The sequence below is a fragment of the Triticum urartu genome, chromosome 5A (genome assembly GCF_056163025.1).
Source record: "Triticum urartu cultivar PI428250 chromosome 5A, HENAU_Tu73, whole genome shotgun sequence".
NCBI classification, from domain to species: domain Eukaryota; kingdom Viridiplantae; phylum Streptophyta; class Magnoliopsida; order Poales; family Poaceae; genus Triticum; species Triticum urartu.
In genome coordinates, this window is record NC_141877.1 from 542,104,782 (window position 1) to 542,176,870 (window position 72,089).

The 72,089-nt window shown below is 44.9% G+C and overlaps 1 long non-coding RNA gene and 1 pseudogene across 2 annotated transcripts; both read left to right on the top strand.

Moving 5' to 3' along the window:
- The first annotated feature begins 24,746 nt into the window (after positions 1-24,746).
- LOC147972660 (F-box/kelch-repeat protein At1g57790-like) lies at positions 24,747-25,680 on the top strand (annotated as a pseudogene).
- Positions 25,681-52,627: 26,947 nt separating this feature from the next.
- LOC125507311 (uncharacterized) lies at positions 52,628-56,288 on the top strand. 2 transcript variants are annotated; one of them, XR_015602625.1, is made up of 4 exons: positions 52,628-53,012; positions 53,724-54,889; positions 55,189-55,275; positions 55,378-56,288. It is a non-coding gene; the product is annotated as an uncharacterized LOC125507311 (long non-coding RNA). The 2 variants fall into 2 exon arrangements; XR_015602626.1 differs by lacking the exon at positions 55,189-55,275 and having other exon boundaries at positions 55,378-56,280.
- The last annotated feature ends 15,801 nt before the right edge of the window (positions 56,289-72,089 follow it).

Genomic DNA, 72,089 nt, shown 5'->3' on the forward strand with positions numbered 1-72,089 from the left:
GGCCGAGTCTCCCCTTCACCGGTAGGGTGGTCAAGCTGGAGGTCCTCAAATCCCTCCGTTATTTCATCCACCATCACCCTAGCATATCCTTCTGGAATAGGCCGGCAGTGAAAAGTTGCGCCGGATTCAGTAGGATAAACAGAGCCAACAGCCGCCTTGACCTTCAAATTCATCCATTGCGTCATAAGGTGGCAATTTTGAGACTCCGTGATAGCATCCACGGGATAGCTGGCAGGAGCCGTCAAGGAATGCTCCGGCTGAAGCAGCTCGGTGGAAGCCACGCTGATTCTGCGCTGAGATGGCGGGGTAGCTTCGGGGGAAGCTTCGGCAGTACGTTTGCTGCGATTTGCTTCTCGTTCCTCTATCGCGTCTACCCTTACTTGCAGCGCCTGCATTTGGGTCTGCTGCACTTTTTTCCTCCTCTCATGGGTTTTGTAACCGCCTGCGTCCGGAAACCCAACCTTCCATGGAACGGAGCCTGGCGTGCCTCGTGTCCGTCCACGGTGCTCAGGATTCCCGAGGGCCATTGTGAGCTCGTCGTTCTATCTGTCTGGAAAGAACTTCCCTTGCTGCGCTGCTTCGATATACTGCTTAAGCTTCCTGACTGGTATGTCCATTTGATCGTTCGTCCAAATTCACTTCCCTGTTACAGGGTCCAAGGTTCTGCCAGCCCCGAAGAACCAAGTCCGCCAACGGTCTGGCCAGCTAATTGTCTCTGGTTCAATCCCTTTATCAACCAGATCATTCTCAGTCTTGGCCCACTTAGGACGGGCTACGAGGTAGCCACCTGACCCCGTGCGATGGTGAAGCTTCTTCTTCGCAGCATTTTGCTTGTTTGTTGCCGACATCTTCTTACTCTTTTCCGATGTCTTGTGGGCCACAAATGCGGGCCAGTTATCTCTGATCTTCTCATATCTGCCCTTGAATTCTGGTGTCTCATTATTTTCGACAAACTTATTCAGCTCTTTCTTCCACCTCCTGAATAGTTCTGCCATCCTCTTAAGAGCAAAAGACTTGATTAATTGCTCTTTAACTGGGTTCTCTGGATTATCCTCTGGCGGTAGGGTGAAATTTGACTTCAGCTCAGTCCAAAGATCATTTTTCTGCATATCATTGACATAAGACACCTCAGGGTCTTCTGTAGCCGGCTTAAACCATTGCTGGATGCTTATCGGGATCTTGTCCCTATCCAGAACCCCACACTGAGCAACAAATGTGTTCTTTGTTCGAATGGGTTCAATCGGTTGGCCGTCGGGCGCGATTGCTATGATCTCAAACTTTTCATCCGAGCTCAACTTTTTCTTCGGGCCTCGTCTCTTTACCGAAGTTGTGCTCGATCCGGAGGGCTAGAAAAAAGAACAAAGACTTAATTAATATGTGTACATACCAAAACAATGAATGCATCAATCAGCTAGTCAGCATAGGCTTAACTAATATATATACCTGGCCGGACTCGGTTCGGTCACCGGAGCTGTCATCACGGTCTCCTTGTTGCACCGGCATTGGGTCACCGGAGCCGTCCTCATGTTCTTCTTCTTGCACCGGCATCAGGTCACCGTAGCCAGCTTCTTCACCCTCTCCTTCCAGACCATCGGTGTCGTTGAGAAACAACGAGACGGCATCACTTCCTTCTGCGATTATGTCCCTCAACAACGCTTCTTTTGCTTCGTCTCGGGCGGTGTCCATAGTTTCTACAAATATTTACCACATGGAAATTATTATTCAAACATGACAGATGGATATATTAGTGGCAAACGTAGAACTAGCTACCTAATCATAGTAAGGAATCATATATATTAATTAGTGGCCTCGATGCTGCTTCTCTAGGGTTTGGGGTGGCCTCGACAACACTTCAAGGGTTTGGGGTGGCCTCGAGAACGCTTCAAGGAGGGGGTAATATCGACCCCCCCACGTGTTGAAGCTATCGGGAGGGGGTATATATCGACAACGATGACACTACATCTATGTCCCTCGACGACCCTAGTTCCCGATAAAAAAAGAGGAAGAAGAAGAAAAAAAGAGGAGAAGAAAGAATAGAGGAGAAGAACTCCTCTATTCTTTCTTCTCCTCTTTTTTTTCTTCTTCCTCTTCTTTTTTTATCCTCTTCTTCCTCTCATGTTCGAGAGGATCGCCGAGGGGTCGGGAGGTTGCCTAGTGTCACAGGATTCAACAAAACCATGTCTTCATCATTAGGCGAAAGTAACAGGTGCATGATGGTACGAAGCTCTCCAAAGTTATTTTGGAACGGAGTCCTAGATAGGATAATTCGCTTTTTGGTACAAAGTTCAGCAAGAACCTTCCAAATATCGTTATTTGGAAGGCCTTTGCTGAAATTCATACAAAAAGGAAAATTATCCTATCTGGGACACCATTCCAAAATAACTTTGGAGGACTTCGTCATGCCATGGTTACTTCTGGCTAATGATGAAGCCATGGATTTCTTCAATACTTTGACACTAGGAAATCTCTCTCTCGACCCCTCGGCGATCCTCGACCCCTCGAACCCTCGACGACCCTGGAACCCTCGACCCCTCGGCGATCCTCTTCTTCCTCTCATGTTCGAGAGGATCGCCGAGGGGTCGGGAGGTTGCCTAGTGTCAAAGGATTCAACAAAACCATGTCTTCATCATTAGGCGAAAGTAACAGGTGCATGATGGTACGAAGCTCTCCAAAGTTATTTTGGAACGGAGTCCTAGATAGGATAATTCGCTTTTTGGTACAAAGTTCAGCAAGAACCTTCCAAATATTGTTATTTGGAAGGCCTTTGCTGAAATTCATACAAAAAGGCAAATTATCCTATCCGGGACACCATTCCAAAATAACTTTGGAGGACTTCGTCATGCCCTGGTTACTTCCGGCTAATGATGAAGCCATGGATTTCTTTAATACTTTGACACTAGGAAATCTCTCTCTCTCTCGACCCCTCGGCGATCCTCGACCCCTCGAACCCTCGACGACCCTGGAACCCTCGACCCCTCGGCAATCCTCTTCTTCCTCTCATGTTCGAGAGGATCACCGAGGGGTCGGGAGGTTGCCTAGTGTCAAAGGATTCAACAAAACCATGTCTTCATCATTAGGCGAAAGTAACAGGTGCATGATGGTACGAAGCTCTCCAAAGTTATTTTGGAACGAAGTCCTAGATAGGATAATTCGCTTTTTGGTACAAAGTTCAGCAAGAACCTTCCAAATATCGTTATTTGGAAGGCCTTTGCTGAAATTCATACAAAAAGGCAAATTATCCTATCCGGGACACCATTCCAAAATAACTTTGGAGGACTTTGTCATGCCCTGGTTACTTCCGGCTAATGATGAAGCCATGGATTTCTTCAATACTTTGACACTAGGAAACCTCTCTCGACCCCTCGGCGATCCTCGACCCCTCGAACCCTCGACGACCCTGGAACCCTCGACCCCTAGACGACCCTGGAACCCTCGACCCTCGATCCCTCGACCCTATAGAACCCTCGAACCCTCGACCCTGAAACCCTCGACCCTTGACCCCTTAACGACCCTCGACCCTCTACCCTAGTTCCCGACCCTCGACCCCTTGGCGATCCTCGACACCCTCGTTCCCGATAAAAATTAAGAAGAAGAAGAAGAAGAAGAAGAAGAAGAAGAAGAAAGAGGAGAAGAAGAAAGGAATAGCTAGAGGAGAAGATCGAAGAAAAAAAAGATGAAAAAAAGAGGAGAAGAAGAAAGGAATAGTGGAGAAGAAGAGAAAATAGAATTTCTATTTTCTCTTCTTCTCCACTATTCCTTTGTTCTTCTCCTCTGCTTTTTTTTTTCTTTTTTCTTCTTCTTATTTATTTCTCCTCTTCTTCCTCTCCTCTTCTTCTTTCTTTCCTCTTCTTATTTATTTCTTTCCTATACTTCTTTCCCTTCCTTCTTAATATCACTTAGCAAATTTTGCAACGATAGAGAGGGGGTGCTCCCGTGGTCTAAAATCCATCTATGCACGATAGAAAATTCTGAAAAAATACATCTATGATCCCTCAACGTCCCCGCCTCTCTCATGAACAAAAAAAATATGTGAATTAAAAAAACATCATGTTCTACGAACAAAAAAACATCATATTTCATCCACATTCGTGCATACATCATATATGTGATCATCTATGAAAAAAACATCATATTCTATAAAAAATCATTACATATATATATATATATATAAACAAGCATATGTATATATAAAAAACAAGCATATATATATAACAAGCATATATATGAAAAAAAATTGCAAAGGGAGGGCGCCGGCGGCCGGACCAAGCTGAGGAGGCGGGTAGGGGCGCAGGCGACGGCGAGGGCGGGCCAGGGCGGCGCGCGTCGGCGCAGGGGCGCGGGTGACGGTGACAGGGGCGGGCCGGGGCAGCGCGCGTCGGGGCAGGGGCGGGCGGCGACGGTGAGTCCGTGGCAGGGGCTCGCGGCGCGGGGCGGCGCGCGCGAGCAGGGGAGCTCGAGGCAACGGCGGGGGAGGCGAGGGCGCCGGCGCGCGGGGGCGGGACGGGGCAGGGGCAGGGCGACGACGACGAGGAGCGGGCGGCGGTGGCGAGCACGGGGCAGGGGCGCGGGGCGACGGCGACGGCGAGCACGGGCAGCCTGGCGGCGTCGGGGGCAAATGGTCGATGAGAAACTGAAAATTTCCTAAGTCCTCCTTATATACACAGAGTATTGGTCCCGGTTCGTGGCACCAACCGGGACCAATGCCACCTTTAGTCCCGGTTGGTGCCACCAACCGGGACCATAGGTCTCTTTTCAGCAGCTGAAAGGGCGGGAAGCAGAGGCCTATGGTCCCGGTTGGTGGCACCAACCGGGACTAAAGGGGGGCACTGGTCACGGTTGGTTCCACGAACCATGACTAATGCCCCCTTTAGTCCCGGTTGGTGCCACCAACCGGGACCAATGGCCTTGTGCTGCCCCGCGCCCAAAAGTTTAGTCCCACCTCGCTAGTTGAGAGGGCTCGGGATTGGTTTATAAGCGCTGCTGCGCCACCCTCCCGAGCTCCTCTCATCTGCAGGCTTTCGGGCCTAATCTGTCACTACAATGCCTGTGGGCCTACTGGGCCTGCTGCGGGCCTGAATCCTGGCCCATGGTAGGGTTTCTAGTCGTATTCAGGCCGTGGTGGCACATTAGGTGGCATTTTTATTGTTTTTTGTTGCTTTATTTATTTTTCTTTTGTTTTTTGCTTTATTTTTTAATTCTTTATGCTTTTAGTTTTAGAAAAATTATAAACTTTTTGTTAATGCCATTAGTTTTCAAATTTGAAAACACTTTTTTAGTTTTTTTGTTTTCTTTGTTGCTTTATTTATTTTATTTTGTGATTAACTTTACTATAAAAATAGTTTTTTTCCTGTTTTTTTGATTTGTTTTTTGCATTATTTATTTTCTTTTGTTTTTTGCTTTAATTTTTAATTCTGTTTGCTTTTAGGTTAGCAAAATTATAAACTTTCTGTTAGTGCCATTAGTTTTAGAAAAATTATAAACTTTTTGTTAATGCCATTAGTTTTCAAATTTGAAAACACTTTTTTAGTTCTTTTGTTTTCTTTGTTGCTTTATTTATTTTATTTTGTGATTAACTTTACTATAAAAATAGTTTTTTCCTGTTTTTTTGATTTGTTTTTTGCATTATTTATTTTCTTTTGTTTTTTGCTTTAATTTTTAATTCTGTTCGCTTTTAGGTTAGCAAAATTATAAACTTTCTGTTAGTGCCATTAGTTTTAGAAAAATTATAAACTTTCTGTTAGTGCCATTAGTTTTCAAATTTGAAAACACTTTTTTAGTTTTTTTGTTTTCTTTGTTGCTTTATTTATTTTATTTTGTGATTAACTTTACTATAAAAATTGTTTTTTCCTGTTTTTTTGATTTGTTTTTTGCATTATTTATTTTCTTTTGTTTTTTGTTTTTTGCTTTAATTTTTAATTCTGTTTGCTTTTAGGTTAGCAAAATTATAAACTTTCTGTTAGTGCCATTAGTTTTAGAAAAATTATAAACTTTCTGTTAGTGCCATTCGTTTTCAAATTTGAATAGTTAAAATTTGAATTCTTTGAAAATTGTTTGAATCACAAGTTTGTGATTAACTTACTAAAAAAATGAGAATAGATGCGCTTATAGAGAAAACTTGATGCACTTCATGTACAAAATGGACAATCACTTTCAAATGAACTCTAAAAAAGTTGAAAGTTGGGATAGTATCATAATTTCACCCACATAGCATGTGCATGTACAAAACGGACAATGGTAGCATGTTCATGTGTTACAAAGTTGGCATGGTATCATCATAATAGTTGCGGGAGAAAGTCTTCACTTTTTCTTCGCTTGTGTCATTTGCTTATTGCGCCGTAACCATGGATAATCTTCATTGTTTATCAGGATGCTTGGGTCAGCCTTGACATTGAAGGGAGGAATTTCATGAAACTTTTCATAATCTTCAGACATGTCTGTCTTGCCGTCCACTCCCAGGATGTCCCTTTTTCCTGAAAGAACTATGTGGCGCTTTGGCTCATCGTATGATGTATTCGCTTCCTTATCTTTTCTTTTTCTCGGTTTGGTAGACATGTCCTTCACATAGATAACCTGTGCCACATCATTGGCTAGGACGAACGGTTCGTCAGTGTACCCAAGATTTTTCAGATCCACTGTTGTCATTCCGTACTGTGGGTCTACCTGTACCCCGCCGCCTAACAGATTGACCCATTTGCACTTAAACAAAGGGACCTTAAAATCAGGTCCGTAGTCAAGTTCCCATATGTCCACTATGTAACCATAATATGTGTCCTTTCTGCTCTCGGTTGCTGCACCAAAGCGGACACCGCTGTTTTGGTTGGTGCTCTTTTGATCTTGGGCGATCGTGTAAAATGTATTCCCATTTATCTCGTATCCTTTGTAAGTCAATACAGTCAAAGATGGTCCCCTGGACAACAAGTACAACTCATCACAAACAGTGTTGTCACCTCTGAGACGTGTTTCCAACCAACTGCTGAAAGTCCTGATGTGTTCACATGTAATCCAGTCGTCACACTGCTCCGGGTGTTTGGAGCGCAGACTGTTCTTGTGTTCATCGACATACGGGGTCACCAAGGTAGAGTTCGGTAGAACTGTGTAGTGTGCTTGAGACCAAGAATATCCGTCCCTGCATATTATTGACTCTCTTCCAATAGTGCCTTTTCCAATCAGTCTCCCCTCATACCGCGATTTAGGGAGACCTATCTTCTTAAGGCCAGGAATGAAGTCAACACAAAACCCAATGACATCCTTTGTTTGATGGCCCATGGAGATGCTTCCTTCTGGCCTAGCGCAGTTACGGACATATTTCTTTAGGACTCCCATGAACCTCTCAAAGGGGAACATATTGTGTAGAAATACGGGCCCCAGGATGACAATCTCGTCGACTAGATGAACTAGGACGTGCGTCATGATATTGAAGAAGGATGGTGGGAACACCAGCTCGAAACTGACAAGACATTGCGCCACATCACTCCTTAGCCTTGGTACGATTTCTGGATCGATCACCTTCTGAGAGATTGCATTGAGGAATGCACATAGCTTCACAATGGCTAATCGGACGTTTTTCGGTAGAAGCCCCCTCAATGCAACCGGAAGCAGTTGCGTCATAATCACGTGGCAGTCATGAGACTTTAGGTTCTGAAACTTTTTCTTTGGCATATTTATTATTCCCTTTATATTCGACGAGAAGCCAGTCGTGAACTTCATACTGAGCAGGCATTCAAAGAAGATTTCTTTCTCTTCTTTCATAAGAGCGTAGCTGGCAGGACCTTTATACTGCTTCGGAGGCATGCCGTCTTTTTCGTGCAAATGTTGCAGGTCCTCCCGTGCCTCAGGTGTATCTTTTGTATTCCCATACACGCCCAAGAAGCCTAGCAGGTTCACGCAAAGGTTCTTCGTCACGTGCATCACGTCGATTGAGGAGTGGACCTCTAGGTCTTTCCAGTAGGGTAGGTCCCAAAATATAGATTTCTTCTTCCACATGGGTGTGTGTCCCTCAGCGTCATTCGGAACAGCTAGTCCACCGGGACCCTTTCCAAAGATTACATAGTGTAAATCATTGACCATAGCAAGCACGTGATCACCAGTGCGCATGGCGGGCTTCTTCCAGTGATCTGCCTCGCCTTTGAAATGCTTGCCTTTCTTTCGACATTGATGGTTGGTCGGAAGAAATCGACGATGGCCCAGGTACACATTATTCCTGCATTTTTCCAGGTATATACTTTCAGTGTCATCTAAACAGTGCGTGCATGCGTGGTATCCTTTGTTTGTCCGTCCTGAAAGGTTACTGAGAGCGGGCCAATCGTTGATGGTCACGAACAGCAACGCCTTAAGGTTAAATTCCTCCTGTCTGTGCTCATCCCACGTACGTACACCGTTTTCATTCCACAGCTATAAAAGTTCTTCAACTAATGGCCTTAGGTATACATCAATTTCGTTGCCGGGTTGCTTAGGGCCTTGGATGAGAACTGGCATCATAATGAACTTCCGCTTCATGCACATCCAAGGAGGAAGGTTATACATACATAGAGTCACGGGCCAAGTGCTGTGATTGCTGCTCTACTCCCCGAAAGGATTAATGCCATCCGCGCTTAAATCAAACCATACATTCCTTGGGTCCTTTGCAAACTCATCACAGTACTTTCTCTTGATTTTTCTCCACTGCGACCCGTCAGCGGGTGCTCTCAACTTCCCATCTTTCTTTCGGTTCTCACTGTGCCATCGCATCAACTTGGCATGCTCTTTGTTTCTGAACAGACGTTTCAACCATGGTATTATAGGAGCATACCACATCACCTTCGCAGGAACCCTCTTCCTGGGGGGCTCGCCGTCAACATCACCAGGGTCATCTCGTCTGATCTTATACCGCAATGCACCACATACCGGGCATGCGTTCAGATCCTTGTATGCACCGCGGTAGAGGATGTAGTCATTAGGGCATGCATGTATCTTCTCCACCTCCAATCCTAGAGGGCATACGACCTTCTTTGCTGCGTATGTACTGTCAGGCAATTCGTTATCCTTTGGAAGCTTCTTCTTCAATATTTTCAGTAGCTTCTCAAATCCTTTGTCAGCCACAGCATTCTCTGCCTTCCACTGCAGCAATTCCAGTACGGTACCGAGCTTTGTGTTGCCATCTTCGCAATTGGGATATAACCCTTTTTTGTGATCCTCTAACATGCGATCGAACTTCAGCTTCTCCTTTTGACTTTCGCATTGCGTCCTTGCATCGACAATGACCCGGCGGAGATCATCATCATCGGGCACATCGTCTGGTTCCTCTTGATCTTCAGCAGCTTCACCCGTTGTAGCATCATTGGGCACATCGTCTGGTTCCTCTTGATCTTCACCAGCTCCCCCCGTTGTAGCATCACCGTATTCAGGGGGCACATAGTTGTCATCGTAGTCTTCTTCGGCGTCTTCCATCATAACCCCTTTTTCTCCGTGCCTCATCCAAACATTATAGTGTGGCATGAAACCCTTGTAAAGCAGGTGGGAGTGAAGGATTTTCCGGTTAGAGTAAGACCTCGTATTCCCACATTCAGTGCATGGACAACACATAAAACCATTCTGCTTGTTTGCCTCAGCCGCATCGAGAAACTCATGCACGCCCTTAATGTACTCGCGGGTGTGTCTGTCACCGTACATCCATTGCCGGTTCATCTGCGTGCATTATATATATAATTAAGTGTCCAAATTAATAGAAGTTCATCATCACATTAAAACCAAAGTGCATACATAGTTCTCATCTAACAACATATAGCTCTCCAGAGCATCTAATTAATTAAACCATACATTGAAACTATGTAAAACATTTCAATGCGAAAACAAATGCGATCATAATCGCAACCAAGGTAACAATTGATCCAACGGCATAATGATACCAAGCCTCGGTATGAATGGCATATTTTCTAATCTTTCTAATCTTCAAGCGCATTGCATCCATCTTGATCTTGTGATCATCGACGACATCCGCAACATGCAACTCCAATATCATCTTCTCCTCCTCAATTTTTTTTATTTTTCCCTTCAACAAATTGTTTTCTTCTTCAACTAGATTTAACCTCTCGACAATAGGTTCGGTTGGCATTTCCGATTCACATACATCCTAGATAAATAAAATCTATGTCACGTTGGTCGGCATAATTTTCATAAACAATAAATGAACCAATAGTTATAAAGATAATATACATACCACATCTGAATCATAGACAGGACGAGGGCCGACGGGGGCGGATACCAAAACCATCGCAGTATATAAGATGCAATAATAAATGTAAGAAAATGATACAAGTATCTATCTAAACATACAAGTAAGAATATTTTTCCTTTCAGAAAGAAGATAAGAACAAGAGGCTCATCACGGTGGTGTCGGTGATGAGATCGGCGCGGGTGATCGACGGCGGTGAAGACGGGGACGGGGCGTGACGGACCGCTAAATCTAGACAAATCTCGAGGAAAATGGAGCTTGGAGGTCGAGCTTCGAGAGGAGAAAGCTTAAGTAGTGTGGCTCGGGCATTCCATCGAACACCTCATGTGCATAGGAGGTGAGCTAGAGCACCACAAAGCCCTCTCCCCCTCGGCCAGAGAAAAACAGAGCACTGAGGTGCTCTGCTCGCGAGCGAGGGGTATATATAGGCACCTCAGTGGTCCCGGTTGGTGACATGAGCCGGGACTAAAGGGGAGTCTTTGGTCCCGGTTCAAGCCTCGAACTGGGACCAATGGTGGTGGGCCAGGAGCGAGGCCCATTGGTCCCGGTTCATCCCACCAACCGGGACCAAAAGGTCCAGATGAACCGGGACCAATGGCCCACGTGGCCCGGCCGGCCCCCTGGGCTCACGAACCGGGACCAATGCCCACATTAGTCCCGGTTCTGGACTAAACCGGGACTAATGGGCTGACTCGGCCTGGACCAAAGCCATGTTTTCTACTAGTGTGATGCAAAGTTTGGGCCAGTCAAATCGGTACCAGGCCGATTTGTTGCGTTGGTGCGCCCATTTCGCAGCCTGTGCCCGTTAACAGCCCAAGGCTTGGAAGGGTGTGGAAGATGGTTGTTGCTTCGGTGCCTTATTTGTTTCACTTTGTCTCTCTCACGTCAGTCTCTCTGCCTTCCTCTCAGTCGCTCTGCCTCCTCTCACTCGCCTCCCTCTCCGATCCAGAGCAAGGGTTCGTTGGCAGTTGCTCTCCTTTCAGTCCCCCCGGTCATATTCGCTTTAGATCTGCTCCCCTTTTGTATTTTGCTTGCGTATTGAGTTTTTTTTGTTCATTGTTTTTTGCAGGTTGTGGCTCAGTGATTTGCTGGTTTCTTGGGGATCTTTTCGACCTCTATCTGCTGTGTCAGGTATTTTTGTTTTACCAATCTCCTCTTTCAGGTTTTTTTGTATTTTTTCGTGGTACAAGCAGATGCATGGTTAGGGTTCTTCTATTTCATTATCGTAATATCTATGGTTAGGATGTTTGTGCCCCTTTTATGTTTGGTTCTATATTTAGTATGTGTTGTTATAGATCTCGGGTTGTAGTTTATTTTGTTAGATTTGCTTTTTATGGCCTGGGTAAGCTAGTGCTTCTGAGTTATTAGGGTTTATTTTGAAAAAATTTGGTTGATTTGGTTATGTCCGATGAATTTGATGAACTATAATTATGCTCGTAATTCAATTGTGATGTGATCCATTCAAATGCTCAATGTTTATGTTGAAATATGATCAATTTATTAGAATAGTTTCAGCAATAGACTTCAAAATTTGTGGAACCAAAACTTATAGTACAAGGGAAGTTATAGCCACCAAAAGTAACTTTACTAAAAGAATTAGTAAAGTGATATACAGAGTACTTTTGTCTATTTTAATATAGAGTCACGCCTGAGACAGGTATGTGAGGTTCTGCCTCCTTTTTTGGAAAAAAATTGATCTATTTATTTTCAATCATGACAGTACAACGAACACTAAAAATAATAAAATTACTTCCAGATCTGTAAACCATCTAGTGACGATTATAAGCACCGAGCGAGCCAAAAGCGTGTCACCGTCATCGCCCCTCCTTTACCAGAATCGAGAAAAACTTGTTGTAATAGACAATCGGAAGTTATCATGCTAAGGCCCCATAGGACAATTGCACCAGAACAGTAGGCACCGTCAAAGAAGAATAGCGTTGATTGGAAGGATCGAGCCTAAAGACACACCGACGTAGATGAATGACACCTCCACACACCCATCGAGCAAATGCATCAATGGTAGATTCGCCGGGCACGTCCACACGTCCATCGATGATGCTAGACACATCATCGGAATGAGGCCTTTGCAGGAAGAACCTTATTCCATTTTTAGCCTGAGCAGGACAAAAACCTAACAAAATTAAAAAAACATCTAAAAACGAAGCTCTTCCGTCAGTAACGGTCGGGATCCGCCGCGCTCACATGGCCCTAACACCACCGGAGATGAGGCGGGCCAACGGCGGCATCAGCGAGAGGCAGAGAAACCCTAATTTTCATTTGGAGATGAGGAATTCCTGACTGTGATCGATTGTTCTCTGGCCGACGTTTTTAGCCTGAAACAACCTGCATGTGTTCTAAAAGTCGAACGATCCTTGGTTATGCATCATTATGCACACAGTCACATGAGCAATATGTATTGTAGTACATAAAGGAAATAAAAGCATCTATAGCCCGGCTTCACCAATTCGGCACCCAGCCCCTCAAACGTGTGCCGGCAGCCGGCGCGTCCGGTCAATATCCGGCTATGTCCATTTTGAGCCCTACGTGTTTGTGTATGTAGCCATGTTTCTCATTTTCTTCTTAGGGCATTTCTAATATGGAATCTCAAATCGCAGGTAAACGTCCGGACCAAGTTGTTCGGACACATTTTGCCATCCAACATAGATCGGTAAATATCCGTGGATGCGTCCGTTTATCCGAAGTTCCGTAAACCAGAAACAAACTTGTGGGGCGTTTGCGGACATGTGGACATCCGGCTAGCCAATCAAAAGGCACCATATACCTCTCATCTTCGTCCGGGCGGCGGAAGCACTTCTATTTAATACGGCGGAAAGCTCAAATTCTGGTCTATCTCTTTTCTTCTTCCTACCTATAAACATCCCTTGATGCAACAATTACTACTAAATGCATTGCTTCCGCAAAAAATTGGAACACCTTCCCTTTTCTTCTTAAATGCATTGCTTTAACCAAAGGTGTGCATGCTGCTTTGTTTGGCTTGACGGATGGTGCATGCAATGCATTGCTTTGTTTTTAGCTTCAGCGTAAGGTTGATTGTTTGGCAGAAGGTGTTGTTTTATTTTTATTTTCTTCAATTGACCGCTTCTAGCATGTTTGATGGAAAGTTGTTGCATGCGGACATTTGAGGTATAAATTTAGCCTGTTTCCGCATTAGTGTCCGTGGATTTGTTTGGACCGATCCGCGGACGGATACATGGTTCAATTTGAGGATTGGCATTAGAGATGCCCTTACATGCCCGGTTACGTGCATGTGATTGGTGCAGATGAAGAGAGAGAAAGAAAAAAAAGTAAAAAAAGAAAGAGAAAATGTGGTCACGTGGTGGGGCGTATCCAGGTGAGACCATGAGCCCTCATTTTCTCTCTATATTTGATGTGAATATAAGAGTTTGCGGACAGGCCAAACATATAGGACTAATAGAGGGGTCCGATTAGGTCTTTTTTTTTCCTTCTTCCTTGTCCGGGTACTTACTGGGCATGTTTGTGGAGGATTTAAGGGTACCGGCCATAGATAATCTAATAGGATAACGTTTTGAGCCGGGGCGCCGGCCGAAGATTGGGCCGGTCGCACCCGAGCCTTGCGATCTGTCTGGATCGTGCGTTGTACAGGCCGCGAGCACTACTTCTTCGAATCGTTTTTTCCTTCTCTTGCACTTCTTCTTCCTCACGATGTGGGGGTAGTTGGAACCGTTCTTTTCCTCCATCTCCGCATCCCACGCACAGGCATGACGCCCCCTTGTTGTTAGGGTAAGCCACGACGGGACGGAGAAGACGGCGAGGGCCGGAGAAGTCGCCATGGGGGAGTTGCAAGAGTTTTGTGCACAACACTGTTAACCGACGATGTCTCACAAGTCACGACCAACCATGGCGTCTGATAGCTGAGATGATGCTACAACCGTTCTTGAGAAAAGCTTCCGCCGTTTAATTCAAAAGCTTCAACCGGCAGTATACAAAGCTTCAACTGGACAACTCTGTGACCGAAGAGCTACAACCGTTTATATGGGAAGTTTCAATTATAGTTTGAAAAAGTTCCAATCGAACCACCGCGAACTAAAAAAGCTACAATCATACTCTTATAATTGAAAGCGTCAACTGACGATCCTACAATGTTGGAAGCAACATACGGAGTTGATACAACCGGTGCGCGGCGATGCTGCAAACAGGTGGGCGACAGGCGCTGATGGACGTGGAAAAAAAGCTTCAACAATGGAAAAAAGTTTCAAACGGCTTAGGAAAAGCTTCAACCCACGATGAAAAAGCTTCATTCGGCTTCAGGAAAAGCTTCAACTCTATGTAAAAAGCTTCAACCGGCGTGGAAAAAAAGTTTCCATTACGTGAGGAAAAGCTTCAACCGGCATTCTGATTTTTGCGAGAACGACGATGTTGAGGACTGCGGGCGGCAGCACGGTTGTGCGGCGACGGACGTGCTACGACGACGGCAGCTAAGTGCTGCAACTACAGAGACGGCAGGCGTGCTAGAAGGTAGCGACGATTTGCTACAGGAGCGACCATCCTTGCTGGAACCGAGGAGGTTGGTGCTGCGAGGACGACCGCTGGTGATGAGGGCGGCAAGAGGGCGAGGACGGCCGGCGAGCTGGCTAGTGTCTTGAAGGATCACGGCATGGACGCGGGTGACAGGCGCCATGGATTTTTCTTTGTCCTGTTTTCCTGAACGAAGCAGTTACAACGACGAAAATCGTGCGGCTACAACCATCCAGATCGTACGTGCGCGATAGGACCGGCCGATCTAATAATAACTTAGTGCAACACATGACCGGATCGATCTAGTACTAGCACACACGCGATGGATCGCTAAAAGCACATAAGATTACGTGCCGCTTCCTTGCCTGATTTATTATCAAAAGAAAAATCACACAGTGGATCACCTTGTGCGAATAGCTGGAAACGTCTTGCCTGTTGAGGCCGACAGGTACATGTTAATATAGGCGGGGCGCACCTCCCGTACAGCGCATACAAAATAGTTTGGATACAGGAGATATTCAGGAAGAAGATAGAACTTGAAGAGAAAGAAACAATTCATGTATATCTATTCTATATCTATCCTAACTACCTCCGGGTGCGGGTCAAGGATGACACGCCGATATACGCCAATGTATACCGTATCAATATAACAGCATGTTTGACACCCTCCCTTAATCACAACTTCATCAAGTTGAGATTATGCATGAAGTTTTCAAAGCTTTTTGTGGCAGGGGCTTTGTGAATCCATCTGCAATTTAATCTTTGGAATGCACAAACCGGATGTCAAGTTGTCTTTGAGCAACTCTTTCTCTGACAAAGTGAAAATCTATCTCTATATGCTTTGTTCTGGCATGGAACACAGGATTGGCAGAAAGATAAGTAGCACCAAGGTTATCACACCACAAGCATGGAGCTTGTTTGCCTTTTACACCAAGCTCTTTCAACATAGACTGAACCCATATGATTTCAGCTGTGGCATTTGCTAGTGCCTTGTATTCTGCCTCAGTGCTTGACCTAGAGACAGTAGCCTGCTTACGTGCACACCATGATATCAGATTAGGTCCAAAAAATATTGCAAAGCCTCCTGTGGAGCGCCTGTCATCCAGGCAGCCTTCCCAATCAGAGTCAGAGAAAGCACTGACAAGAGTAGAGGACGACTTGCTGAAATTCAGACCTATACTCAGAGTATGTTTAACATATCTAATGATACGCTTTGCAGCTGTCAAATGAACAGTAGTAGGTGCATGCAAAAATTGGCAAACTTTGTTGACAGCAAATGAAAGATCAGGCCTGGTAAGAGTTAAGTACTGAAGAGCCCCTACTAGACTTCTATATTTTGTACTATCTTTCTGACTCAAAGGTGTACCTTCCATAAGTGACAACTTTTCTGAGCTTGATAATGGTGTGAGGGAAGGTTTACAACCTTGCAGTCCTGCCTTTTTAACCAGATTAGTTGCATACTTAGCTTGAGAAAGGTGAAGTCCATTCGAATGCTTCTTTACCCACTAGTGCAGAACTGGACAATAGCACCGGTTCGTAAGGCCCTTTAGTGCCGGTTAGGTAACCGGCACTAAAATTTCGGCACTAAAGGCGCCCCCCCTTTAGTACCGGTTCAGCATGAACCGGTGCTAAAGGGCAACCACGTGGCACGAGCCAGCTCCGGGGGCCGGGAGCCCTTTAGTACCGGTTGGTAACACCAACCGGTACTAAAATGTTGGGGGGGTTTTGGTTTTATGATTTCTTTTTCATTTAATTTTGTGTTTTCCATTTTAATTCTTTTTCGTTTGCTGGTATTTTACGGTACTACACATTGTACACGTTATGCATATATATATATATAGAATTTCTAGTAGAACCAATCATATATATATCATCAATCATGTCTCACAAACCACCATATTAATTCACACATACACACATGTATAGCTATATACAATTTCTCCTACATATGCATGTTGCCTTCGGAGCCAGTGGCATTAGCCTGATTGGTGCCTTCGAAGCACGATGACAATTGGAAGTGGTTCATGTCTTTTTCGATGGGGGCGGTAGCGGGTAATAGTATTCTCCCTTCGGATTTATTACTTGGTCGAGCAAAAATCCCGCTATTTCCTCTTGAAGTGCTTCTACGCGCTCCGTTGGTAGGAGCTTGTCTCGCACCTCTTTGAACTGTTAAGAAGGAGATCAATATGCATGTGTATTAGTTGTGTGACTAGATATCGATAATGGTGTAAAAATTGTGAATAGTGTTCTAACAAGCGTACCCATTCCTGTCTTTGAGATCTGCTCCTTTCGGACGCCATCATGCGAATATTCTCGCAAACGCAGAATGCACACAGATCAGTCCCCTGCGCCTGCTTCAGGGCCTTTATTACGAGAATGGAATTTAATTTGATCGGATAATAATTAATCAAGCATGATAATTAAAGAGATGGCAGCTAGCTAGCTAGCTAGTACTACTTAATTACTTACCTTGGCTCGAAACCATTTCAGCTTTGGTTTCCATTCGCCTTCCGTGACGCTGATGAACCTTGCCCAAGCCCTGCCCGCCGACAAAAAAATGAATAAAGGGGTTATTAAATAGTTCATATCATGAAATGACGAACTAAATAGGCCGAGATATATAGTTAATAATGATTGAAATTACCTGTTGACTATCCCAAACAAGATGTTATAGTCACTATTTGCTTTGAGTAGCGAGTCCAGTATTTCAACTGTTCCGGCGTCAACTTTAATGATACACAAGATCCAGTGATATCTGCATGCACACACGTTTGCATGTCTTAATTAAGCGGGCATAGGTAAGCAAAAACATGTAGCTAGCTAGTAGGCAAAAATAGAGAATTTGTAATACAAGAAAGTGTGACTCACTGGAAGTTGTAAGGAAGTAGTATATCTTCATTGTATTTGAGGCGCTTCAAGAACTCGAACATGCTGTCCTCTACCTCTTTCATAATATGCATCTAATTTCCATGTGTATTCATTAACGGTGTTTGGGTCAATGAACCCAATGCCATAGCGTCAATATCGTCCAAACAGTGCGTGCATGCGCGGTATCCCTTGTTTGTCTGTCCTGAAAGGTTACTGAGAGCAGGCCAATCATTGATGGTCACGAACAGCAACGCCTTTAGGTCAAATTCTTCCCCCATGTGCTCATCCCACGCACGTACACCTGTTCCATTCCATAGTTGTAAGAGTTCTTCAACTAATGGCCTTAGGTACACATCAATGTCGTTGCCGGGTTGCTTAGGGTCTTGGATGAGCACTGGCATCATAATGAACTTCTGCTTCATGCACAACCAAGGAGGAAGGTTATACAAACATAGAGTCACAGGCCAGGTGCTATGGTTGCTGCTCTGCTCCCCAAAAGGATTAATGCCATCTGCGCTTAGACCAAACCATACGCTCCTTGCGTCATCTGCAAACTCCTTCCCGTACTTTCTTTCGATTTTTCTCCACTGCGACCCGTCAGCGGGTACTCTCAACTTTCCGTCTTTCTTACGGTCTTCTCTGTGCCATCGCATCGCCTTGGCATGCTCTTTGTTTTGGAACAAACATTTCAACCGTGGTATTATAGGAGCATACCACATCACCTTGGCAGGAATCTTCTTCCTGGGGCGCCGGCCCTCGACATCACCAGGGTCATCGCGGCTGATCTTATAGCGCAATGCACCACATACCGGGCAAGCATTCAAATCCTCGTACTCACCGCGGTAGAGGATGCAATCATTAGGGCATGCATGTATCTTCTTCACCTCTAACCCTAGAGGGCAGACAGCCTTCTTTGCTTCGTACGTACTCTCGGGCAATTCGTTGTCCTTTGGAAGCATATCCTTTATCATTACCAGCAACTTTCCAAATCCCTTGTCAGATACACCATTCTCTGCCTTCCATTGCAGCAATTCCAGTGTGGTGCCCAGCTTTTTCTTGTCACCTACGCAATTCGGGTACAACAATTTTTTGTGATCCTCTAACATGTGCTGCAACTTCTTCTTCTCCAAATCACTTGCGTAGTTTCTCTTTGCATCGGCAATGGCCCGACCTAGATCATCAATGGGCTCATCTGATGCCTCTTCTTCAGCTTCTTCCCGCATTGTCGGCTCAGCTTCTTCCCGCATTACCGGCTCAGCTTCTTCCCCCATTGTTGTATCATCGTATTCAGGGAACCCATGGCCAGGATAGCTGTCGTCGTCCTCTTCTTCTTCATTGTCTTCCATCATAACCCCTCTTTCTCCGTGCTTGGTCCAAACATTATAATGGGGCATGAAACCGGACTTAAACAGGTGGACGTGAATGGCTCTTGACGTAGATTAATTGTTACCATTCTTACAGCGAGCACATGGACAAGGCATAAAACCATCCGCCCGCTTGTTTGCCTCAGCCGCAAGCAGAAAAGTATGCACGCCCTCAACGAACTGGGGAGAGCATCGGTCATCGTACATCCATTGCCGGCTCATCTTCATTACACAACACCGAATAGACCAAATTGATACAAGTTCATATATAAAGTTCATACAACACTTAAATGCAACAAACAAATAACTCTCTAGCTAAAGCATTTAAATGCAACAACAAATACGATCAAGATCGCAACTAAGGTAACAATGGATCCAACAGCATAATGATACCAAGCCTCACTATCGATGGCATATTTTCTAATCTTTCTAATCTTCAAGCGCATTTTCTCCATCTTGATCTTGTGATCATCGACGACATCGGCAACATGCAACTCCAATTCCATCTTCTCCCCCTCAATTCTTTTCAACTTTTCTTTCAAGTACTCGTTTTCTCTTTCAACTAAATTTAACCTCTCGGCAATAGGGTCGGTTGGAATTTCCGGTTCACATACCTCCTAGAAAAAATTTCTATGTCAACTTGATGGGCATAATTTGTCATAAACACAAAATGCAACTAGTTTTAAAAGAGAATATACATACCACATCTGAATCATAACAAGGACTAGGGCCGACGGGGACGGATATCAAAACCATGGCACTATATGTATAACAAACAACGTACGGGTAAGATAATTATACGAGTAACTATATATCCAAATCACACAAACATCAATTTTTATATAAAATTTCATGAACAAGAGGCTCACCACAAGGTGGTGCCGGCGACGGGACGGTGCGGGCGATCGACGGTGGCTACGATGGAGATTTAGAAGGCACTAAGTAAACCACACCTACATATGCAAACTAAGTGTTATTTTTGACCTCAAATTGCATATAAATCAAATACTAGCACATATATATATATATCCTCCCAAATTACTAAACTCACAAATTAATCACTATATAAAGCATTGCAAGAGCTAATCTAGCAATGAGAGATGAAAGGACAAAGTTGCTAACCTTTGTGATCATTTGAATGGATGGGGGCCTTCAAATCTTGACAAATTCTGGGCAAAATATGTGATGAGCTCAAGAGGAAGAGGGGAAGAACAGAGAGGAGAGGGGAAAGGGGAAGAACAAAGTGAGCTCGGGTGGACGAAGGGTTTACATAGGACGACCTTTAGTACCGGTTCGTGCCAAGAACCGGTACTAAAGGGGCTGGAGGGGCCCCATTCTGACAACATCCTGCCACCACTCTCATTAGTACCGGTTCGTGGCACGAACCGGTGCTAAAGGTTCGCCACGAACCGGTACTAATGAAAGCGGCCCGGCTAGCCGTTGGAACCGGCACTAATGTGTACATTAGTGCCGGCTCAAATACAAACCGGCACTAATGTGCTTCACGTTTGACCCTTTTTCTACTAGTGACCTCAATTCCAAGAAAGTAGTGCAAGTCTCCAAGATCCTTTAACGCAAAGTCTGCACTCAAGTCCTTTAACAGTCCTTTAATTGCTTCATTAGATGAGCTAGTTACAATTATATCATCAACATAGATGGAACAAATATGCATGTATTGGATCTGTTATAGATGAACAATGACATGTCTGACTTAGAGGGGATAAATCCAAGTGTTTGCATCTTGTGACAAAGACGTGAGTACCACGCCCTTGGAGCTTGCTTCAATCCATATAATGCTTTATCAAGTTTGCACACATAGGAGGGAGTTTTCTTACTTTCAAACCCAAGAGGTTGTTTCATATACACTTCCTCTTCCAGAACACCATGAAGAAACGCGTTCTGTACGTCAAGCTGCCTAAGACTCCATCCCCTGGAAACAGCAATGGACAAAACAAGACGAATGGTGGCTGCTTTTATCACAGGACTAAATGTATCCTCATAGTCTATACCATATCGCTGTTTGAAGCCTTTTGCAACTAGCCTAGCCTTATAGCGATCAATAGTTCCATCAGATCTCCTTTTGATCCGAAAAACCCACTTACAATCAATCAAGTTTTTACCTTGCTATGGAGGAACCAAGTGCCAGGTCTTGTTTTTCTTTAATGCCATGTATTCTTCATTCATTGCCTTCTTCCACTTATCATCACGAAGTGCTTCATCAAGAGTCGCTGGCTCATCTGGTTCTCCTGTGGAACAGACCAAGCCATATTTGGTTACATGTTTATAATTTAAAGGCTGAATTAAACCTTGTTGGAGCCGTGTTCGTCGTGAAGGAGGAGCTACAGAGTCCGCAGCCACAGAGGATCCGGAGGGCTGCATGGATGGATCAGCAACAGATCCCGAGGGGGATCCTGCCATGGACCCAGTAGCAGGTGCAGCAGCAGCCTCAGTTAGCGCGGGGCTGGCCGGATCTTCTGTGGTCGCTGGCTGAGGCGCCTCGCCATGGGTGGGTGCAGAAGATCCCAAGGCGAGGACCCGCTCATCATTGTGCGTTCCGGTCGGTTGATCAGCACCAGTGGGGCCAGCTTCAGAGACCCGCGCGGATCCGCGCCGCTGATACGTGACGGGACGGGCGCCGTACCGCGTGCTGCCTGGAGGGACCCGCATGTCGGGGAGGGCGCACGTGTCGGTGGTGGAGACGCGCGCATCTGGCAGGCCGGCGCGCAAGCCTGCACCTGGCGTCCCTGCACCATCAGATTCCGAGGAGGATCTGGTCAGCGGCTGCGCTGCCGATCCCGAGGTGGATCTGTCCCCTGGCGCGTTGTCTCCTGCCACGGGACACATGAAATATGGCCCGGATTTTTCACCTTGTTGATTATTTGCTTCACAATTTTCTCCTGTTTCATCAACACAAAGCTCATGCATGCCATTAGATGAGTTAGTCAACGAATGATCATCAATATTTAGTCCCCCTTTGTCAAAACTAGTGAGATGGGGGGGGGGGGTAGGAGGAGAATTTCTTCTCGAAGTAGTGCACCGGCGTTTGGGTGGAGATCGGCAAATGGAAACTTGGTTTCATCAAAAACGACATCACGGGAGATGTACACTCGCCCGGTGGAAACATCTAAGCACTTGACACCTTTGTGCTGTGCGCTATAACCAAGAAATACGCACTATTTTGATCGAAACATGAGCTTGCGGTTGTTGTAGGGACGAAGGTTAGGCCAACATGCACACCCAAATACACGAAGGGACTTATAGTCTGGTTTGGTGTGGAGAAGTCTTTCTATCGGAGTTTCATTATGAATAACACGACTAGGGAGCATGTTGATGATATGGACTGTGGTTAAAAACGCTTCATCCCAGAATTTTAGAGGCATGGATGCGCCGGCTAGAAGGGCAAGGCCAACCTCGACAATATGTCGATGCTTGCGTTCTGCTGACCCGTTTTGCTGGTGAGCATGAGGACATGACACTTGATGTGAGACACCAAGTGTTTGGAAGAAGGAGTTTAACTTTTCGTACTCCCCTCCCCAGTCTGACTGGACAGCGATGATTTTGCTGTCAAATTTTCGCTCAAAAAGAGCTTGAAAGTTTTTGAACACTTGAAACACATCAGACCGTTTCTTTAAAAGATAGATCCAAGAAAATTTGCTAAAATCATCGATGAAGCTAACATAATAAGTGTGTCTGCCAACAGAAGTAGGGGCAGGACCCCAAACATCAGAAAAGATCAATTGTAGTGGTTTGGTAGAAACACTGCTAGAAATAGGGTAAGGCAACTGATGACTTTTAGCTTTCTGACATGAATCACAAATTGTCTCATTATGACGCTCACCAACAAATGGGAGATTGTTTTTCCTAAGTAATTTTTTAACTAAAGAAAAAGATGCATGTCCTAAACGATCATGCCATCGTGTGGACGAGAGCTTGATAGCACCACAAGCATATTTATTTGGTCTTTGAAACTCCGGAATCAACGGATAGAGGCCACCAACGCATCTACCTCGATAGAGAATCGTCCTCCTTGCCTGATCCTTGATCAAAAAGAAGTAAGGGTGAAATTCAAGAAATACATGATTATCAAGGGCAATTCGATGGACAGAAAGAAGACTCTTGTTGGCACTAGGAACATGCAGAATTTTTCTAAGATGAATATTACGATGAGGGGTACGAAATATTGAGTGACCAAAGTGACGTATACTCATACCTTCTCCACTGGCAGTATGGATTTGATCCTTGTCGCGATATTTCTCCTTCATGGTTACTTTTTCGAGCTCATTGGTGATGTGGTTGGTAGCACCACTGTCAACATACCAGTTCGTGTCGACACCATATGAGCCATCAGCCGCCACATCGACCTTTTCTTCATCTTGGGAGTCGTAGTCATCCTCCTCATACCTGTACCAGCAATCTTTTGCTGTATGCCCAACCTTGCCGCAGATCTGGCACTTAGGGGTGTCCAGACGGTTCCTGCCGCCGCCGCCGCCAGCACCATGTCCGCGACGGCCTCGGCCACCATATTTGGGTGGCGCAGCGCCACGGTTGCTGCCGCCGGACCTGCCCTTGTTGCGAGAGGAGCCACGGGAGCGAGAGCCACCGCTCCACCCGCGAGTGGCTGCGTTCGCGGATGATTTGAAGCCGCCGCCACCGGCCCCCTGGAAGTGAGCCATGCGCTGATCGAAATTGGATAACATGGCAAAGAGTTCATCAAGGGTTACCCCGGTCACGCGAGCGTCGAGGGCAAACACCAGAGGCTGATAGTCGGCGTCGAGCCCATGGATGATGTAGGAGGCGAGTTCGTTGTCGGGGATCGCCTTGCCTGCGGCGGCTAGCTCATCGGCGTCGCGCATGGCGGCGAAGTAGGAGGCAACGGAGAGACTCCCCTTCTGCGTGTTGATGAGGGACGTTCGTATGTTGTTGATGCGGCTGGCAGACTGAGACGAGAACATCCCAGCGAGCGTCGTCCAGAGCGTGCCCGCGGTGGTGACCGTGGTCACCGTGAGCAGCACCTCACGTGTCAGGTTGTTCAGCAGGTATCCCAGAACCTGCTGATCCTCCCGGACCCAGATTGGGTGGAGAGGGTTGGGCGTTGACGAATCCTCCTTGCCATCCTTGGTGGTGACGAGGAATTTCGCCGGCTCCGGCTTGGTGCCGTCGATGTAGCCGTGGACACCGGCACCGCGCAGCTGAGGGATGACTTGCGTGCGCCATAGCACATAATTTGTGCAGGTTAGCTTCTCGGTAACTTGGCTATTGGGGTTGGTTTGGGAAGCGCCGGAGGTGGAAGACATGGCTAGGGCTAGATGGAGTTTGCAGGGAGCTTTGATGGGAAAAGGATAGCTCTAACTACCATGTGCGAATAGCTGGAAACGTCTTGCCTATTGAGGCCAACGGGTACATGTTAATATAGGCGGGGCGCACTTCCCGTACAGCGCATACAAAGTAGTTTGGATACAGGAGATATTCAGGGAGAAGATAGAACTTGGAGAGAAAGAAACAACTCATGTATATCTATCCTAACTACCTCCAGGTGCGGGTTAAGGATGACACGCCAATATACATCAATGTATACCGTATCAATATAACAGCATGTTTGACACACCTAGCTAGTAAGTAGGATTGGGAGACCTAGACAACTCGATCGGACACAATACGTGCTCAATTCCAGTGATAATACCGCGCACAGGTACATGTTACTGCTGTCCGACTCGGACTAGCTTTCTGCTGGTTCCTCTCATATATAGGAGTACAATGGAGCACGCCACACAACCACCGATCAACGCGGGACGCAACCAGCAGCCGCCATGGGAGCAGCCTTGTCCATCTCCGCCGTCAACGCACTAGCCAGAGCGATCAAGAACCACGCGCCTCAGAGGTGGTTAACTGCTTCCCATCATGGCACCGCCGATTGGTCTGGCCTGCCGGAGGACCTCCTCCTGACCGTCATGGCAGAGCTGGATGTCCCCAGCATTATTCGATCTGGCGCCGTCTGCACGTCCTGGCACCACGCCTATGAGACCTTCCGCCGCCCTGTATTGCCCCTCCACCAACGCCACGTTCTGTGTCCCCTTTCAAAGGTCCCTCGAACAGAGCCGGGGATTCGTCTCCTCTTGTCACGGCTGGGTGTTCGCCACTGACGAGTCCGGGGACCCGTACCTTCTCAACCCTATTACCGGCTCCCGGGCCGCGCTCCCACCGTTCGTGACAATCTACCACGGGGAGAGCCGCTATGACTAGGACCATAAGCGTGCCCTGAAGGCTCGACTGGAAAACAGATCCCACAACCCGATCATCACCTGGGCATGGCATTCGGGGTATACCCGGGTTGCCATCTCCGCTGCCACCGAGATAGCCGCATGCATCGTGGTAATCGTGCATACCCCAGACAAGTGGAGGCTCTCCTTTGCTAGGCCCGGTGACAAGCAGTGGACATTGCTCCCTAGCGACCAAGGCTTCGTAGATGTTCTTTACAATGATAAGCACGGCTTGTTCTACACTCTAGGTTATGATAGTTCCGTTTACATGTTAGATCTCAATGGCCCTTTGCCGATGGTGACGATGATCATGCGTGGCCTGTCAGCCTGGGGCAACCCTACCAAGTATCTCGCATTCTCCCCATCAGGTGAACTTCAGCAAGTCTGGAGGATCTGGAATCGCGCAGATGTTCCAATCAAAGATAGGGTTGTGAAACGATATGGGAAGCGTATAACTCTTTGCTCGGGCCACACTTGTATATAAAGAGGCAATGCTGTGGCTTACAAGATGAGATCGAGAGAGATCGATCGTTACAGGAAACGATCGTTACAGGAGGATTACGAGGGAGAGCTAACAGAAGAAGAGATAGAGAAGGGTACAAGATTTAAACAAGATATCTATCCCTATACAACTCTATCTCTAACTAACCAACTATTTCAACACTCCCCCTCAATCTAAACCTTATGAAACTTTGCTAAGGTTGAGATTATACTTGAACTCATCCAACCTTCTTATGGTGAGAGGTTTTGTAAAACCATCAGCAAGTTGATCTCCAGTAGGTATAAACCGAATGTCCAGTAGCTTTCGAGCTACTCTTTCTCTGACAAAATGAAAATCAACCTCAATGTGTTTTGTGCGTGCATGAAAGACCGGATTGGCTGAGAGATAGGTTGCACCAATATTATCACACCATAATCTTGCAGCCTATGGAGCTTTGATCCCAAGCTCATAGAGTAATGTATATATCCACATTACTTCAGTTGTAGCATTTACTAAGGCCTTGTATTCAGCTTCTGTACTTGACCTAGAAACAGTTGCTTGCTTTCTTGCACTCCAAGACACAAGATTTGTTCCCAGAAAAACAGCAAAACCACCTATAGACCTTCTGTCATCAGCACATCCTGCCCAGTCAGCATCAGAGTAAGCAGTAACAAGCATAGAAGAGGACTTGGTAATCTGGAGCCCAAGGCCTTCTGAAAATTTGAGATATCTAAGAATTCTCTTCACTGCAGTCCAATGAGTAGTTCTGGGTGCATGCAAGTATTGGCAGACTTTATTTACTGAATAAGAAATATCAGGACGTGTAAGTGTTAAATACTGTAGAGCACCTACAACACTTCTATAATTTTGTTGCATCTTCTGACCCAAGTGCTTCTCCACATTCAACTGTAAGCTTTTCTGAGGTAGAAATTGGTGTACTTACTGGCTTGCAGTGCTCCAATCCCACTCTTCTGAGGATATCATTAGTATATTTTTCCTGAGAGAGAAGTATACCATCTTTAATTTTCTTTACCTCAATTCTCAAAAATAGTGAAGATCACCCAAGTCCTTGAGAGCAAATTCTAACTTCAGATCCTTAAGTAAACAAATAGTGGCATCTGAGCTTGAACTAGCAACGATTATATTATCAACATAAACAAGCGCAAAGATAGTGATATTCCCTTTGTTATAAAAGAATAGAGAAGTATCTGCCTTAGATGGTGTGAACCCAAGATTTTGTAACTGCATGCTTAACCTGGAATACCAAGCTCGTGGGGCTTGTTTCAAACCGTACAATGCTTTGTCCAACTTACATACATATTGTGGTGTGCTTTGATTCTCATATCCTGGTGGTTGCCGCATGAACACTTCTTCCTCAAGAACACCATGAAGAAACGCGTTCTGGACATCTAGTTGTCTTAAACTCCAACCTCTGGAAATTGCAATAGACAAGACAAGTCGAATAGTAGCTGACTTAACAACAGGGCTAAAAGTATCTTCATAATCAATTCCAAACCTTTGATTAAACCCTTTTGCAACTAATTTGCCTTATACCTGTCTATGCTTCCATCAGATTTTTCTCTTTATTTTATATACCCACTTACAATCAATGATATTGTTGCCAGGTTTCGGTGATACTACACTACAAGAAATATGTCAACTTATGACCTTCTGTCAGTGACCCTTGAAGAATTGGTCATAAATTTATGACCATTTTAGACCAATTGGTCAAAAGCTGTCTGGGGGGCTCCAAACCCTAAACCATTGCGACCATTTTGGTCAGAAAGGTCATAATTTCCTTACACAAAATGGTCATAAAGCAAACAGCGCTAGTCCGCTGCCTTATTTCTAGTTGTTAACGACCAATATAGATGGTCATAGTCTTGTAAATTGTGGTGGGTTGCGATGACTAGACGCCATCTCATCAGTTTTGCCTATGTGTCATGTCCATGTGGCAGTTTTTGCCCTAGGTTGTGAAGCAACCTATATTTCTGTCATTCCCAAAATTCCCAAAAAAATCTCATAAATTCTTTGGGTCATATCTTCGTCGAATATGTAAAAACCTTCCTTTCCTAGTTCAAAAATAATTCAAAAATATTCATTTTCCTATTCTGTTCAGAACAACAGTTTGTGAAGGAAGTACCACTTTGGCATGTCCAAATGGTATCCATTTTCTACAGTGCTTTCCTATGCCCAAATAACCATCCTCCACCAAATGCCAACTCAATCCATTCATTATTTTGAGCCCAGCTTCAATATTCGTATTTATGTCCAGTGTGGTACTTTGTAAAGCAAGTACCACCTAGGCTCCTCCTTTTGAGGTGAAAATTTGTGAAGACGGTCTTCTTAGTAACTGATCATCCTCATCCAAAACTCACGCCCATTATCCATGTGCATTTCCCATACCGCAAATCAAACACTTGGCTGCTTATTCATGTTTGAGCATCGATCGGTCTCCTCGTGAGAATCTTATGTTGTGATTTTCTTCCTAGCACCTACCTGGGGAGTGCCCAACACACTAGACATGCCTAGGCCGCCCAAAACACATGGCAACGCCACGGTCACGCGGTGACCACGCGGCGGGCATGCGAGCTTACGCGCTCTAGAGTTGGGGCCCTCGGCCACCGTCCTAACCTCGATGTCTCGCCATCAAACCATGTATTTCTGATTAAATAGATACTTATTTACCTAGAAATGATTTTTGGAAAAAATAAAGAGCAAACTATGAGGCAGCTGCAGTTCAAATTTGACCCGCTTCCAACTGAATCGACGGAATTTGTCTTTTTCACCAGAGGTGGATCAAAATTTTTGACACCCAACCATTTTGTCAATTGTGCATTAAATATGGCCTAGTATTTTATAAAATTGATTAGGTCCAATTTTGCAACAAATATATGGTAGGTCCTTCACAAAAAAACTCATTTCAGGCACTCAGAAAATGGAAAATGGTTTTTTCGTACAAAGAAAATGAAAACTTCCTTAGGCAACATTGTTTGCCATTCTAATATGCACCCTTGTGCATAATATGAGATCATTTGAACAAACTATGCCATGAATGTGGCCATAAGATTGATCATTTGGCTTGGAAGCCATGAATCTTCACACTTGATAGCTCATTTCTGAGAACACTTTTTTAAAATAATTACCGTATTACAAGTTTATTATTTTTCCTGGAAACTTGGTCACATATAATGACACAATGCGAAGGTTTTCCAATTTTTTGATTTTTTTTTTAATTTGTTATGCCCGTTTCAAAATGCGGTCAAAACGGCGGGCTTGACCGTTCCTAGCTAGTGGTTGAATTTTGGAAAACTTTCGATGTTTCTCTGATTAAATAGATACTTATGTACCTAGAAATGATTTTTGGAAAAAATAAATAGCAAACTATGAGGCAGCTGCAGTTCAAATTTGACCCGCTTCCAACTGAATCGGCGGGAATTTGTCTTTTTCACCAGAGGTGGATCAAAACTTTTGACACCCAACCATTTTGTCAATTGTGCATTAAATATGTCCTAATATTTTATAAAAATGATTTGGTACAATTTTGCAACAAATATATGGTAGGTCCTTCACAAAAAAACCTCATTTCGGGCATTCGAAAAATGGAAAATGAATTTTCCGTGCAAAGAAAATGAAAAATCCCTTTGGCAACATTGTTTGGAATTCCAAGATGCACCCTTGTGCACAATATGAGATCATTTGAACAAACTATTCCATGAATGTGACCATGAGATTGAGCGTTTGGGTTGAAATCCATGAATCTTCACACATGATAGCTCATTTATGAGAACACTTTTCTAAAATAATTTCTGTATTACAAGTTTATTATTTTTCTTGGAAACTTGGTCACATATAATGACACAATGCGAAGGTTTTCCAATTTTTTGATTTTTTTTGAATTTTTTATGCTCGTTTCAAAATGCGGTCAAAACGGCGGGCTTGACCGTTCCTAGCTAGTGGTTGAATCTTGGAATTTTTTTGGTGTTTCTCTGATTAAATAGGTACTTATGTACCTAGAAATGATTTTTGGAAAAAAAATAAATAGCAAACTATGAGGCAGCTGCAGTTCAAATTTGACCCGCTTCCAACTGAATCGGCGGGAATTTGTCTTTTTCACCAGAGGTGGATCAAAACTTTTGGCACCCAATCATTTTGTCAATTGTGCATTAAATATGTCCTAATATTTTATAAAAATGATTTGGTACAATTTTGCAACAAATATATGGTAGGTCCTTCACAAAAAAACCTCATTTCGGGCACTCGAAAAATGGAAAATGAATTTTCCGTGCAAAGAAAATGAAAACTCCCTTTGGCAACATTGTTTGGAATTCCAAGATGCACCCTTGTGCACAATATGAGATCATTTGAACAAACTATGCCATGAATATGACCATGAGATTGAGCGTTTGGGTTGAAATCCATGAATCTTCACACATGATAGCTCATTTATGAGAACACTTTTCTAAAATAATTTCCGTATTACAAGTTTATTATTTTTCCTGGAAACTTGGTCACATATAATGACACAATGCGAAGGTTTTCCAATTTTTTGATTTTTTTTGAATTTTTTATGCCCGTTTCAAAATGCGGTCAAAACGGCGGGCTTGACCGTTCCTAGCTAGTGGTTGAATCTTGGAATTTTTTTGGTGTTTCTCTGATTAAATAGGTACTTATGTATATAGAAATGATTTTTGGAAAAAATAAATAGCAAACTATGAGGCAGCTGTAGTTCAAATTTGACCCGCTTCCAACTGAATCGGCGGAAATTTGTCTTTTTCACGAGAGGTGGATTAAAAGTTTTGACACCCAACCATTTGGTTATTTGTACATTAAATATGGTCTAGTATTTTAGAAAATGATTTGATACAATTTTGCAACAAATATTTGGTATGTTCTTCACAAAAAAACTCATTTTGAGCACTCGAAAAATGAAAAATGAATTTTCGTGCAAAGAAAATGAAAAGTTCCTTATTACTATTTTGTTATTTTTTTCTTCTAAAAACTAGGTCACATTTGATGACATGATGAGAAGGTTTTTCATTTGTTTCATTTTTTTCCAATGTATCAGGTCAAGTAAATAGCTAAGATGATCTAACATCTTATTTTTAAATTTATCACGACCAATTCAATTGGTCATAATATTGTATTGCGTTCTGATTGGTCCGTGGACAAGGCACACAGATCATGCACAAAACACCATTGGATCTTCCCGGATCCAACGGTAGCCGTCGCTCCTCGCCTCCCCCACCAACCCCACCTGAGGCGAAACCCTAGCTGGCATCTTCCATCCACCACCCCCGCCTCCTTTCTTTCGTTCTTTCTTTCTTCCTCTCCCCTCGTCCCCCTCAGATCCCCCTCCCCCGATCCCACCAGCCGGCGGCGACCTCCCCGCATCCATGGCCTCCCCGCGCCCATCCTCGTCGCATCGCCACCCCGACCCCTCCCTTCCCCACCACATCGCCACCCCCAAGCCACCTCCCTTCCCTAACCCTACACCCGTACCTCAACCTACGCCACAACCCGTCGGATCCCCCTTCTCGGCTGCTGCTCCCCCTCCTCTCCCCTCAACCGGCGGCCAGATCCACCCACTCCCTCTCCCCACCCACTCACCGAACTCCCTCTCCGTCGCTGCCATCTAGGCCGACAGCCATCTCCGGCGCGCAAGGCGTCGGTGACCAGGGAGGAGGCATGGAGATGAGCTTCGGGGGCGGAGGTGGAGGGGAGTGCTCGTCGTCGTCCACGGTGTCGATATAGTTCAGCGGTGCCCCTCCCCGCCTCCCACCCCCCTCACCGCTGCCTCCTCCTTCCTCTAGCACTACGTATCCAACCTCGCCTCTCGCTTCGCTTCCCCGCGCTCGCCGCCCCGCACTCTGGTCTTAAGAGCTCGCCATAATGGTCGCCCACAGGGTAAGCTCCTCCTCCCCCCTCTCTCTCTCTCTCTCTCTCTCTCTCTCTTCCCCACCCCGCCGTCCTCCCCCAGTCCTCTAGATCCGCCGCGCCGTCGATCTTACCCCCATCGTGGCTGACCTCTCTGTGTTTGCGTGCAGTTCCACCAGTACCAGGTGGTGGGTTGCGCGCTGGCGACCCCCGGCGATGAGCAGCCCAAGATCTACCGCATGAAGCTCTGGACCACTAACGAGGTCCGCGCCAAGTCCATGTTCTGGTCAGTCTCCTCCGCCGACCTTGATCTTCCTCGCGCGCTGGTTTCGTCAGCGCTTATGTGTTTGATTGTTTGGTTGTTTGCGCGCAGGTACTTCCTGAGGAAGCTCAAGAAGGTGAAGAAGGCCAACGGCCAGATGCTCGCCATCAACGAGGTATATCACTTCTCTCCAGTTGCCATGATCCGTGGATGCAACTTTAACTGTGCTGGCTGGTACTAACTATCGTGGTTGTGCAATAGATCATTTTTGGTACCGTGTTGGTCTTGTGTATGGCGAAGACACTTGATTTTAGTTGCTGCATAGGGAGATGTATGCAGCGTCGCAGTGTTCTAGCTTTAACCAAATGGTAGAATAATATTGTTTATGTGGATCGTGCCGAGGTTTTGGTGGTTTCTACTGAAGGTCCTTGGTTCCTTACTAGGTCATGTATATTGGTCGTGACCTCACTTGTATGTTAGGTTTAGTTCGTGTGTTCTGTGATGTTGCGGAAATAGGGTATTTGGTAGATTTATACCAGATCATGTAAGTTGGTTCTGGCCTCATTCGGTGTGAATTTAAATTGAACGAGCCGCTCTCTTAAACAACACTGCGACACTAAGTTCACTTTGCTCTTGTCTTGTTATGTAATAAGTGTTCTCAGTTGGTATCAAATGCGGTACCCTGTTCACCCTGCTTCTGTTATGTTACAAGTGTTTTGAATTAAGTCATAAATGATTGTTGCCCAGTGCACACAGTAGCACTACAAAATGAAAGTATGCTGATTATTTTTTGAAAACTCTACATCTTATTTCTAGCATCTTATACATGTAAAAAGAGAGTTAGAAAATGTGAATTAAGTGTAACCATGAGCTTTGTTTGTTCTTGTACTCTTTGTATGTTCCTGGCCGCCACCACCGACTGCGAGCGGGGGTCCTGGTCCTCTCCCTCGTCGTCCTCGGCGGCGGCATCGCGGCTTGGCGCCATCGCCGTGAAGGAAATATGCCCTAGAGGCAATAATAAAGTTATTATTTATTTCCTTATAATCATGATAAATGTTTATTATTCATGCTAGAATTGTATTAACCGGAAACATAATACATGTGTGAATACATAGACAAACAAAGTGTCACTAGTATGCCTCTACTAGACTAGCTCGTTAATCAAAGATGGTTATGTTTCCTGACCATGAACAATGAGTTGTTATTTGATTAACGAGGTCACATCATTAGCTGAATGATCTGATTGACATGACCCATTCCATTATCTTAGCACCCAATCGTTTAGTATGTTGCTATTGCTTTCTTCATGACTTATACATGTTCCTATGACTATGAGATTATGCAACTCCCGTTTGCCGGAGGAACACTTTGGGTGCTACCAAACGTCACAACGTAACTGGGTGATTATAAAGGAGCATTACAGGTGTCTCCAAAGGTAGATGTTGGGTTGGCGTATTTCGAGATTAGGATTTGTCACTCCGATTTTCGGAGAGGTATCTCTGGGCCCTCTCGGTAATACACATCACATAAGCCTTGCAAGCATTACAACTAATATGTTAGTTGTGAGATGATGTATTACGGAACGAGTAAAGAGACTTGCCAATAACGAGATTGAACTAGGTATTGGATACCGATGATCGAATCTCGGGCAAGTAACATACCGATGACAAAGGGAACAACGTATGTTGTTATGCGGTCTGACCGATAAAGATCTTCGTAGAATATGTAGGAGCCAATATGGGCATCCAGGTCCCGCTATTGGTTATTGACCGGAGACGTGTCTCGGTCATGTCTACATTGTTCTCGAACCGTAGGGTCCGCACGCTTAACGTTACGATGACAGTTATTATGAGTTTATGCATTTTGATGTACCGAAGGTTGTTCGGAGTCCCGGATGTGATCACGGACATGACGAGGAGTCTCGAAATGGTCGAGATGTAAAGATTGATATATTGGAAGCCTATGTTTGGATATCGGAAGTGTTCCGGGTGAAATCGGGATTTTACCGGAGTACCGGGAGGTTACCGGAACCCCCCGGGAATCATATGGGCCTTAGTGGGCCTTAGTGGAAAGGTGAAAGGGCTGCCCATAAGGGCTGCACGCCTCCCCCCTCTCCCTCTTTCCCCCTTGGGAATCCTAGTTGGAATAGGATTGGGGGGGGAGTCCTACTCCCGGTAGGAGTAGGACTCCTCCTGCGCCCTCCTCCTGGCCGGCGCACCTCTCCCCCTTGGCTCCTTTATATACGGAGGCATGGGGCACCTCTAGACACACAAGTTTATCATTGAGATCGTTCCTTAGCCGTGTGCGGTGCCCCTTGCCACCATATTCCACCTCGATCATATCGTTGTAGTGCTTAGGCGAAGCCCTGCGTCGGTAGAACATCAAGATCATCACCACACCATCGTGCTGACGGAACTCCTCCCCAAAGCTTTGCTGGATCGGAGCCCGGGGATCGTCATCCAGCTGTACGTGTGCTAAGAACTTGGAGGTGCCGGAGTAACGGTGCTTGGATCGGTCGGATCGGGAAGAAGACGTACGACTACTTCCTCTACGTTGTGTCAACGCTTCCGTTGCGATCTAGAAGGGTATGTAGATCAGACTCTCCCCCTCGTTGCTATGCATCACCATGATCTTGCGTGTGCGTAGGAAAATTTTGAAATTACTACGTTCCCCAACAGTGGCATCCGAGCCTAGGTTTTATGGTTTGATGTTATTTGCACGAGTAGAACACAAGTGAGTTGTGGGCAATACAAGTCATACTGCCTACCAGCATTTCATACTTTGGTTCGACGGTATTGTTGGACGAGACGACCCGGACCAACCTTACGCGTACGCTTACGCGAGACCGGTTCCCCCGACGTGCTTTGCACACAGGTGGCTTGCGGGCGACTGTCTCTCCAACTTTAGTTGAACCGAGTGTGGCTACGCCCGGTCCTTGCGAAGGTTAAAACGGAGTTTATTTGACAAACTGTCGTTGTGGTTTTGATGCGTAGGTGAGATTGGTTCTTGCTTAAGCCCGTGGCAGCCACGTAAAACTTGCAACAACAAAGTAGAGGACGTCTAACTTGTTGTTGCAGGGCATGTTGTGATGTGATATGGTCAAGACATGATGCTAAATTTTATTGTATGAGATGATCATGTTTTGTAACCGAGTTATTGGCAACTGGCAGGAGCCATATGGTTGTCGCTTTATTGTATGCAACGCAATCGAGATGTAATGCTTTACTTTATCACTAAGCGGTAGCGATAGTCGTGGAAGCATAAGATTGGCGAAACGACAACGATGCTTCGATGGAGATCAAGGTGTCGCGCCGGTGACAATGGTGACCACGACGGTGCTTCGGAGATGGAGATCACAAGCACAAGATGATGATGGCCATATCATATCACTTATATTGATTGCATGTGATGTTTATCTTTTATGCATCTTATCTTGCTTTGATTGACGGTAGCATTATAAGATGATCTCTCACTAAATTATCAAGAAGTGTTCTCCCTGAGTATGCACCGTTGCCAAAGTTCGTCGTGCCCAGACACCACGTGATGATCGGGTGTGATAAGCTCTACGTCCATCTACAATGGGTGCAAGCCAGTTTTGCACAAGCAGAATACTCAGGTTAAACTTGACGAGCCTAGCATATGCAGATATGGCCTCGGAACACGGAGACCGAAAGGTCGAGCGTGAATCATATAGTAGATATGATCAACATAAACGATGTTCACCATTGAAAACTACTCCATCTCACGTGATGATCGGTTATGGTTTAGTTGATTTGGATCATGTAATCACTTAGAAGATTAGAGGGATGTCTATCTAAGTGGGAGTTCTTTAGTAATATGATTAATTGAACTTAAATTCATCATGAACTTAGTCCCTGATAGTATCTTGCTTGTTTATGTTGATTGTAGATAGATGGCTCGTGTTGTTGTTCCGTTGAATTTTAATGCGTTCCTTGAGAAAGCAAAGTTGAAAGATGATGGTAGCAATTACACGGACTGGGTCCGTAACTTGAGGATTATCCTCATTGCTGCTCAGAAGAATTACGTCCTGGAAGCACCGCTGGGTGCCAGGCCTGCTGCTGGAGCAACACCAGATGTTATGAACGTCTGGCAGAGCAAAGCTGATGACTACTCGATAGTTCAGTGTGCCATGCTTTACGGCTTAGAATCGGGACTTCAACGACGTTTTGAATGTCATGGAGCATATGAGATGTTCCAGGAGTTGAAGTTAATATTTCAAGCAAATGCCCGGATTGAGAGATATGAAGTCTCCAATAAGTTCTATAGCTGCAAGATGGAGGAGAACAGTTCTGTCAGTGAGCATATACTCAAAATGTCTGGGTATAATAATCACTTGATTCAATTGGGAGTTAATCTTCCGGATGATTGCGTCATTGACAGAATTCTCCAATCACTGCCACCAAGCTACAAGAGCTTCGTGATGAACTATAATATGCAAGGGATGAACAAGACTATTCCCGAGCTCTTCGCAATGCTGAAAGCTGCGGAGGTAGAAATCAAGAAGGAGCATCAAGTGTTGATGGTTAACAAGACCACTAGTTTCAAGAAAAAGGGCAAAGGGAAGAAGAAGGGGAACTTCAAGAAGAACGGCAAGCAAGTTGCTGCTCAGGAGAAGAAACCCAAGTCTGGACCTAAGCCTGAAACTGAGTGCTTCTACTGCAAGCAGACTGGTCACTGGAAGCGGAACTGCCCCAAGTATTTGGCGGATAAGAAGGATGGCAAGGTGAACAAAGGTATATGCGATATACATGTTATGGATGTGTACCTTACTAGAGCTCGCAGTAGCACCTGGGTATTTGATACTGGTTCTGTTGCTAATATTTGCAACTCGAAACAGGGACTACGGAATAAGCGGGCACTGGCAAAGGACGAGGTGATGATGCGCGTGGGAAACGGTTCCAAAGTCGATGTGATCGCGGTCGGCACGCTACCTCTACATCTACCTTCGGGATTAATATTAGACCTAAATAATTGTTATTTGGTGCCAGCGTTGAGCATGAACATTATATCTGGATCTTGTTTAATGCGAGACGGTTATTCATTTAAATCAGAGAATAATGGTTGTTCTATTTATATGAGTAATATCTTTTATGGTCATGCACCCTTGAAGAGTGGTCTATTTTTATTGAATCTCGATAGTAGTAATACACATATTCATAATGTTGAAGCCAAAAGATGCAGAGTTGATAATGAAAGTGCAACTTATTTGTGGCACTGTCATTTAGGTCATATCAGTGTAAAGCGCATGAAGAAACTCCATACTGATGGACTTTTGGAACCACTTGATTATGAATCACTTGGTACTTGCGAACCGTGCCTCATGGGCAAGATGAATAAAACACCATTCTCCGGTACTATGGAGAGAGCAACAGATTTGTTGGAAATCATACATACCGATGTATGTGGTCCGATGAATATTGAGGCTCGTGGCGGATATCGTTATTTTCTCACCTTCACAGATGATTTAAGCAGATATGGATATATCTACTTAATGAAACATAAGTCTGAAACATTTGAAAGGTTCAAAGAATTTCAGAGTGAAGTTGAAAATCATCGTAACAAGAAAATAAAGTTTCTACGATCCAATCGTGGAGGAGAATATTTGAGTTACGAGTTTGGTGTACATTTGAAAAACTGTGGAATAGTTTCGCAACTCACGCCACCCGGAACACCACAGCGTAATGGTGTGTCCGAACGTCGTAATCGTAGTTTACTAGATATGGTGCGATCTATGATGTCTCTTACTGATTTGCCGCTATCGTTTTGGGGTTATGCTCTAGAGACGGCTGCATTCACGTTAAATAGGGCACCATCAAAATCCGTTGAGACGACGCCTTATGAATTGTGGTTTGGCAAGAAACCAAAGTTGTCGTTTCTTAAAGTTTGGGGCTGCGATGCTTATGTGAAAAAGCTTCAACCTGATAAGCTCGAACCCAAATCGGAGAAATGTGTCTTCATAGGATACCCAAAGGAAACTGTTGGGTACACCTTCTATCACAGATCCGAAGGCAAGACATTCGTTGCTAAGAATGGATCCTTTCTAGAGAAGGAGTTTCTCTCGAAAGAAGTGAGTGGGAGGAAAGTAGAACTTGACGAGGTAACTGTACCTGCTCCCTTACTGGAAAGTAGTTCATCACAGAAAACTGTTTCAGTGACACCTACACCAGTTAGTGAGGAAGCCAATGATAATGATCATGAAACTTCAGATCAAGATACTACTGAACCTCGTAGATCAACCAGAGTAAGATCCGCACCAGAGTGGTACGGTAATCCTGTTCTGGAAGTCATGCTACTAGATCATGATGAACCTACGAACTATGAAGAAGCGATGGTGAGCCCAGATTCCGCAAAGTGGCTTGAAGCCATGAAATCTGAGATGGGATCCATGTATGAGAACAAAGTATGGACTTTGGTTGACTTGCCCGATGATCGGCAAGCAATTGAGAATAAATGGATCTTTAAGAAGAAGACTGACGCTGATGGTAATGTTACTGTCTACAAAGCTCGACTTGTCGCAAAAGGTTTTCGGCAAGTTCAAGGGATTGACTACGATGAGACCTTCTCACCCGTAGCGATGCTTAAGTCCGTCCGAATCATGTTAGCGATTGCCGCATTTTATGATTGTGAAATTTGGCAGATGGATGTCAAAACTGCATTCCTGAATGGATTTCTGGAAGAAGAGTTGTATATGATGCAACTGGAAGGTTTTGTCGATCCAAAGGGAGCTAACAAAGTGTGCAAGCTCCAGGGATCCATTTATGGACTGGTGCAAGCCTCTCGGAGTTGGCATAAACGTTTTGATAGTGTGATCAAAGCATTTGGTTTTATACAGACTTTCGGAGAAGCCTGTATTTACAAGAAAGTGAGTGGGAGCTCTGTAGCATTTCTGATGTTATATGTGGATGACATATTGCTGATTGGAAATGATATAGAATTTCTGGATAGCATAAAGGGATACTTGAATAAAAGTTTTTCAATGAAAGACCTTGGTGAAGCTGCTTACATATTAGGCATTAAGATCTATAGAGATAGATCAAAACGCTTAATTGGACTTTCACAAAGCACATACCTTGACAAAATTTTGAAGAAGTTCAAAATGGATCAAGCAAAGAAAGGGTTCTTGCCTGTGTTACAAGGTGTGAAGTTGAGTAAGACTCAATGCCCGACCACTGCAGAAGATAGAGAGAATATGAAAGATGTCCCTATGCATCAGCCATAGGATCTATCATGTATGCAATGATGTGTACCAGACCTGATGTGTGCCTTGCTATAAGTTTAGCAGGGAGGTACCAAAGTAATCCAGGAGTGGATCACTGGACAGCGGTCAAGAACATCCTGAAATACCTGAAAAGGACTAAGGATATGTTTCTCGTATATGGAGGTGACAAAGAGCTCACCGTAAAAGGTTACGTTGATGCAAGCTTTAACACTGATCCGGACGATTCTAAATCGCAAACCGGATACGTGTTTACATTAAACGGTGGAGCTGTCAGTTGGTGCAGTTCTAAACAAAGCGTCGTAGCGGGATCTACATGTGAAGCGGAGTACATAGCTGCTTCGGAAGCAGCGAACGAAGGAGTCTGGATGAAGGAATTCATATCCGATCTAGGTGTCATACCTAATGCATCAGGTCCAATGAAAATCTTTTGTGACAATACTGGTGCAATTGCCTTGGCAAAGGAATCCAGATTTCACAAAAGGACCAAACACATCATGAGACGCTTCAACTCCGTCCGGGATCTAGTCCAGGTGGGAGACATAGAGATTTGCAAGATACATACGGATCTGAATGTTGCAGACACATTGACTAAGCCTCTTCCACGAGCAAAACATGATCAGCACCAAGGCTCCATGGGTGTTAGAATCATTACAGTGTAATCTAGATTATTGACTCTAGTGCAAGTGGGAGACTGAAGGAAATATGCCCTAAATGCAATAATAAAGTTATTATTTATTTCCTTATAATCATGATAAATGTTTATTATTCATGCTAGAATTGTATTAACCGGAAACATAATACATGTGTGAATACATAGACAAACAAAGTGTCACTAGTATGCCTCTACTAGACTAGCTCGTTAATCAAAGATGGTTATGTTTCCTGACCATGAACAATGAGTTGTTATTTGATTAACGAGGTCACATCACTAGCTGAATGATCTGATTGACATGACCCATTCCATTAGCTTAGCACCCGATCGTTTAGTATGTTGCTATTGCTTTCTTCATGACTTATACATGTTCCTATGACTATGAGATTATGCAACTCCCGTTTGCCGGAGGAACACTTTGGGTGCTACCAAACGTCACAACGTAACTGGGTGATTATAAAGGAGCATTACAGGTGTCTCCAAAGGTAGATGTTGGGTTGGCGTATTTCGAGATTAGGATTTGTCACTCCGATTGTCGGAGAGGTATCTCTGGGCCCTCTCGGTAATACACATCACATAAGCCTTGCAAGCATTACAACTAATATGTTAGTTGTGAGATGATGTATTACGGAACGAGTAAAGAGACTTGCCAATAACGAGATTGAACTAGGTATTGGATACCGACGATCGAATCTCGGGCAAGTAACATACCGATGACAAAGGGAACAACGTATGTTGTCAGGTCCCGCTATTGGTTATTGACCGGAGACGTGTCTCGGTCATGTCTACATTGTCCTCGAACCGTAGGGTCCGCACGCTTAACGTTACGATGACAGTTATTATGAGTTTATGCATTTTGATGTACCGAAGGTTGTTCGGAGTCCCGGATGTGATCACGGACATGACGAGGAGTCCCGAAATGGTCAAGACGTAAAGATTGATATATTGGAAGCCTATGTTTGGATATCGGAAGTGTTCCGGGTGAAATCAGGATTTTACCGGAGTACCGGGAGGTTACCGGAACCCCCCGGGAATCATATGGGCCTTAGTGGGCCTTAGTGGAAAGGTGAAAGGGCTGCCCATAAGGGCTGCGCGCCTCCCCCCTCCCCTAGTCCTATTAGGACTAGGAGAGGTGGCCGGCCACCCCTCTCCCTCTTTCCCCCTTGGGAATCCTAGTTGGAATAGGATTGGGGGGGGGAGTCCTACTCCCGGTAGGAGTAGGACTCCTCCTGCGCCCTCCTCCTGGCCGGCGCACCTCTCCCCCTTGGCTCCTTTATATACGGAGGCAGGGGCACCTCTAGACACACAAGTTGATCATTGAGATCGTTCCTTAGCCGTGTGCGGTGCCCCTTGCCACCATATTCCACCTCGATCATATCGTTGTAGTGCTTAGGCGAAGCCCTGCGTCGGTAGAACATCAAGATCGTCACCACGCCGTCGTGCTGACAGAACTCCTCCCCGAAGCTTTGCTGGATCGGAGCCCGGGGATCGTCATCGAGCTGTACGTGTGCTAAGAACTCGGAGGTGCCGGAGTAACGGTGCTTGGATCGGTCGGATCGGGAAGAAGACGTACGACTACTTCCTCTACGTTGTGTCAACACTTCCGTTGCGATCTACAAGGGTATGTAGATCAGACTCTCCCCCTCGTTGCTATGCATCACCATGATCTTGCGTGTGCGTAGGAAAATTTTGAAATTACTACATTCCCCAACACGCCGTGCCCTACGTCAATGTCACGATCAGCTTCACGGATCGCCGTCTTCACGGTACGCACGCACACATTTCTGAAATCCACAGTCAACAGTTTGGTGTACGCGCTACTGAATCATGAGACATGCGTGTGGTTGTGCTTGTGCAGAGGTTGGTCGAAGATGGCTGGAGTTCATGCTGTTCCTACTGTCCCTGTTCGTGTTCCTCTTCGGCACCTCCTAGTTCATCTTCGACCTCATCCTAGTGAGATTTCCATCCAACCCTCCCCGTCCCCATGGTGCTCTTTCTAGTTAGTACTCGTCCGAGAGAGTTTCTTGGAGTAACTATACTCAAGATGCAGTCGCAGTAGGATTAGTTGCTTGGAGTATTTAACAAGACCGAACAAGATTTAACTTGTCAAGATTTAACAATATTTCTTAGTAAAGCTGAGTAGAGTATATATTCTGAACATGCAAGCATAAATATTCTCAGCATAAGTACATGATTAGGAGTATCATGCTTCTGAATATCTCCAAGCTGGATATTTCCATTAAACATGTTTCTGAATACCTCCCATATATATTTCCGTTAGTCTGCTTAGTGCATCATTAAGATTATAAGCATCATTTTCATTGAATCCTGGTTACATATTTGTGTGTACTCAAGCTGAAAATGGGACTTCGAATAATATGCAAGTTTCATCTTTTCTATTGCAGCGAGTGGGTCGGTTATGCACTGGCAGCATCCTTGCTACTAGCGGTGGGCGCGATGGTCCGGGCCAAGCAGAGAAAGATAGGTGAGATATGCTCAGAGGTGATCATTGACAAGTCCTCGGACAAGATGTCGATGGAGAGTATAGTGGAGGCACAGCACATCATGAAGAAGGTGCACGAGTACGTCAAGACGACGAACGTCGTGATCCTCAGGCTATGGTCCATTATTCTAGCCCAGTCACCAAAGGTATATATCATTGCACACTAGTCTTGATCATTGACCATCCTTTGTGTAATGTTGGGGTACCGTCCGTCACATATGGTTCTGGACTATAATGTTTTGTGCACTGTTCATTGTCCTGATCATTGTTTCAGTTAAATTCAGTCCAAATTCAGTCCAGGAGTACTCCAAATTTAGTCCAAACACAGTCCAGATATTGTTTTGGTTTCCTTGTACTCCAAATTCATTCCAAACACAGTCCAGGAGTATAAACAAGTTTACAGATTCAGTCCAATTTCACTTGTGCAGGAAATTCACCTGTGCGGCGGCGGCGGGGAAGGAGCAGCACCGGCAGCCCTGACAGAGGAAGCCATGTTGCCGTTTTGTTTGTTCCCAGCCTTGACTATGGTTGTCCAGTGAGTCCGCCATGTCGTCATTTTCTTGTAAAGAAGTATTGTATCACACTTGTAGAGCTCGTTACACATGTAGATCTTGTAAAGTACTGTATTACACATGGTCATATGTATTGGCAACGTGATCTGGTTGCTCTTATTTGAAGTATCATGTGTGCTTTTGTCTGCCAAGTTAAATACTAGTTGAAATATGAAGAATATGAGCCTGATAGATGGGACTCACTTACCAGACCCAAACCCGACAACTGGGACCCATCTGACTGGTGGACCCATTTAATAAAAAAAGGAAATTATAGTTATTTAGACGAAAAGGCCAAGGCCCAATAATAAAAAAGGCTGCCATGTTGGGCCAGGCCCATGAAGTCGACCAAAAATTGACAGAAAAAAATATAGAAAGGCTGAATTAATGGGCTAGGCCCATGTAGAAAACTGAATTGGACCAGGCTGAATCTTGTGCCACATCAGCTTGCCACGCTGGATGCCTACGTGGCCTGGGGAGGTTGCTAGTGAGCAAAACACCATAGTGGACATATTTTGGTCGTAAACGTCTTCGACCATTCCAAAAGAAAGGTCGCTATAGTCAGTTTATGACCGCCAGCTTTTGACCTTCTGTTTTTGGTCACAAAAAGGTCGCAAATGGAAATTTGTGACCTTTCAGTGACCAATAGTGGGGGTCACAAGTTGACATATTTCTTGTAGTGCTAAATGCCATGTATTATTTTTCATAAGTGCATTATACTCATTATCCATAGCTTCCTTCCACTCTTTATTGGCAAGGGCATCATGCAAATTGATTGCTTCACTAGTAGTGGTAAGAAAAGCTCGTTTGAGTTTGTCATACCTTATTGTACCATCATTATATTGTTTTTCCTTAACAATACCTGATCGAGACCTTGTATTTCGAAGAAAGGGCGTAGGTGACACAGGAGCAGCTGCTGCAGATGGTGCATGCGATCCGGACGAAGCAGAATCAACCACAGAGGATCCAGCCCTCTCGCGATCCGAGAGAGCCAGCAAACCAGCCGGTTCCTGATCCGAGGAGGATCCGTCCTCACGTGTGCGGTCGGCCGCACACCCGCAGTCTTCCTGGACCCGCAGAGAGGCGGCGTTGGGCGACGCACCCGCGCACCCGTGGTCCACCTGGGCCCGCCGAGACGTGGCAGCGGGCGACTGGGCCTCTCCAGCGCCTGGGCTGGCGTGCCTGTCGTCACGCGGGCTCATGGGCACATCTGGACCAGTGGGATCCACTCGGTCGGGGCGGTCGGCCACCAGCCTGCATGCAGCCGCGCGCACGGGTGGAAGATTCACCCGGGATCTCGCACCGTCAGCGGAGGCAGGCCTGGCGGGCGAATCTTCCTGGGATCTGCCGCTATCAGCCGGATCAGCGTGGGTTTCCGCACATGTTTTGTTTGTTTCCTCAGACATAAAATGACGCCCAAAATTAGTACAAGTATCAACAGAAATAGAATTTTCTTTGGATTTTTGCACATGATCAGGTTCAGTTAACGCGCCCCCATGATCATAGTCTGGTAGAAGTGCAATTTCAGCACGAAGCAAGGCGCCGGCATTGGGATGAAGTTTGGAAAACGGAAAGATAGTTTCGTCAAAAACAACATCGCGAGATATGTAGATGCGTCCAGTAGCAATCTCAAGGCACTTATAGCCTTTGTGAAGGTTGCTATAGCCAAGAAAAACACATTGTGTGGACCTAAACTCAAGCTTGTGGCGATTGTAAGGACGTAGATTAGGATAGAAAGCACATCCAAAGGTTTTGAGATAGTTATAATCAGGTTTTTGCTTGTACAACTGCTCTAAAGGAGTAGAAATTGCCAATGACTCTACTGGGAAGACGATTAATAAGATAAGTGGCGGTGATAAAGGCTTCATCGCAATATTTGAGAGGCATGGATGCATGAGCTAAAAGAGAGACCGACTTCAACAATGTGGCGGTGTTTGCGCTCAGCAGACCCATTCTGTTGATGAGCATGGGGACAAGACACATGATGAGCTATCCCAATGCGACGAAAGAAGGAGTTGAGTTTCTCATACTCCCCTCCCCAGTCACTTTGGACTGAAAGGATTTTTTTATCAAATTGGCGCTCAACAAGTTTCTGAAATTCTTGGAAGATAGAGAAAACTTCTGATTTGTATGTAAGAAAATACATCCAAGTGAACTTGCTATAATCATCAATAAAACTGACATAGTATTTTTTTTCTACCAAAGGAATCTCGGGCATGACCCCAAACATCACTAAAAATAAGTTCTAACGGAGCATGAGACACACTAGTTGACTCGGGATAAGGAAGTTGATGGCTCTTAGAACATTGGCAAGCTTCACACACAGACTCATTATTTTGACTATGAGACAAAAGAAGTTTGTCTTTATTAACTACTTGTTTGACGATGACCGAAGATGGATGTCCTAGTCGTTGATGCCACCGTGCCAAAGAGGGCTTGATGACGGAGTAGACTTGACGATGCTTGCGACCTAGTGCTCCGGATGGAATTGGGTAGAGCCCTCCAACGCATCTACCGTGATGAAGGAGTTCCCTCGTTTCCCGATCCTTGATGAAAAAATAACGAGGGTGAGTCTCAAAGAAGACATTATTATCGGTGGCTAAACGAGGCATGGAGGCAAGGTTCTTGTCAGCTTGTGGGACATGAAGTACATCTCGAAGAACTAGATCACGTTTGAGTGTAGGGGAATTAATAGAACCTTGACCGATGTGAAAAATATCCATACCTCCACCGCTTGCGGTGTGAATCTGGTCGCTGCCATGGTAGCGCTCACGAAGAGCAAGCTACTCGAGCTCATTGGTCACGTGGTCCGTCGCGCCACAGTCCACGTACCAGACACCCTCGCCGCCGCCCTGTTCACGCATGGCAGCAGCGACATGGCGAGCATCAGGCACGTAGTCTTCGTCGTACCGATGCTAGCAGTCGATCACTTCATGGCCCGACTTCTTGCAAAGTTGGCAACGAGGGCGACCACGTGAGGGAGGACGACGGCCGTTGTTGTTGTTGAAGCCGCCGCCGCCGCTAGTGTTGTAGCCGCCTCCGCCGTTGGAGCCAGAGCCCCCACCAGAGCGTGCGCCGTCGCCCTGGGGAGCGCCGCGCCCGCGCCCGCCGCCGCGTTGCCCCTGGTGACCGCGTCCACGGCTGCGGCCACGGGCGGCAGAGTTGACGGAGGATTGGCGAAGGTCGCCACCATGCAAGAGGGTGAGGCGGGCATCAAAACTGAGGAGTTGGCTGTAGAGCTCCTGGACGGTGATGGGCTCGACCCGGGCGGCGAGCGCTGAGACCACCGGGTTGTACTCCATGTCGAGGCCAGCGAGAATTTTGGAGACGATCTCCGGATCAGAGAGCGCCGTAGCAGTGCTTGCGACTTCGTCGGTGAGGCTTTTAATCTTGCCAAGGTAGTCAGACATGGACATGTTACCTTTCTTGAGGTTGGTGAGCTCGATGCGAGTATTGATCGCCTGGGCTTGGCTTTGTGTAGCAAACATGGCGTGGATGGTGCACCACACCTCGGCCGGCGTCTGGAGCGTGGCGACCTGTGCAAGGATCTCACGGGAAAAAGAACCCATCAAGTACCCTTGAAGTTGTTGCTGCTGTGCATACCAGAAAGATCGTGCAAAGTTGACGACTTGTTCTTCTTTGCCGTCCTTGGTGATGGTGAGAGTGGCCGGCGGTGGCGGGCTCTTCTCGTCGAGGTGGTGCTCCATCTGTGCGCCTCTGATCTGAGGCAGCACGACGGCCTTCCAGAGCAGGAAGTTGCCCCTCGTCAGCTTCTCGTGGGGCGGCGATCCGAGGGAGGTGGTATTGGTGGTGGAGGAGGAGGCAAAGGTGGAAGATGAGGAGGTGGTGAGTGCACCCATGGTGCTTGCGGTCACGACAGCAGTGGTGGTGGACATGATCTCGGTCGCCGGCGGTAGCTACATGCAATCTCTTTCGATTTAATGAGGAAGAGGCTCTATTACCATGTGAAACGATATGGGAAGCGTAGAACCCTTTGCCCGGGCCGCACTTGTATATAAAGAGGCAATGCCGTGGCTTACAAGATGAGATCGAGAGAGATCGATCGTTACAGGAGGATTACGAGGGAGAGCTAACAGAAAAAGAGATAGAGAAGGGTACAAGATTTAAACAAGATATCTATCCCTATACAACTTTATCTTTAACTAACCAACTATTTCAACAAGGGTCGATGAAGGCGGTGTAGATTTCGCCAACGAATATGATGACGACAAGTTCAGTGAGCTGTTTGAAGAAGATTATAAGTTCACCACGGTGAAGCTCTTCCTTTTCAAGGTTGACATTGGCAGGCAAAAGCTGGTGGAGCTACGGGATATTGGAGACCACGCGCTATTCCTCGGGTACAACAATATCGTGTATGTTCCCACTAAGGACTTTCCGGCGTTCCAACCAAACCACGCTTTCTATGGAAGCCAACATTGAAAGAGGACCTGGGTATTTGGAACTTCAAGGAGAGGAGTATGCAGAAACTTCAGGATGCATGGCCATGCATGTATTCTTGGCTAGATTTACAAGCTCCGATTTGGATCACGCCAATGTTTTGGCAACTATTTAATATCGGATTTGCTATTCTAAAGTCGAGTGAATTACAATTTGCTGTCATTCAAATCGCTGGCCGTTCGATCTTGCGCGCGATTCGCGCTGAGAGCTGGGTTTTGTTGGGCGGTTTCTACTTGTCGGGCGCGTTTTCATTTTGGGTCGGCCCGTTACCGCCCGGACGCTGTCTTTTACCGCCCGCCGGCCGGATTAAATTGACGCGTAGAGTGAGCGCTACACCAGCAGAGAGGAAGAGGCGATTTTGATCGTATTCCGTTGCGATTTCCCCCGGATATAATGCAGGCGGTCAATTCGTTGGTTCCCATTGATTGCTTCAGATGTAGCTGTGGATCCCGGTGCCCCTTTTGATATTTTACTGCTGTTCGATTTTGATATTATCCCACTACAGTGGTTGTTGATTGATCCTCCACCGAGCGTTGCATCCCAACCCGAGCTACATCACCTCCTGCATCAAGCTACACCACCGATCTGTACCTACACCGAGCACGACGATATCATCATGATCTGCACCAGATATTCTTCATCGAGCTGAATCCCTGCACTCATCGAACTGGATCCCTGCACTGAGTTGAACGACTACGCCAGGTTACGAGCAACATACTTCTTCGGCATGACAGGGTGTCGGCACTTCGTCGTCATGGAGGGACGCCTTCAAGTGACGCATCATCACCGCCATGCCGCTGCGACGCCATCGCCGACACTTCATCACCATGGTCTTCATCAACATCTTCGTCAACACACCGCCGCCGCCTCGTCCACAAGATGGACACCTAACGTCCTCTGACAGACTTTTCTGCAAGACGCGACCTCGACGACGGCAATGACCGCGTCACGACGACGGTATCGACCACGTCATCCACAACGGCACGACTGCATCGACACGGCGTCACTACAGTGATGACCCTACACGGCCACACGGTCCTGGCAAAACCGATGTGTGCTCGATGGGCTTCCTCCGGTCTTGGCAAAATTGGTGGACTCATCGCCGACGGCACCCTCTGACATCCGCAAGGTGCATCGTCCACGTCTGCAGCTCTGTCATAGCACATTTTTTGCGCCTCCGGCTTTGTGCGGTTTCATTATCCACGACGACCACACCATCGACCATGACTACCTCGACCACGGCTACATCACCATGATCGGCTACCTCGACGTTAATGGCTACGTCTACAACAAATCATCGGCAACAACTCCAGTCAACAGCGTGCGCCTCGTCACTTGCGTCCACGACACTCCCGCAGTGACTGCGGGAGGGAATAGAGGAGAAGGCAGGAAGGCACCAGAAGGGGACACAGTCACCGCCCTAACTGCCGACCATCAGAGACGCAGTTGATGATGGCGCAGCGGAGAAGACGACAAAAGAGCAAGACTTCAAATTCAGTCGTAATCGTCCGCTTCACTCCCGCTACGACTGAGGGGGGATGTTAGAAGTATATTTACGTTTAAGATAGAGATAGGAGATAGAGATAAGATAGGTTTAACTTGCCCTCTACTCCAAGTCTCTCTCACTCCATTGTACCTCTATATATACCCCATACACGGGTCAGATCAATACAATAGATATATACATCCATCCTACAGTTTCCACAGGGTACAGTTATGTTTTCTGCAGTTCCATCCTCGTAGAAATGATGGTCAAGTCTTTTTGACCATTAGCTTAGTACCATGTTTATTTCTGTCATTCTCCTTGTGGCAAGTTCAGAAATTTGCAGTATCTTTTAAAATTGTATTACCCCAATGAGTTCCATAATTTTTCATCTGTGCAATTTCCATAGTCAAGCAGGTTAAGTTCCATAATATTCAGTTGTTTCTCTTATTTCTTTTTATGCCTAATTTTGCTTTTCCTTTTGTTTTCTAGCTCATCCAGTAAGTGTTGTTAACCTTTGTGTATCATGTTTATGTAATCTGTTTGAAACCTCAGATTCTTTAGATCAATATTTTTTGTGCCCAATGACTCTGCGGAAGATGATTCGTATCATATGTTGCCGGTAGTTTTTTTTGTCTACCTTTTCTTTTCTTTTTCAGTTCTCTCTTTTAGTGTAATTACGGTGCACATTGCAGAGTAATCCTAGTGTTGTTACAGTGTAATTTTCGTGGTAATTACAGTTCAATATTCAGTGTAATTAAAGACAGATTCTGAGTGTACATTACAATGAAATTATAGTGTATTTTCATTGTAACTGAAGTTTCTTTTCCACACTGTAGCTCTTAGTGGTTTTTATTCTGGTTTGTCTATGTTAACCTTTTGTTAGGGGTTTGTCTATGGTTGGCCTGCAAGCATTGTAGAACCTTTTCTTTGGGGTTTGTCTTCTTTGTTGGGGTTGGTCTTTGTTGGGTATTATTTCATCCATTTTTAGCACCATTTTAGAACTTTATCTTATTTTTTAGTGCGCTGGCAATAAAAATACTGAAATTTCAGTGGTTGTTAATGTTTGACCTTTTGATGCACAGGTTTTTCTACTTGGTCAGTGTCATTAGTCAGTGCACTAGTTTTTTTAGTGTAATTACAGTTTAGTATGTAAGTGAAATCTTCATTGTAATTTACTAAGCAGTGTAATTACAGAAAATGCATCTGTAGTTACACTGAATTTCAGTGTTCTTTTGGATAGTAGTTACACTGAATTTACTGTGCTTTTTTACTGTAATTACACTGAATTTTATAGTGTTATTACAGCGTAATTTACATGATAGTTTACACTGGATTTTACAGTATAATTTCAGTGTAATTCACTGTAATTGCACTGAATTTTTTAGTGTTGTTACAGTGTAATTGACATGGTAATTACAGTAGAATTCAGTGCAATTTCAATTTAATTGGTGTTTTTAGCTACTGTAATTATTTCACTGAAACAATGGAAACTGAATTTCACAAGATCACACTGTAAACTGAATATTCTAGTGTAATTTGTAATTTTAGCTAATGTAATTTCAATATTGTAGGCGAGGTGTTTTTGGTCCAAGAACCAGCTCCAGTGAAACCAATGCGTTATGGGTTTTGGTTTATTTTCTGTCAAGGTTTTAGACTTCACATCAGTTGTAGATTTGATTTAAAGATGTGTGTAAATTTAATCTCTTGTTCTAACTTTCTCTTATAATACTCATGTTTGTTTCCTTTGCATGCGGATGATACTAACTGAAGAAGACATGTTTCCAGTAGTAGCTCATCTGCGTTGTCGTGATCCGAGTAGTTGCTTCCTGTCAAGTTTAACAGTGATGTGTTCTTCAATTAGTGGGTGTTTATGTTGTTAGGAAGATGGAGGTGCATGTCAGTTGAAATTCCTAGTGACATTTACAGTAGAATTACTTGTGAAATTAAACTGTAAGTTAATGTAATTCAACTGAAATACTACGGTATTTACACCGTAAAAATGTCACTGGAACTCAACTGTAGTATTTATGGTGTAATTCTACTGTAAATCTACTGCAATCATACCGTAAAAATCTGAATTTTACATTGAAGTTCTACTGTAAAATACACTTTGATTATACTATATTTACACTGTAAAACTCTGTATTTTGCACTGAAGTTCTATCGTAAAATACAATTGTATTTAGACTGTAGTTCCACTGACATTTACAGTACAATTACTTGTAATTACACTGTAATTCAACTGCAACACTACTTTACTTACACTGTAAATCTACTGTAAAATGTCACTGGAACAGTAGAATTTACAGTGTAATTCTACTATAAATTACACTGTAAATCTACTGCAATTACACTGTAAAGCTGACTGTCATTTGCACTGTTATTCTACTGTATTTTTACAAGAAATAGCTTAAAAATAGATGCTTGTACTGTTATTTGATCATTGTTGAATTAATGTTGTTTGTAAGCAATGCCTGAACTTTGTATTTTAAAACTACTGTTGCTGCTGTCAAACTACTGGTGTTTGACATTATATTGAAATTTCCTCTAATCTAGTGTTGAATTCCTGAATTTCTGTTTTATGTTCTGTCTACTTTCTTTCAGACGATTTCATCCACTGTTGATGTTCGTGTGTACTGTGTTTTCCAGACTCAGCCCATATGAGAAGAAGTACCGGAACAGTAATGCACGACAGTTTTTTTTTTTTTGGTGAACGCAAAAGAGGTTAGTGAGGAGAATTTTCGAACATGTGTCCCCTGAGGTTCATCTAGCAATTTTTCTTCCATGTGAGTGTCTCTAAACTTGGTGATTTTGACCTCCTGCTTGCTTCTCCCTTGGTGACATGAGATCCCTCCTTCACGCATGTTTCTGTTTTATTTAACTTATAATCCCCTCGCAAGTTCAGGTGCTACGAGATCCCTCCAGTGTAATTGGGCCGGCTTTGGCAGATGGACAAACCCGTTATTATTTTTATGAGCTGTTTTACGGTGATTGGATTAGTACTCGGAGTACTTAGCAGTACTTACATGTCTGATCACGTCTAATTTTTATTAGCCGTCAGATCTTGCGGGGAATTTTAATTGATTAAATTTAATATGTTAATTGCGATAAGGGCATAATGATCCAGGGGGAAATTATCTTTTCTTGAACCGATCACCTGAGGACCAGATCTATGTCTACTCGATCCAGTTCAGAATCCTCCTCCGATCTATTCGTCGCCGCTCGCCGCTCCTGACCTTCTCCGTCCTCGACCTGCCCGGCGAGAGGAATAAATTCATCGTCCTCGTCCTCCACCCAACCAACCCCAGCCCCCCACGCCGTCACCGAAGAAGAAGAAGGCCAGATCTGCGCCGGCTGAATCGCACTACAAGAAAAATGCTCATCTATGACAAAAAATAGTGACCGCGGTTTAATTAGTCATACATCTATGACCAAAATTCACAAATTAGTCATGAAGGGTGTAGACGGGCTCAAACCCTATAATCTCATGACAATTCAGAGCCAAAAGGTCGTTATTTGATTTCATAGAAAGGTCATAAAGATGTGAATGGTGCATACTACCTTATTTCAGTCCATAATGACCAAAATATATCATCATAAAAACTTGATGAGGGTGAGTAGATGACAACTCAGCAATTTTGTCTCCGTGGCGTTCCTAGTTGTCAATAATCATAGGAGATGAGGGTGACTAGATTACAACTCAGTAATTTAATTAAGTAAAGTTGATAAAAAAAGGGACTGCACCAGACTCGAACCAAAGATCAATCGCTCATCCAAACAGCCACCTACCAGTTAGACCTCATTGTGCAATTTGTTTACATTGCGATTGAGAATCTTTTAACCGGACATATACGTGATGAGTGGGCCTTGTTTGGGCCAAAACTGGACGTGTCCCTTTTTCTGAACAAAAGAGAAAAAAAACAGGGCCAAGTCCGTGACTTAGAAACGAAACCTAGAAAAAGAATCCCCAATCGTGTTCGGCGGCGGCGCGGCTGACAGCGGGTGGCGCCGCGGCCGACCATCACCTACGCCGGCCAGGCAGCGGGCGGCGCCGCGGCCGACCATCACCTACGCCGGCCAGGCAGTGGGCGGCGCCGCGGCCGACCATCATCTGCACCAAGCGGGGAGAGTGCGGCGCCGTGGCCGTCCATCATCGGGTGGCGGGCAGCGCCCGGCGGCAGAGGGCGTCATCTGCGGAGTACAGACGGCGGCGGACGGCGTCATCTCCAGAGCGGGCTGCGTAGGGCGGCGTTATCTCCGTTTCTAAGTGCTGCAGCCGAACAAAGCTTCTGTTTTGAAGCTACAGGTAAGTGCTCTGAAGCTGCTGTTCTCACTCCTGAGTATTGTAGCTCTTTTCATTCTCTGATCATTTGTGTGGGGAAAAGTACTCCCGTGCATGATATTAAAATACTGTGGCGTATTGTGGCGTACTTAAATCATCTCAACTCTACTGTGGCCTATTGTAACTCTACTATATGTTTACCTGCCATCTCAACTTTGCATCGATATTACATTATTAATGGTTCAAAATTTGAGAAAATTTTCCATCTTACACACATGCATGATATTACATTATCAATTGTTATGTGAAAAATCTACTCTTTCTATCATGGTCATATCTGCTGAATAAACCCAAGTCTGCAGTAGCTAGTGTTTATTTCTTCAGTTTCGTCAATTTCGTCAGTAGTTTGAGGTTGTTTTCTGAATAAACCCAAGTCTGCATAGCTCGAGTTAGTTAGCGCCAAGAGCGAGTTTGGCGCCCCCTCTGATCGCTCGTGGGATTGCACGAGCACCACAATCGGTGGTGGTGTGTAGTTAGGGGCCATGAGCCCGTTTCCTTTGCTGTACTGGAAGTAAATTCTTGAATGAAAGGCAGAAAAGCCGCAAGTTCTGCGCGGCGCAAACCTTCTGGCAGCAAAGTTTTTAAAATACTGTGGTATTCCAAAACCTTTGTGTTAGCTACTTTGGGTCTGTGTAATTCAATTCCTAAATTGTAGCCTTTTTTGTTCATTGGCAGATGGACAGAAGTTGGATAAAAGCTAGGAAATTTTCCGAAGAATACATCAATGGAGTGAAAGAGTTCATGAATTTCGTTCGTGAAACCTATGCCGAGGATGCTCAAATTCTTTGCCCGTGCCGCAAATGTCTCAATGGTAAACAAGAACCTCAAGGGAAAGTGGAGGATCATATTCTTATTTATGGGATGTCTAGCACATATGATAGGTGGATTCATCATGGAGAACCATTAAATGTTGAAGCTGATGCAGATGCACATCATGTGGATGGAGCTACTGATATCGTGGTAGATGTTGCTGAAAAGGATGTTCGTTTGGAGGAGGAGGATCTATATGAAGATGATAGAATTCCTGACATGATACAGGATCTGTATGGATCGGAGGACACGGGTAGACAACAGTCAAAGTTTGCAAAAGTGATAGAAGAGGCAAAGTGCTCACTTTACGAAGGGTCTGAAACTTCAAGATTTTCATTTGTCGTGAAGTTACTCCACATCAAGTCTTTCTATCGGATCTCCAATGTTGCATTTAATGCAATACTCGCGTTGTTGGCCAAGTCATTCCCGAAGTGCTCGATTCCCAAATCTTATGAGTTGGCTTGTGTGTGACAGTGTGACTGATGTTGATGACAAGTAGTGAAGTGTGTCAGGATACACTTTATATTTCTTCTCTTTCTGAGGTTGAGAGTCGCATGCCATACTCTGCATGAGAGGTGGCCATGAATAATCTCAGCTGTACACCGCTCATTTTCTCTAGATCTACTAGTCTGGCTGGCTGGTGCTGGGAAATGACGAGGGCAGGGCACCATCTGGCACCACTTACTACAGCTTCATCAACTTGAGAATTCAGAATCCAGAGTACTAGAATTCAGAAGTCAGAGTTTCTTGTCATATGTATATAATGGTTTGGTTACCTGATTGCATCTGGTTGTAACTACTAAACCTGATTGAACTGTGCTAGTCAGCTTGTGTGTGTTGTTTATCTACCTTTCAAAGCATCAGCCCACTTTATATTTTTAATAACTTGTAACTGCTATGCTGCTCCCTAGGCCATTAACTCGTCCAGCAAGCAAGGCAAGTAAACCAGGCAACAACCAAGCTGACTAGCACAGTTCCAGTTCCCATGAGATCTACTATGACAAAGATGACAAGGAGCAAGAAACTTGCAGGTATACGACTTGTTTGTTTAGTGTGCTGTTTGGTTTTCTATGGACGTGAATTGTGCTTTGTATAGTTTCGTGCCTAGCTAATGTTTGTAACCTATTAATCGAAATTTACGTCTTCTAGGATTGCTAATAGTTCGCTCCTGATATGTACTCTATAAAAAATAAAATAGTTCGCTCCTGATTTGTATTTGTATTCTAGGATTGCTAAGAAACTCGCAGCTCAGTTGTTTGTGTTGTCTTGCTTCTCCTATGCATTTCAACCATTAAGTCTTACAATTATATTTTTTGTTCATGTAAAAAAGCGCCAACTACTGAATATGAGAAGATTAGGGCTAAAAATATGATGAGGAACAACCGCATATTCCAATCACTTGGCATCGCTGCATTAGGTATGATGGTTAGTGTAAGTGCATCTAGTGCCACCCCTAGTTGGTTTTGGAGTATTGACGACAAACCTAGTTGAGGGACTAATGTGTTTGTGAGAATTGCAGGATAACACAGGTAGAAGTCCCTCATTGATTCGGTTTTACTACCAGAGATGACCCCTAAAAATGTACGAAGACATTGAAGTCAATGGTGGTATATGAAGATATTCACATTGAAAGCTATGACATGAGAAGACACCACGTGAAGCCTATGGAACTCGAAGACTTAATCTTTCGCAGTTTTTATTTCATTTGTGATAAGTCATAGGAACCACCGTACTGTTAAGTGGGGTCCAAAAGAACCAGTCAGAATGACTGAAGTGATGCCTAATTCAAATCCTATGTCTTCGAGCGAAGACTATGAGAGCAAAATCTTGTCCAGAGTCGGACAAGTCAGCTTTTCTTGTAGCCCAAGTAAAGTTGCCGTGTGAGTTCGAAATCTGACCGTTGGAACACGTGTCAGTTTCTTAGTGACCCAGGATCATTTCGGACAAATCAGGTCGGGTTGCCCAGTGGCTATAAATAGTCCACTCCCTACAACCATAAACGGTTGGCTGCTCAGATTTCAGTGCACGGCTTTTGTCGTTTGAGAGCAACCCACCTCGAAGCCTTTGAGAGAAAATTTCCTAGCAAGGAGAAAAGCCCTAACCACCCAGAGCCAGAGAGAATCGGGCATCACTTAAGTCTTCTTGTCTGAGTGATCTGAAGACTTATTACACTTGAGGACTGTGCATCCTCCAGACGGTTAGGCGTCGCGTTCTGAGCATCCAAGAGACATTGTGGATTGCCGGTGAATGAAGTGTGTGAAGGTTTGGGAGTCTACCTTGAAGACTTACTGTAAGTGCATCTAGTGCCACCCCTAGTTGGTTTTGGAGTATTGACAACAAACCTAGTTGAGGGACTAATGTGTTTGTGAGAATTACAGGATAACACAGGTAGAAGTCCCTCATTGATTCGGTTTTACTACCAGAGATGACCCCTAAAAATGTATGAAGACATTGAAGACAATGGTGGTATATGAAGATATTCACATTGAAGACCATGACAAGAGAAGACACCATGTGAAGCCTATGAAACTCGAAGGCTTAGATCCTTCGTAGTTTTATTTCATTTGTGTTGAGTCATAGGAACCACCGTACTGTTACGTGGGGTCTAAGAGAACCAGTCAGAATGACTGAAGTGATGCCTAATTCAAATCCTATGTCTTCGAGCGAAGACTATGAGAGCAAATCTTGTCCAGAGTCGGACAAGTCAGCTTTACTTGTAGCCCAAGTAAAGTTGCCGTGTGAGTTCGAAATCTGACCGTTGGAACACGTGTCAGTTCCTTAATGACCCAGGGTCATTTCAGACAAATCAGGTCGGGTTGCCCAGTGGCTATAAATAGGCCATCCCCTTCAACCATAAACGGTTGGCTGCTCAGATTTCAGTGCACGGCTTTTGTCGTTTGAGAGCAACCCACCGCGAAGCCTTTGAGAGAAAATTCCTAGCGAGGAGAAAAGCCCTAACCACCCAGAGCCAGAGTAAATTGGGCATCACTTAAGTCTTCTTGTCTGAGTGATCTGAAGACTTATTACACTTGAGGACTGTGCATCCTCCAGACGATTAGGCGTCGCGTTCTGAGCATCCAAGAGAAATTGTGGATCGTCGGTGAACGAAGTCTGTGAAGGTTTGGGAGTCTACCTTGAAGACTTACCGGAGTGATTGGGCGAGGTCTGTGTGACCTTAGCTCAAGGAGAATACGGTGAGGACTGGGTGTCCTGAGCTGCGTGTTCAGGACTGGGTGTCCGGGACTGTGTGTCCTTTGGTTTAAATACCTAGCCGCTCCAACCAGACGTACAGTTGTCACAGCAACTGGAACTGGTCCAACAATTCATTGTCTTCAATGTATCACTGGTTTCATCTTCACTTCCTTTTAACTTACTGTTATTCATTGTGAAGCCATTGCATGCTTGCTCTATCTCTCGTCTTCACAACGTAACTGTATGATTTGATTGGCTTCATAACTTCTTCCTACCTGATCCTTATTACACTGCAGCTACATGTCATTGTGCTTTCACTCTATTGAATACTTGACCATGGCTTGCCTAGTGTAATCTAACTTCCGCTGCTTAAGTGATAGGCATATCTGTACTGTTTGTCTTCATAACCTTCACGTTTTGAAGACTTTCATAAAAATCGCCTATTCACCCCCCCTCTAGTCGATATAACGCACTTTCACTTACCATAGTGATTGGGCGAGGTCTGTGTGACCTTAGCTCAAGGGGAATACGGTGAGGACCGGATGTCCTGAGCTGCGTGTTCAGGACTAGGTGTCCGGGACTGTGTGTCCTTTGGTTTAAATACCTAGCCGCCCTAACCAGACGTACAGTTGTCACAGCAACTGGAACTGGTCCAACAAATCATTGTCTTCAACGAGTCACTGGTTTCATCTTCACTTCCCTTTACTTACTGTTACTCCTTGTGAAGCCATTGCATACTTGCTCTATCTTTTGTCTTCACAACGTAACTGTATGATTTGATTGGCTTCATAACTTCTTCCTACCTGATCCTTATTACACTGCAGCTACTTGTCATTGTGCTTTCACTATATTGAATATTTGACCATGGCTTGCCTAGTGTAATCTAACTTCCGCTGCATAGTGATAGGCATATCTCTACTGTTTGTCTTCATAACCTTCACGTTTTGAAGACTTTCATAAAAATCGCCTATTCACCCCCCTCTAGTCGATATAACGCACTTTCAATTGGTATCAGAGCAAGGTGCTCCCTTGTTCTGTGTGATTCGGTTTAACCACCTGGAGTTTTAGCTATGTCGACTGCAGGGATAATCAAAGTCTCCGCTGCGTGCCCCGTCTTCGATGGAATTGAATATCCCTACTGGAAGAATAAGATGCGCATGCATCTTGAAGCCATTGACGTCGACCTATAGTATGTCGTCGAGAACGGCGTTCCCAAGGCTGGAGAAGGTGTCACTGCTGCTGATGTCAAGAAGTTCACTCAACTGGACTCTACTGCCAAGAATATCATCTGTGGTCATCTGACCAAAGGACAGTATGGCCGTGTGAGTGCCTCGAAGACATCCAAGCTGGTCTGGGACTGGCTGTCCAAGGTCAATGAAGGCATCTCAACTCAGAGAGATCAGAGAATCAGTGTTCTTCGCAACCTCTTCAACCGCTTCAAGCGAAATGACAATGAGAATGTCCAGCACACATTTGACCGGCTCACTGACATCACAAATGAGCTTCAAGCCCTCGGCGCCACTGAGATCACCAAACATGAAATCGTCAAGACGCTGCTGAGATCACTTGATAGTTCGTTTGACATCCTAGCCCTGACGATTCAAGAACGTCCAGACTTCAAGACACTCGATCCGTCTGACATACTTGAGAGGCTCAACACACATGAGTTTCAGCTTTCTGAGAAAAGAGATATCTACGGTCCAAACTATGGGTGAACTCGTGCCTTGAAGGCAAAAGCTGTGTCCTCATCTGAAGAAGAATCTGACAGCAGTTCTGATGATCCTGAAGACATTGGAAGGGAACTTGCAATGCTAGTGAAGAAGTTCCAGAAATTCACCAAGAAGAAAGGCTTCAGAAAGTCTTCACGATCAAGCTCAAGGAATGATGAAGCTTCTGCTCATGACTACAAGAAGAAAACATGTCACAAGTGCAAGAAAACTGGACACTTCATCTCTGAGTGTCCACAGTGGGACAATGAGAACAGAAAGAAGAAGAAGAGCAAGGAATATGACTCTGACGACAAGAAAAAGAAGAAATACTCAAAGTCTTCTTCCAAGTCTTCCTCAAAGTCTTCATCATACAAGAAGAGCTCAACTGGCAAGGCTCGTGCATTTGTTGGCAAGGAAATGGATTCAGAGGAGGAGTCCGCTTCTGAGGAGGCAGAGGTGGAGTCTGAGGAGGAATCTGATTCTGGCATTGCGAGTCTGGCTACAGCATACGTCGCCAAGTCCATCTTCAACACTGAAGACAATGAATTCATCACCAACACCGATGCAAATGACAAGGACGACTCCACTCCTACCTACTGCTTCATGGCACGCGGTGCCAAGGTAAACACACGCACTACTTGTTGGGGAACGTAGTAATTTCAAAATTTTCCTACGCACACGCAAGATCATGGTGATGCATAGCAACGAGGGGGAGAGTCTGATCTACATACCCTTGTAGATCGCAACGGAAGCGTTGACACAACGTAGAGGAAGTAGTCGTACGTCTTCTTCCCGATCCGACCGATCCAAGCACCGTTACTCCGGCACCTCCGAGTTCTTAGCACACGTACAGCTCGATGACGATCCCCGGGCTCCGATCCAGCAAAGCTTCGGGGAGGAGTTCCGTCAGCACGACGGCGTGGTGACGATCTTGATGTTCTACCGACGCAGGGCTTCGCCTAAGCACTACAACGATATGATCGAGGTGGAATATGGTGGCAAGGGGCACCGCATACGGCTAAGGAACGATCTCAATGATCAACTTGTGTGTCTAGAGGTGCCCCTGCCTCCGTATATAAAGGAGCCAAGGGGGAGGGGTGCGGCCCGCCCTATGGAGGCGCAGGAGGAGTCCTACTCCTACCGGGAGTAGGACCCCCCCAATCCTATTCCAAATAGGATTCCCAAGGGGGAAAGAGGGAGAGGGGTGGCCGGCCACCTCTCCTAGTCCAAATAGGACTAGGGGAGGGGGGAGGCGCGCAGCCCTTGTGGGCAGCCCTTTCACCTTTCCACTAAGGCCCACTAAGTCCCATATGATTCCCGGGGGGTTCCGGTAACCTCCCAGTAACCCGGTAAAATCCCGATTTCACCCGGAACACTTCCGATATCCAAACATAGGCTTCCAATATATCAATATTTATGTCTCGACCATTTCGAGACTCCTCGTCATGTCCGTGATCACATCCGGGACTCCGAACAACCTTCGGTACATCAAAATGCATAAACTCATAATATAACTGTCATCGTAACCTTAAGCGTGCGGATCCTACGGGTTCGAGAACAATGTAGACATGACCGAGACACGTCTCCGGTCAATAACCAATAGCGGGACCTGGATGCCCATATTGGCTCCTACATATTCTACGAAGATCTTTATCGGTCAGACCGCATAACAACATACGTTGTTCCCTTTGTCATCGGTATGTTACTTGCCCGAGATTCGATCGTCGGTATCCAATACCTAGTTCAATCTCGTTACCGGCAAGTCTCTTTACTCGTTCTGTAATACATCATCTCACAACTAACATATTAGTTGTAATGCTTGCAAGGCTTATGTGATGTGTATTACCGAGAGGGCCCAGAGATACCTCTCCGACAATCGGAGTGACAAATCCTAATCTCGAAATACGCCAACCCAACATCTACCTTTGGAGACACCTGTAATGCTCCTTTATAATCACCTAGTTACGTTGTGACGTTTGGTAGCACCCAAAGTGTTCCTTCGGCAAACGGGAGTTGCATAATCCCATAGTCATAGGAACATGTATAAGTCATGAAGAAAGCAATAGCAACATACTAAAAGATCGGGTGCTAAGCTAATGGAATGGGTCATGTCAATCAGATCATTCAGCTAATGATGTGACCTCGTTAATCAAATAACAACTCATTGTTCATGGTTAGGAAACATAACCATCTTTGATTAACGAGCTAGTCTAGTAGAGGCATACTAGTGACACTTTGTTTGTCTATGTATTCACACATGTATTATGTTTCCGGTTAATACAATTCTAGCATGAATAATAAACATTTATCATGATTATAAGGAAATAAATAATAACTTTATTATTGCCTCTAGGGCATATTTCCTTCAGTCTCCCACTTGCACTAGAGTCAATAATCTAGATTACACTGTAATGATTCTAACACCCATGGAGCCTTGGTGCTGATCATGTTTTGTTCGTGGAAGAGGCTTAGTCAACGGGTCTGCAACATTCAGATCCGTATGTATCTTGCAAATCTCTATGTCTCCCACCTGGACTAGATCCCGGATGGAGTCGAAGTGTCTCTTGATGTGTTTGGTCCTTTTGTGAAATCTGGATTCCTTTGCCAAGGCAATTGCACCAGTATTGTCACAAAAGATTTTCATTGGACCCGATGCATTAGGTATGACACCTAGATCGGATATGAATTCCTTCATCCAGACTCCTTCGTTCGCTGCTTCCGAAGCAGCTATGTACTCCGCTTCACATGTAGATCCCGCTACGACGCTTTGTTTAGAACTGCACTAACTGACAGCTCCACCGTTTAATGTAAACATGTATCTGGTTTGCGATTTAGAATTGTCCGGATCAGTGTCAAAGCTTGCATCAACATAACCTTTTACGGTGAGCTCTTTGTCACCTCTATATACGAGAAACATATCCTTAGTCCTTTTCAGGTATTTCAGGATGTTCTTGACCGCTGTCCAGTGATCCACTCCTGGATTACTTTGGTACCTCCCTGCTAAACTTATAGCAAGGCACACATCAGGTCTGGTACACAGCATTGCATACATGATAGATCCTATGGCTGATGCATAGGGAACATCTTTCATATTCTCTCTATCTTCTGCAGTGGTCGGGCTTTGAGTCTTACTCAACTTCACACCTTGTAACACAGGCAAGAACCCTTTCTTTGCTTGATCCATTTTGAACTTCTTCAAAATTTTGTCAAGGTATGTGCTTTGTGAAAGTCCAATTAAGCGTCTTGATCTATCTCTATAGATCTTAATGCCTAATATGTAAGCAGCTTCACCGAGGTCTTTCATTGAAAAACTTTTATTCAAGTATCCCTTTATGCTATCGGGAAATTTTATATCATTTCCAATCAGAAATATGTCATCCACATATAATATCAGAAATGCTACAGAGCTCCACTCACTTTCTTGTAAATACAGGCTTCTCCGAAAGTCTGTATAAAACCAAATGCTTTGATCACACTATCAAAACGTTTATTTCAACTCCGAGAGGCTTGCACCAGTCCATAAATGGATCGCTGGAGCTTGCACACTTTGTTAGCTCCCTTTGGATCGACAAAACCTTCCGGTTGCATCATATACAACTCTTCTTCCAGAAATCCATTCAGGAATGCAGTTTTGACATCCATCTGCCAAATTTCACAATCATAAAATGCGGCAATTGCTAACATGATTCGGACAGACTTAAGCATCGCTACGGGTGAGAAGGTCTCATCGTAGTCAATCCCTTGAGCTTGCCGAAAACCTTTTGCGACAAGTCGAGCTTTGTAGACAGTAACATTACCGTCAGCGTCAGTCTTCTTCTTAAAGATCCATTTATTCTCAATTGCTTGCCGATCATCGGGCAAGTCAACCAAAGTCCATACTTTGTTCTCATACATGGATCCCATCTCAGATTTCATGGCTTCAAGCCACTTTGTGGAATCTGGGCTCACCATCGCTTCTTCATAGTTCGTAGGTTCATCATGATCTAGTAGCATGACTTCCAGAACAGGATTACCGTACCACTCTGGTGCGGATCTTACTCTGGTTGATCTACGAGGTTTAGTAGTATCTTGATCTGAAGTTTCATGATCATTATCATTGGCTTCCTCACTAACTGGTGTAGGTGTCACTGAAACAGTTTTCTGTGATGAACTACTTTCCAGTAATGGAGCAGGTATAGTTACCTCGTCAAGTTCTACTTTCCTCCCACTCACTTCTTTCGAGAGAAACTCCTTCTCTAGAAAGGATCCATTCTTAGCAACGAATGTCTTGCCTTCGGATCTGTGATAGAAGGTGTACCCAACAGTTTCCTTTGGGTATCCTATGAAGACACATTTCTCCGATTTGGGTTTGAGCTTATCAGGTTGAAGCTTTTTCACATAAGCATCGCAGCCCCAAACTTTAAGAAATGACAACTTTGGTTTCTTGCCAAACCACAGTTCATAAGGCGTCGTCTCAACGGATTTTGATGGTGCCCTATTTAACGTGAATGCAGCCGTCTCTAGAGCATAATCCCAAAACGATAGCGGTAAATCAGTAAGAGACATCATAGATCGCACCATATCTAGTAAAGTACGATTACGATGTTCGGACACACCATTACGCTGTGGTGTTCCGGGTGGCGTGAGTTGCGAAACTATTCCACAGTTTTTCAAATGTACACCAAACTCGTAACTCAAATATTCTCCTCCACGATCAGATCGTAGAAACTTTATTTTCTTGTTACGATGATTTTCAACTTCACTCTGAAATTCTTTGAACTTTTCAAATGTTTCAGACTTATGTTTCATTAAGTAGATATATCCATATCTGCTTAAATCATCTGTGAAGGTGAGAAAATAACGATATCCGCCACGAGCCTCAATATTCATCGGACCACATACATCGGTATGTATGATTTCCAACAAATTTGTTGCTCTCTCCATAGTACCGGAGAACGGTGTTTTAGTCATCTTGCCCATGAGGCACGGTTCGCAAGTACCAAGTGATTCATAATCAAGTGGTTCCAAAAGTCCAACGGTATGGAGTTTCTTCATGCGCTTTACACCGATATGACCTAAACGACAGTGCCACAAATAAGTTGCACTTTCATTATCAACTCTGCATCTTTTGGCTTCAACATTATGAATATGTGTATTACTACTATCGAGATTCAATAAAAATAGACCACTCTTCAAGGGTGCATGACCATAAAAGATATTACTCATATAAATAGAACAACCATTATTCTCTGATTTAAATGAATAACCGTCTCGCATTAAACAAGATCCAGATATAATGTTCATGCTCAACGCTGGCACCAAATAACAATTATTTAGGTCTAATATTAATCCCTAGGGTAGATGTAGAGGTAGCGTGCCGACCGCGATCACATCGACTTTGGAACCGTTTCCCACGCGCATCGTCACCTCGTCCTTTGCCAGTGCCCGCTTATTCCGTAGTCCCTGTTTTGAGTTGCAAATATTAGCAACAGAACCAATATCAAATACCCAGGTGCTACTGCGAGCTCTAGTAAGGTACACATCAATAACATGTATATCACATATACCTTTGTTCACCTTGCCATCCTTCTTATCCGCCAAATACTTGGGGCAGTTCCGCTTCCAGTGACCAGTCTGCTTGCAGTAGAAGCACTCAGTTTCAGGCTTAGGTCCAGACTTGGGTTTCTTCTCCTGAGCAGCAACTTGCTTGCCGTTCTTCTTGAAGTTCCCCTTCTTCTTCCCTTTGCCCTTTTTTCTTGAAACTAGTGGTCTTGTTAACCATCAACACTTGATGCTCCTTCTTGATTTCTACTTCCGCAGCTTTCAGCATTGCGAAGAGCTCGGGAATAGTCTTGTTCATCCCTTGCATATTATAGTTCATCACGAAGCTCTTGTAGCTTGGTGGCAGTGATTGGAGAATTCTGTCAATGACGCAATCATCCGGAAGATTAACTCCCAATTGAATCAAGTGATTATTATACCCAGACATTTTGAGTATATGCTCACTGACAGAACTGTTCTCCATCTTGCAGCTATAGAACTTATTGGAGACTTCATATCTCTCAATCCCGGCATTTGCTTGAAATATTAACTTCAACTCCTGGAACATCTCATATGCTCCATGACGTTCAAAACATCGTTGAAGTCCCGATTCTAAGCCGTAAAGCATGGCACACTGAACTATCGAGTAGTCATCAGCTTTGCTCTGCCAGACGTTCATAACATCTGGTGTTGCTCCAGCAGCAGGCCTAGCACCCAGCGGTGCTTCCAGGACGTAATTCTTCTGAGCAGCAATGAGGATAATCCTCAAGTTAGGGACCCAATCCGTGTAATTGCTACCATCATCTTTCAACTTTGCTTTCTCAAGGAACGCATTAAAATTCAACGGAACAACAACACGAGCCATCTATCTACAATCAACATAAACAAGCAAGATACTATCCGGGACTAAGTTCATGATGAATTTAAGTTCAATTAATCATATTACTAAAGAACTCCCACTTAGATAGACATCCCTCTAATCTTCTAAGTGATTACGTGATCCAAATCAACTAAACTATAACCGATCATCACGTGAGATGGAGTAGTTTTCAATGGTGAACATCGTTTATGTTGATCATATGTACTATATGATTCACGCTCGACCTTTCGGTCTCCGTGTTCCGAGGCCATATCTGCATATGCTAGGCTCGTCAAGTTTAACCTGAGTATTCTGCTTGTGCAAAACTGGCTTGCACCCGTTGTAGATGGACGTAGAGCTTATCACACCCGATCATCACGTGGTGTCTGGGCACGACGAACTTTGGCAACGGTGCATACTCAGGGAGAACACTTCTTGATAATTTAGTGAGAGATCATCTTATAATGCTACCGTCAATCAAAGCAAGATAAGATGCATAAAAGATAAACATCACATGCAATCAATATAAGTGATATGATATGGCCATCATCATCTTGTGCTTGTGATCTCCATCTCCGAAGCACCTTCGTGATCACCATCGTCACCGGCGCGACACCTTGATCTCCATCGAAGCATCGTTGTCGTTTCGCCAATCTTATGCTTCCACGACTATCGCTTCCGCTTAGTGATAAAGTAAAGCATTACATCGCGATTGCATTGCATACAATAAAGCGACAACCATATGGCTCCTGCCAGTTGCCGATAACTCGGTTACAAAACATGATCATCTCATACAATAAAATTTAGCATCATGTCTTGACCATATCACATCACAACATGCCTTGCAAAAACAAGTTAGATGTCCTCTACTTTGTTGTTGCAAGTTACGTGGCTGCTACGGGCTTAAGCAAGAACCAATCTCACCTACGCATCAAAAACCACAACAATAGTTCGTCAAATAGAATCCGTTTTAACCTTCGCAAGGACCGGGCGTAGCCACACTCGGTTCAACTAAAGTTGGAGAGACAGTCGCCCGCAAGCCACCTGTGTGCAAAGCACGTCGGGGGAACCGGTCTCGCGTAAGCGTACGCGTAAGGTTGGTCCGGGTCGTCTCGTCCAACAATACTGCCGAACCAAAGTATGACATGCTGGTAGGCAGTATGACTTGTATCGCCCACAACTCACTTGTGTTCTACTCGTGCAAATAACATCAAACCATAAAACCTAGGCTCGGATGCCACTGTTGGGGAACGTAGTAATTTCAAAATTTTCCTACGCACACGCAAGATCATGGTGATGCATAGCAACGAGGGGGAGAGTCTGATCTACATACCCTTGTAGATCGCAACGGAAGCGTTGACACAACGTAGAGGAAGTAGTCGTACGTCTTCTTCCCGATCCGACCGATCCAAGCACCGTTACTCCGGCACCTCCGAGTTCTTAGCACACGTACAGCTCGATGACGATCCCCGGGCTCCGATCCAGCAAAGCTTCGGGGAGGAGTTCCGTCAGCACGGCGGCGTGGTGACGATCTTGATGTTCTACCGACGCAGGGCTTCGCCTAAGCACTACAACGATATGATCGAGGTGGAATATGGTGGCAAGGGGCACCGCACACGGCTAAGGAACGATCTCAATGATCAACTTGTGTGTCTAGAGGTGCCCCTGCCTCCGTATATAAAGGAGCCAAGGGGGAGGGGTGCGGCCAGCCTTATGGAGGCGCAGGAGGAGTCCTACTCCTACCGGGAGTAGGACTCCCCCCCAATCCTATTCCAACTAGGATTCCCAAGGGTTTTTGCTTCACAATTCTCTTCGTGAAGCCTATCCCCCTAACTGCACTGTAGGGTACGACACCAGCGTCTTCAGAATGGATTATTGACAGTGGGTGTACAAATCACATGACTGGCAAAAGAAGCCTTCTCATGGACTCAACCTTACGTCCATCCGACAAGAGCCACATCACATTTGCTGACACTGGTAAAAGTAAGGTATTGGGTCTAGGTAGAGTTGCAATCTCAAAGGATCAACACATGGATAAAGTCATGCTTGTTGAATCCCTTGGCTTCAACTTAATGTCTTTCTCAATGCTTTGCGATTTGAACATGATCGTAATATTTGGAAAATATCATTGCCTGGTACTAATGGAATCTGACAAGTCTCTAGTGTTTGAAGGGTATCGGAAAGATGATTTGTATGTGGTAGATTTCTCAGCAGGGCCACAGCTTGCAGTATGTCTTCTGGCAAAGGCTTCAGAATGCTGGCTTTGGCATAGGAGGCTTGGGCATGCTGGCATGAGGAACCTCCACACCCTTGCGAAGAAGAAGCATGTCATAGGCATCGAGGGCGTCAAGTTCAAGAAAGATCACTTATGCGGTGCCTGTGAAGCAGGGAAGATGACAAGGGCAAAACATCCTTCGAAGACAATCATGACCACTACTCGACCCTTCGAACTGCTTCACATGGATCTTTTTGGTCCCACTCACTACTCAACCTTTTCCACTACTGCTTGCCTCTATGGCTTTGTCATTGTTGATGATTACTCTAGATATACTTGGGTGCACATAATCCTTTACAAGACTGAAGTGCAGGATGTCTTCAGACGCTTCGCCAATCGAGCTATGAACAATTATGGCGCCAAGATAAAGTACATCAGAAGTGACAATGGCACTGAATTCAAGAACACTGGCCTTGATACATATCTGGATACTTTGGGCATCACACATGAATTCTCAGCTCCGTACACGCCACAGCAGAATGACGTCGTCGAACACAGAACAGAACACTCATTGAGATGGCCAGAATAATGCTAGATGAATACAAGACTCCAAGAAAATTCTGGCCTGAAGCCATTGACACTGCATGCCATACAATCAACCGTGTTTATCTTCACAAGCTTCTGAACAAGACCTCTTATGAACTCCTAACTGGCAAGAAGCCAAATGTCAGTTACTTCAGAGTATTTGGCGCAAGATGCTGGATTAAGGATCCACACCACACCTCAAAATTTGCACCAAAAGCACATGAGGGTTTTATGCTTGGATATGGAAAGGATTCGCACTCCTACAGAGTCTTCAATCTCTTTCACTACAAAGTGGTTGAAACAGTAGATGTGCGCTTCGATGGGACCAATGGTTCACAAAGAGAGCAACTGCCAAATGTGCTAGATGAAGTTCCAGCTAGTGAATCAATCAAGCTCATGGGAACTGGAGAGATTATACCTTCTGAAGCTCATCCTGAAGAAGAAATTATCATCTTAGCACCTGATCCACATGAAGACAATGCTCAGCCTGAAGACATTCCTCCCAACGACAACACAGATCAGCAAGAGCAAAGTCTTCGCCCTATACATCCTCGTGTTGCCAATGAAGTGCAGATTGACAGAATAATTGACAGCATCAATGCACCTGGTCCACTCACTCGTTCAAGGGCAACTCAACTGGCAAATTTCTGCGAGCACTTCGCATTCGTCTCAATTACAGAACCCAAGAAAGTTGAAGAAGCCTTCAAGGAACCTGAATGGATTCAAGCTATGCAAGAAGAGCTTCAACAATTTGAGCTGAACAATGTATGGGAATTGGTTAAGCATCCTGATCCACGGAAGCATAACATAATAGGCACCAAATGGATATACCGCAACAAGCAAGATGAGCATGGTCAAATCGTCAGAAACAAAGCTCGTCTCATTGCTCAAGGATATACTCAAGTGGAAGGCATCGACTTCGATGAAACCTTTGCTCCTGTGGCTAGACTCGAAGCCATACGTATACTGCTGGCCTATGCAAATCATCACAACATACTTCTGTATCAAATGGATGTGAAGAGTGCCTTTCTCAATGGCAAGATTGAAGAAGAAGTGTATGTCGCACAACCACCAGGGTTTGAAGATCCAAAACATCCTGACATGGTATACAAGCTCAATAAGGCACTGTATGGCCTCAAACAAGCCCCTCGGGCCTGGTATGACACACTCAAATACTTCCTGAAGAGCAAAGGCTTCATACCTGGTTCCCTAGATCCCACTCTCTTCACGAAGACATATGATGGTGAACTGTTTGTGTGCCAAATATATGTGGATGATATTATCTTCGGCTGCACCAATCAGAAGTACAGTGAGGAGTTTGGATATATGATGCAAGAGCAATATCAGATGTCTATGATGGGGGAGCTGAAGTTCCTCCTCGGTCTTCAAATACGGCAACAACGCAATGGCATCTTCATATCTCAAGAGAAGTATCTCAGAGATTGCCTGAAGAAGTTTGGTATGCAAGACTGCAAAGGCTTCACAACACCAATGCCAGCCAAACATCACCTGGGTCCCGACGACAACGGTAAAGAGTTCGATCAAAAGGTATACCGCTCCATGATTGGTTCTTTGCTTTATTTATGTGCATCTAGGCCAGATATTATGCTTAGTGTTTGCATGTGTGCTCGATTCCAAGCGGCACCAAAGGAGTCGCATCACTTAGCTGTGAAGCGAATTCTTCGATATTTGGCTCACACCCCAACTCTAGGATTATGGTATCCAAAGGGCTCAGAGTTTGATCTGGTTGGATTCTCGGATGCTGATTATGCTGGTGACAAGGTTGATCGGAAGTCTACATCAGGCACATGTCACTTTCTGGGACGATCACTTGTATGTTGGTCTTCAAAGAAGCAGAACTGTGTATCCCTCTCCACTGCTGAATCTGAATATATTGCTGCTGGATCTTGCTGCGCTCAGCTTCTGTGGATGAAGCAAACTCTCAAGGACTATGGCATTCATCTGAAGCAAGTGCCACTTTACTGCGACAATGAAAGCGCCATCAAGATCGCCAACAACCCAGTTCAGCACTCGAAGACAAAGCACATTGAAATTCGTCATCACTTTCTCAGAGATCATGTTGCAAAGGAAGATATTGATATCATACACGTCAACACTAAAGAGCAATTGGCAGATATCTTCACCAAGCCCTTGGATGAGAAGAGATTTTGCAAGTTACGATGTGAGCTAAATATCTTGGAATCCTCAAATGTCCTGTGATCAGGCACACATCCTAACACTTATGCATATTGATGACTTAGATGTGCAACACATGAAGTAACGTATATCTTCAATCAATGAAGACATACATTCTAAGTGTGAATACATTAATGTGGAAATTGACTTCAGAGCGCCACGATAATTGTGCGCCATGTCTGAGTCTAATACTTCCTATACGGTGGGTAACGCCACCACCAAACGTTCTATTTTGAAGTGTTTCACTCATGGCGTTACCTTTCAATGTCTTCACATTTGGTTTGGCTTCAATCTAAACATGTCTTCATGATTATCTTCACTACGTGGATTATATAGATATATATGTACTAGTGTTCTGTCCTCTACAGCATTCACTTATAGCTATGTCTTCTTGTTTGAATCTTTTGAACTAAGTGAATGTGATCGGACCCTAACCTCTCTATGCTTTCTACCTCAAACTCTATCTCTCCAAGTCATATGCATGATAGTGAAACTGTCGAATGTCTTCTCTGCGTCCTTGTTAGCAGAAGACACAGAGACAAACTTTAAAATCATTTTCAATGCTCATTCATCCACAAGACATCCGGAGAAGTAGAAACGACCACCCGACAATCCAGGCGTGCGTGGGATATGGAACTGCCCCCGATATTCCGCATGGTGGCCACGTGCTGTTCAGATGCGAATCGCCAGGGGCACCTGTGTAATAGCGCAGTGCCGCCCCTGTAACTATAAATACACACTCACCAAGGTCATTATCTCCTTCTTCCTCCCTCGCACGAACCCTAGCGCCATCGCTAGCTCTCGACGACGCCGGCGACGAAGCGCTTCACTGCCGCAACCTCTCCGACGCCGTTTTCACGCTGACCGCGGACATCGTCCTCTCCGCCGTCGCCGTAGGTGTCTTCCGTCGCCAAGTTAGGGCACGGAGGATTGAACTGCTCGGCCTCATCTGTTACTCCGTCTAGCAGTTCCAAGTGTGGTAAATAAATCTTCTTTTTACAGCCCCTTTTGATCCTATGGTTCTGTCACTTTCTGCCATAAGAAGTTTCTATTCACACAAGTCAGATCTCTCTCAGTCTGCATCTCATAACTTGCCTAGTATATTCACTTGTGCTTCATGAAGTAGTTAGATTCCTCACTTGTACTGATCTGTGGGTTCGTACAAATCTGGAACCAACTTCTTTTCTATAAGTGAATGTCTTCGCACGACAAGGTCAATGTCTTCTAAACTGATTTATCTTCAAAATCTTCTGAGAATGCATATGACCTCTTCCCCTTCCCTCGCACCTTAATGCTGTCACAGGTACATGTCCGTGGGAGAATCCTTTGGTTCTCATAGTCTGCATTCATTTGCAGAGTTCTTACAGCATCACATCAATTCTCCTGAAGCCAGTTCCTGTTGGTCAAGCAAAAGATAGACTTTGAAGCCTTTGAACATCTTGAAGCCTTCCAAGTTAAGGTTTATGGCTTCAGAAACAGCAGCAAGGAAGGGGGGCAGACAGAGACGTGGAGAAACATCCAAAGATCTGCCTGATGAATTGGCAGACATGTACAAAACAGATCCTGAAGAAAGTTATGGTCAGCGCAAGACACGAATCCAATGGATTCGACGCTACTGGGCTGAGCAATGGTTTCAATACCGCTTCGTCACCCAGGAGTATGCGGAGAAAAATGCCATCAAGAGACCGTGGGGAGACGTACTATACAAAAATCTCGTACCCAGGTCCAGAGATGAAGCCATTGCTCAAGGCTTCTACCCATGCATGGTCCGAGGACCACAGCCAGCTGAAGCGCATCCGTCATCACTCCTCTGGTGTCGCGATGACAATCTGTTCAAGAGCAACTTCCAGTTTGCCCAGAACTCTGCGAAGCAAAACAAGAAGAAGTTGGGGTTAGACTTCAACCCTGGCCCCTCCTCACCAAGTGAAGATGGCACACGCGACGCAGAACCCAAT